The sequence below is a fragment of the Lathyrus oleraceus genome, chromosome 2 (assembly GCF_024323335.1).
Source record: "Lathyrus oleraceus cultivar Zhongwan6 chromosome 2, CAAS_Psat_ZW6_1.0, whole genome shotgun sequence".
Taxonomy (NCBI): Eukaryota; Viridiplantae; Streptophyta; class Magnoliopsida; order Fabales; family Fabaceae; genus Lathyrus; species Lathyrus oleraceus.
The window spans coordinates 344,057,107-344,129,195 of NC_066580.1; the positions used below are offsets into that span (position 1 = coordinate 344,057,107).

Here is a 72,089-nt window from a genome sequence, read left to right on the forward strand (position 1 = left end):
CCACTTTTGTCATTTGAGTACCTTTGTTGGCTAAGAACCCCTTCCAAACCAATTTGTCCTTTTTCATATCTTTCAAGGACTCTTTTAAGTTGGACAATTTGGAACGAAAGAGACTCACACTCTAGACATACAAGATTCTTCTTTTCACTAATCATCTCTTGTTTCTTATTTTCAAGACCTTCAATCTTCTCTTCCAAGGAAGAAATTTGTTTATTTTGAGACGATATAGTTTTATAAATAATTTTGCATTCATTTAGCAATTCATTAATTGCATCTTGTGCATCATCATCAAAAAGAGAAAAATTGTTACTAACCTCTTCTTCATCATCGGAATGATGTGAGGCCATTAGCGCCAAGTTTGCACATTCCTCGCTATTCGATCCAGATGAAGAGCTAATTTCACTATCCTCCCATACAATATATGCCTTTTTATTCTTGAAGTCTTTCTTGCTCTTGAATCCTCCTTTCTTTGAAAGTTTAGGACATTCCGGCTTTATGTGGCCTTGTTTTCCATATTCGTAGCATGTTACATCTTGCGTAGATGTGGTGGGCTCCTTCTTCCTGAAATGTCTATTCTTTTTAGAGTTAAAGGATTTATCATTTTTGTTAAAGAACTTACCGAGCCTTTTAACAAGGAGCATGAAATTCTCATCTTCCTCCAATGCGTCATCATCTTTATCTTCTTTTGCGTCTATCTTCAGGGCAATCCCTTTAGATTTCTTTTCTTGGCTTTCATGTTTCTCAAGCCTACCGAGTTCTAACTCATGTTCTTGAAGTTTGCCAAAGAGAGACGCAAACGTCATTGTTGAGAGACTTTTCTTTTCGGAGATAGCCGTCACCTTCGGTTGCCATTCTCGAGTTAATGATCTTAGTACTTTAAGATTGAGATCATCATTTGTAAATGTTTTTCCGAGAGCAATCAAGTGGTTTGTCAGGTGAACAAATCTCTTTTGTAGCGCCACGATGGATTCTCCGGGCAACATTCTAAACATCTCATATTCTTGACTTAATGTAATCAACCTTGATCTCTTTACTTCGGCGGTGCCTTCATGTGTCTCCACTAGGGTGTCCCATATTTCTTTTGCCGACTTGCATTGAGATATGCGGAAGAACTCATCCATGCTTAAAGCACTTTGAAGAATGTTTACTGCTTTCTTTTCATTTAAGATTTTTTTTCTTATCATCTTCATCGTACGAACTCTTTATCTTTGGAGTACCAACACCATTGATCACACTCGTAGGATTATGTGGACCGTTTTCAACGGCTTCCCATATGCCTTCTCTTTGGGCTTCTAGATGTGCCTTCATACGGATCTTCCAAAAATCAAAATATTCTTCAGAGAATAGTGGTGGGTTGTTACTACTTCCACCGTCTTTAAAAACCGGATTCGTGCTTGCGGAAGCCATGCGGATCTTTTAGGAACAGGTTACCTATAACTTGTTCTGATGCCAATTGTAAGAACGAAGTGCGCCTAAGAGGGGGGGGGGTGAATTAGGTTCTTTAAAATTTTATCCGGTTTTATGATATGAAGTTGATAATATTTCTGGTTTGGAAATTTATGAAAGATGTAAAGGCGGAAAGATAAATGACACAAGGATATATCTTAGTTCCCCTCACAATCCGAGAGTACTCCAGTCCCCTTACGTAGTAAGAGATTTTCACTATGTTTGGTAACTTGCACAAGAAATAACCAAAAAAACCAAGAACAATCCTCTTGGACCAAGAACAATCCTCTTGGATTTTCACTAAGTCACCCTATGAGAACAATCCTCTCAATGTGACTAATATTGCTTCCTAACAATCCTAGAAAGCAATGATACAACAAGTATAATTTTTGTATAAGAGTTTGAATAGATGAAATATATCAATTACTTGATTGATCTTCTCTTTCAAGTAAAACAAATCACAAGGATAATATTAGTGCTCAATGTGTGTGAATATATGAGAGTATTTTTCTGAAATATGTATGTAACAATGTTGGAAAAATATCTCAATGAAAGTTGATGTATATATGAACACTTTGGTTAAAAGTTGGTATATTTGAAGTTTGTAATTTGTATGAAAGAGGTGAGTGATAAAATCTGAAAAGTATAGTATATATAGGAGACTCTATACCCTTTAGAAAGGCTGCATATAAGTGGAACAATGCAATGGTTAAGGGCAAGAGATATGAATTCGTATGGCACTGAATAACAATAAAGAAGTGCCACTCTTTCAGGTGTTACCGGTTACCTGAAGGATGTACCGGTTACATGGTTACGTTATGGCCCAGAATTTCAAAAACTCGATCATGTAACCGGTTACATCATATTGAAAATGATCAAATATAAAGGTTTTTTTTTTCTACTGCCAGGGATGTAACCGATTACATGATACTGGTAACCGGTTATATGAACTTAAAAGACCAAAAATAGTGTTTTGTAAAAGGGTAAGTGTTTATGGTATGTATTTGATGTTTTGGTAATGCATTTGACTAAATGTTTTGAGCACTAACAAATATCAATGCAAAGAGTTTTAGCTTGTACCCATATAAGTTGAAGATCAATTACTTTGAGTCTTTAATCTTCATGAAATTTGTAAGCAAGCTTTGATCCTTATGCAATTTGTCTTGGCTTATCCTTTTTGATATTCTTGAAATATATTGTCTTCATCAAAACAAAGTCTTTAAGCAATTTTGGAGAACCTTAAAAATACATCTAGATCAGACTTATCAACATGTAGAATGTTGTGTAGAGAAATATCTAGAACATACATCTTATGACTAAGGTTTAATTGACTCAGAGGAACACCAATATCAGCTTCACCGAACATAATATCATGTTTTTGATTGATCAAAACTCCAAAGATATGAGAAAGAACTCTAATAGGAAGAATTATACTATAGTCACTATTCTTTTTTACCTTCTTCTCCTGAACCACTGTTGGTTGTTCAAAATTGGGAGGACCTTCAGCCCGACCATAAACTTTCCATTCAATGATAACTCCTTGTATGAGTCCCCAAAAGTCCATAAGTTGGGAATACGTCCTTCTATTTTGATATCAGTACACATATGATAGCTTTCTCTGCAACAATCCCCAGGCTCTTTGTACCATATCTTAGTTTCAGTTTCTAACATGTATTCCATGATTTCTGAAACGTGATCTTCAATATTATGCTCTACAGTTGCAGAAACCATCTCCATCTTAACAACTTTATTTCTATTATGGCTATCATAAAATGTAGCATAATTTCTTTCTCCTATAAACTATCTATTACAGCTACTTCCAAGATACCAATCTTCATAAGAGAATACCCCGTGGGAGAGACAAGCAATATGAAAAAGAATGTTAGGCTTGCCATGCCAAACTTGTTGATGATGCCTTTGAAATTTCTCATTCCACTAAGGATACAAATGTTGATGGTGTGGTTGTCTAGCATACAACTTACAATAGTACAAGGGAATGAAGGAGACATAATTAATGTAGTGGTAATCATGTTTGACTAGATGTTGAGACATGTTACCTGGAATTCTTATGTTTTCTGGTACACATGTTTGACAGGATGTTGAGACATGTTGCCTGACATTTTGCAATCTGTTTTCTAAATAAGATTAATATACATTCTCTTTGAATTTGATTGCTCACCAATATGTATACCCTTTTCATGTCTTTGAAAGTAACAACATTGTTTCCTTGAATAAATCCACCTTATTCATCTATCTTATCCTTAGTGACATGGAAGATTTTTCTTTGCCTCCTTGAAAAAGTTGAGTATTCAGCTTGAATATGTCCAAAATCTTTGCATTTAAGACATTGGATCCCTTTGCATTTGTAAGAATAGTTGCTATTTTATCTTTCACAATCCCTTTCTTTATGATGAATGTTCTTTACATTGGTAGAGACATTATTCACATTCTCTTGTTAAGTTTTCTCATGACTTTACTAAAGATCTTATCAAGCCAGACATTTTATTTAAGATTATATTCTACTTGGTATTTAAAATCTTCATAACTGCCTTTGGTTCTAATCTTTGGTGGATAAATAATCTTTGATCTATAAACTACTCCTCCTCCATTGAAATTATCCACCTTTAACAGGATAAGAATCCTCCATTATTAATCCAACCAAACTTGGAAGAATTTTGTTAATCCAACTCAATTTGGAAGAAGTTTGTTAGTCCAACTATGATTTGGAACCTTTAATTCCTTCTTCGAACATCTCTCCTAAAAAAATTTTAAAGCATACATTATATTATATATTAATAACTAGTTAAATTAAAGATTATTTAAAAGAAATGAAAATTAGTCACCTTCTTGTGCCATAATCGGCAAACAACATATTGTTCATACCTCATAAAAAATAATGTTGGTGTCCATCAGGTGCAATATCCTCATATAATGATGCATTCATCTCTGTCAAACCCCGAAATTTACCCTCCTTTTTTCATTTTTCATCTGACTTTTGGTTTGTGATTTATCTACATACATTCATGCCAAGTACATTCATATCATCCATTTGCATTAATATTTTTAAAATAAACAAGCATCACGAATTCAAAGTCGTGTTACTTATAGCTGACAAGAAACTAGGGTTTTCCCAAGAATCAAGCCTAGGTGTCTTTGGTGGTGTACTCAAGTGGAGAAGCTTACTTTGTGAACCATGATTCATGAAACCCTAATTGTTGATTTTTAGCAGTCATAATTCTTGTGAGTTTCATTTTGTATTTTAAGTTGCTCAGGATTTACAAGGATCATTGTGACCATTTATGGAGGTTTGTAATGCGTTTCATTGGCCATATAGTTTGTCCTTTAAGTGTTTAGGATTGGATTCAAGACAAGCGATTGATACTCAAAGTTCATTAAAGACATTACAAGTCCATTTTCAAAGTCAAGATTCAAGTTTGTTTTGCACAAGATTAACTCAAGGTCAATTTGGAGGGAGAAATCATTTAGGATCATAACATTCAAATTAATTTTTATTACAAAGTCATCAGAAGTTTACATTTCCATAAAGCCATTTACAAAGTCGTTATAAAGATACAAAATCTAAAACCTACAAAGGAATGAAACTTTGAACTACGGTTGACTTTGGTCAACTATTAATTTTATGGTCAACCAGTTGACCAAAATCAACTTTATAACCCTAAACATATAGCCCTCATGTTTCCAAAACTCCATGCTATGCTCAAATTCATGCATCCATCATCATTGTCATACCCTAATTTTTAACCCTAAAATCCCAAAATAATTTCTAAAATTCTCTTTTATTTTTCTTCATCTGATTTTTATTTTTTCATATTTTATTTCACTGATTTTATATTTTTCATGAATTTTCTATTTTCTCCTTTGTTTTAATTGTTTAAAAAAAATACTTTTCTGCATTTTTAAATTCTGAAAAAATTATCATATGCTTTGTGGATTATCATCTCACACCTTCCATAATTTTCTTGGCCATTTATTTCGTGTTTTGAAGGACTTTATGGAAATTTCATTTTATTTATATTTTAAAATTCATTTAAAATAATTTTGGTGCATTTTTATTTCATATAATTGCATTTTATATTTTTTTGGCCTTTGTGACTTTTGTTGGCCTTGGATCATGATGGTTTAGATCACGAGTCTCATCAAACTCAATGGATCTTGGGTGTTGATTGGATGAAAACCCTAACCCACCAATATGATTGATTTATTTTGATGATGACTTGATCAAAATTTTGGTCAAATTTGGATTTGACCTCTCTTGTCATATTCTTCTTCATCTCCTTCTTTTTCCTTTGATCAATTGGATGGTTTGTGTGCATCTTGTTCATGATGTGTGGATTGGTACTTGATGAACTTTCATCATTTCAAATCTACCTCATAATTGATCATAGATCATTTAAGGTACTTTGGATTGAAGCATTAGTTTGTCCTAAGTTTCATGAAGTATGGATTGAAGTAATGGACCATCCTCCTAGCCTTTGTGCTTGATCATTCATTCCTTTCTTTTTGTGTGGCATGACTTTAGGAGGTTGATTTACATATCATTTCTCTAGCATGTATTAACACTAATATTATTATTGACCAGCCTCAGATAGTTGTGACTTTTAGATAAATCCAATTACGATTGCTTAACATAGTGCTAAATTTGTCCCAAAAGCAAAGACATTTTTATAAGTGAGATTGTAAGTGTCATACTCCTCATGGTATTGTATGAAATTATTGCTGCCTTTTTCATTTGTGAGAGCTAGTGGCATATTTGTTGATTTTCATCCAAGTTGGAGCACTTATCATAATGATGTATAGGTTCATGTTTTCATGCTTGTGGGTAAATAGTTGAGTGTTCTCCAAAAAATGACCAAACCATCTTCCATTTTTGATTACTAACATTTTACTTATATTAACTTTTACTTCAAAGTTATTTACTTTATGCTCATTTATTTTATGTCATTTACTTTATACTTTATGTTCAAAATCTCATATCATATTCGCTCTTTGTCCACTTAGACCTTTGTTTATGTTTATGCTCTTCTTTTTCCCTTTTTCCATTTGGACTTATTTTATTTTAAAGACATTAATAAGGGAAAAAAACCTAAAAAGCTGGATCTCTTTGTTCATGGACCTGTGGTTACTATCCTTAGCAATTTTATGGAGTTATGGACTTAGAATTAGGATCTTGACCTTTGCTTTGGGACTTGTGATTTGAGACCTTAGAATTCATCTGATACCTTTGGATTTGGACTTCTTTTCGAGACTTGTTTGAGTTACTTTGGTTTCATCTGATGCATGGATTATTATTTTCTTATTTTCCGTGCTTGAGACTTAATCCAAAGGAGGGAATTCTTGCTCGACTTTGTAAGACTCCAATTTTGACCCTAAGATCCCTCATGCAATTTCATCATAAGCATTAACATTGGGATCATACCTTGGCATCCTCCTTACCCCTCCTTCAGTGGGTTTGGTTTGGGAGAGATCACCAAGCACTTTGTGATTGTATCATACTTGTATATTATCATTTTACTAATCAAAATACCAAAAATATGTCTTTGCATTTGCCTAACTCTTTTGTAGGTAGGGCATGATCTCCATTGATTCATCAAGTTCATATCTAGGGTTTGAGACCCTCATGACAAAGAGCACAACCATGAATTGATCCAAGAATGGTTATGAGCATCATATATGAGTTCCATTGATTCCTACATATTATTTTGATCAAGTTTTCTTCAAGAGTTTGAGGGTGATTTGCCTTGAAAACCCTAGTTTGACTGGGTATCTTGAGTAACTTCTCCAACAAGCTATCTCACCAATTGATCAATTTCTCAAGGGACACTTTGAAATTTATCATATTATGCATATATGATCTACCATGAGCCAAGAAAGTCAATAGAATTGAAGGTTAGCAAGTTGGTTGATGGTGGTTGGCCAAATGAATTTATCTAATCAAAACTGGGTCTCCCTAGACCCTATCTCCTACAATTTTCACCATATAAAAATAATTCCAAGCGAAAAGTTACTCTAAATGACATTCCAAACAACTTTCATGTTGAGACCTAGAGCTAGTTTTTCTTAGAAAATCATTTTCTACGTTGAAACATTATAGGTAATTTTGTCTAAACCCTAACTTGAAAGTCAACTTCCCAAGGCCATAACTTGCTCAATATTTATGAGATGAAAGATTTACAAGTTGCACAATCAAATTCAAGATGTCTAATTCAACTTTGGTGTTTGGAGTGAGAGCTAATTCAACTTTTATGAGCATGTGATATTAGGTTACATTATAGGTCACTTTTGACCTTACCATTGAAAAAGTGATTTTTCCAAACTTCAAAAATGCATAACTATATCATCCCAAATCCAAATGAAATGAAATTGGTGACCATTTTGAAGGTCTTTGAAAGAGATACAACTTTTATGCAGACATTTTTTATCATTTGAAGCTCACATAAAAAGTTAAGCAAGGTGGAATATTGAGATATATGGCTTGACACTTACAAAACAATTTGATATGTCAAAATTTCCAAACTTCCACCTCAAACTTCATCATGATACAAGCTTCAAATGGAAAAGTATTGAACATGAAAGTTGTTCCTCTTGATCTAACCTTTCCAAAAAGTCAGTTTTCATCCATTTTGGACAAGATTTGCTAGGGCTGCGCATGGATTGAACATGATATCATCATTTGGCAAAGATCAAACTTCAAGCTTCCATATACATTTGCCTTGCATTCCAAGTTGGTTTCAGACTTACTCACACTCAATTGTGGATCAAATGGAATGATCTCATGGGCATGTACACGCCCAGGCACCCACGCATCACTCATTGCCAATTTTGGAAAGTCATTTGGAAGGTGCGAATATCACATGATCCAGCTATAAATAGAGCTCCACATGCTCAAAATTCAACACACATTCACGCCAGCTTTGATCCTAAACCCCTAACCCTTCCATTTGAGAGGATAAACCTGAGAATTTCCTTTGGAAATTGAGTTGAATTCTAACTGTTTTGAGATTCAAAACTCCAGGAATCCAAGACCTTTTGTGCATTCTAATCCACTTCTGCAAGCATACTGAGTAAGATCAAGCACAAGCCAAAGCAAGAACAGTTGAATCCAGACCTACATTGAAGGTATTTTTCATAAAATTTCATCTCTTAGATTCTCTCTTAATTCCACTTAATTCTCTTGGATCTTTGGTTGTCTGAAGTCCTATCAATGTAGGCAAGAAGATTGAGTTGCTTAGAGGTCAAATCGAAGCAACTCAGTTGACACACCTCAAAATTCAACTCCTCATATCTTTCTATATATGTGGAGTTAGTTAAAATTAAGGTCAAATTCGTGCTCTACACCATTTTTTCTTTCAGATCATGTCCTCCTTTTTTATTTCTTTGATGGTGATGAGTGAACTAGTCCGGCCAGGGTCACCGGAGAAGATGACCGGCCTTTGGACGTCAGTGATGTGTTGGCATGGTTCAGAGCCATTGATCCTTTTCAAACTGTTTTAATCTCATGCGTTGCTTTTAAATACCAAGCCTATTCCACATTGACTCCCTCCTCAGACTCTTTCTCGGAAAACTTCGTTCTAGATGGTTCGGTCCCTTCGAAATTACCAATATCTTTCCAAATGGAGCAATAGAGATAAAAGGAAAAACGAGCGAACCATTCATAGTAAATGACCAACGTTTGAAACATTATCATAACATTGATAACAATGATTTCATTGCAAATCTAAAGCTTGCAAATCTTTGCGCTCATTCAAAAGAATAACACCTATCATATTTTTGTCGAGCTTACGACAATAAACAAAGCGCTTGGTGGGAGACAACCTAGACTCTGTCTTTAACTATTTAATTTCATTACCCAAACTTATAATTATTACTACTGCTTAATTTTCATTCCTTTTTTCTTTCTTATTTCTCATAAAGTTAATCAGTACCTTTCTTTATTATTGACCATTACTAACTTAATGTTGTTATCTACTTGAGTTTATCTAGCTATTGACTATCACAATGTAACAAGTAGATTACATGGATATAGTCTTCAGAGACAGAGCTCAAAGAAGACGTTTTGAGGCTCTAGCTCAGAGAGAAATGACACTAATCTTATACCCAGGTGGACGCACCATGACCAAATTAAGTATAAGAGACAATGTTATGTTCCTAATTAACCAACTAGGCTGGGACACCTTTTCTATCAAAAGAAAATTTAGTCCCTACAGTAGGTTGACTTTAGAATTCCAAAGCTCGCTAGTGTACCTGCCAAACCATAGTATGGGATTTAACAAAGGCCTAATCACCCTTAGATTGTTTGATAATGACTACTGCTACAACCATAGAGAAATGGCTGAACTCCTAGGATGTCGTAATGGTCTTGATACCTTTACCATTACCCAGGAAGACAAACTTGTAGACCATCAATTAGATCTCTTTTGGGGTAGCATCACAGGAAATGACCATCCTGAGCCAGACCTTATGCATTCAGAGAACATCCATAAACCTGCCATTCGTTACTTTCATAAGATCCTAGCCCACACCTTATTTGGAAAGGAACAAAACAAAACCTTTTTGTCCAAAGACGAACTCTTTATAATGTATTGTGCATCACAGGCCCAACCTGTTAACGCTGCTACATTCATGATAGCTAATTTGTACCGTATAGCATAGGAAGACTATGGACCAATCTTAGTGGGAGGCTTAGTGACCATGATAGCAAATGCCATGGGACTGAAATACCCACTCGCTAGGGTTATACGACCTATGAACATCCGATTTTGTGTCAACACCGGGATCATTAGGAAGCTAGGTCCGGATGTGTTTGAATTTCTAATTAACAACCAAGTAGTACACCTGTTTACCCTGCCAGACCCTAGGACGAGTGTACATGATAGGAACAACTGGATCTATGATTTGGATGGACCACCAGATGCACCACCTTCTCCTCCAGAGACACCCCAAATATATGATCACTATGACAATTATCTCTCTGACGCTGAATCACACGCCCCAGTTATACCTGCTGCACCTCTCACCGATCATGTTGCTGCCATCGAAGCTGTTCAGATAGATGTCGCCAACCTGAGAGGCGAGTTGAGCACCCTACGCGTGGAATTCCACGGCTTTATAGATGTAGTGACAGAGAACGTGAATCACATTTACAACCACTTCTACTCGTTTACTCCTCCTACCTGAAATCGCCGTAATAGTTAATTTATTGGAGTATTACCGATTTACTGACTTTTATTTTATTTTCTTGTTTGGAATTTTATTGTTATTTATTTTTACACATTAGGAATTTATTTAACTACTTCGTTTCTTTTTATTCCAGTAGACAAATTATATCATCTTTTCCCGTCTACTCCATTCTTTTATTTGTAAATTTTGCAATTTAATTTCATTTAACTATAATCATGTTTATTATTATTACTTATATATTATGTTGGTTCTCTTTTAACTAGTTATTCAACCTTTATTCCATGTCGGTAAACTAAAATTCAATTCAAAATTATGGTCAAAGCAACTATAAAGGCACACACATGGGGAAGACCACACTGCATGTGGCGCCTGCCACACACAGCTGTGGCGCCCATGTGAGGGATATGGAGCCCGCCACAAGCCCCTAGTGGCGCCTGCCACGAACATTAAAAGTGGCGCCATCCACTACACAAGCCTTCACATGCACGCTGCTGTATTATTGTCACATCAAATCACTTAATGGTTTTGTCCCTTGCATGCTTGATAATGCCTTAAAGCCTTTTCAACCATTTTCAATTTTTTTTGACCAAGGCATTGAATACCGTAAACGCAATTTATTTCATCAATAAGTTTCCAACCACCATCACCTATATATAAACCATAAACATAACCTCAACAAACCACACCTCTCATAAGCATAATTCTCATCTCTCTTGCTATATTCTTACCACATTACACAAGAAGTGTAAAATTCATCATGGCACAAATGAGGGAATACGACATAGTGTTTAGAAACGGCGAGCCAGGTGAATTACAAGAAGAGACGTACACGTCTCTAAGCGCAAGAAAGATCGAATCAACAAGGTATGCCAATGAACCCTGTTTATTTGCCTTAGGAATTCTAGATAGTGTTAACTATATGCTAGACACTTTAAATTTAAATTATTTTCTATCCCTTAAGGACCCTATCTATGCTCAATTAACACTAGAATTCCTAAGCTCGTTAATTTTTAGTCCCACACCCAACACAAACTACTCCAGTGGGACTGTCCAGTTTCGTTTATTCAACGTCGAATATGCCCTAACATTTTCCTAACTAGCGGACCTGCTACATTTCCCCCATGGGGATGGCGTAGTAAGTAAGGTCCCAAATACTGAGGGTTGGCAATGCGCATTCCAACCATTTTGGGGGGAAATAACCAGTACAGTAACCCATAGTTTTGAGGGAAACAGAGACACTTTAATTCACAACCCGACTATTCGATATTTCCGCCAAATATTGGCGTCCACCATTTTTGGCTGAGCAAATTCTAACAAGGTGAACGAAAAAGAACTCTTTTATTTGTTCGCCACATTTTTTCCACAAAAGGTGAATACCGTCCTTTTTATTCTATCTCACATGCAGACCATTGTCAATGCGAAGCGAGGGCCGATTATTTTTGGAGGTTTAATAACCTCCATAGCTAGAGTCCTAGGTCTCGAAGAAAAATTCTCTAGGCTAACCCCGCTCCCTCATCATGCCGTTGACATAAACATGGCAAGAAGCATGAAATTAATAAAACGAAGGCCAGACGGAAAATTTAATTTAATAATTGCGAATAATGTCTTACAAGATTTCATCCTCCCAAAACTAAATCGCACAGATGTGCGTAACCCAGATAATTATTGTTATACTCATGATCCGGTGCCTAACCAAGTCCCCGCGCACATTCCTAAGAATGTAGCTGCTGACAGGGACACCGATGATGATCACATTCCGGAGCAAACTGCTCTCTCTACTGACCCACACACCACACACATGTCCTTTGAAAATGTTGCAGGTACATCCTCCTGTCAAAGACCCAGAAGAAGGAATGTGGCACCAGCCACTCTTGATGAGATCTATGCTGACCTGCTGCGGCGTAGCGAATATGACGCTCAACGCGACCTACAAATCCAAAACATGGAAGGTCAGCAAACTGAAATGATGCAAATCATTCGCCAAATGCAGCATGATCAGCACGACTACGCTTTCAGAACCGAACAAAACATGTATGGCTTGATCGATGAAATGAAAACATTGACAATGCGTGTGAAAGATCTCCAAAACTACACGCCACCTCACCAGCCAGGAAACGGTGGACGTGCACGTACACGTGGCAGAAGGCGCCAGTAGTAGGATACACAGGTTCTACCTTTCTTTCCTCTTATGTCGTTGCATTGGGGACAATGCAAGGTTTAAGTATGAGGGAGGAAACTTTACCACTTTTATTTATCGCTTTCTAGGTAGACTTAAATTATTGTTATTGTTATTTCCTTTTGTTATTTTTGTTAAAGTGCAGTCGAGTCAAATAGTGGAGTTGTCCTTACCAAGTTGACTTGAGACCCATCTACTCAATCGAGACCCTTTTGGAGTTAGGAATGTCACACAAGTCATTTATGGTTAGGCATTACTTTCTATGATTCGATGTCCGAGAAGCTGAGGACCGTAGAACATTTAACCCCACTTGGCCTATTTAGGACGTAGTGCGGAGACTATTCAAGTGTAGACTTGATAACAGTTGTTACGCGATACTACACTCAGACGAGTTTCTCTTGAGAATATTATAGGTTGATGTGTCATTCATCCTAACCTGTAATATCTGATGAATGGAATTAAGACTCTGGGAACTTTTTAGAACATGATATACAGGTTTTTATCCTTAGTTCACTCCTTTGGGATGGTTCTTAACCCAGACACCATGCCCGTGACTCACAACAAACCCTTGATTCTTGGTTGATCCAATCAAATCTTGTCAATATCAATGGAACTTGGGTGTTAATAAGGTGTAAACCATAATCCACCAAAATGGTTGATTAATCTTGACAATGACTTGATTCATCCCTTGACCTTTGTTTGTTTGCCTTGCGTGTGATCCTTTATTTGTGATTATCGCATTCATGTGCATCATAACATTCATCACACGAAAATTTCAAGGAACTGAGGTCTTATTTGCAAATATTTTAGACCATGGATTATGGATGAAGGAACAGTAAGAAGTATAGTTTCAGATGTCCATACTTGAAAGAGTTAAGGAAGCTGTCATCTTTTGTATTAGACCCCTTGGACTTCAAACAACATCATGGGAAGCTTCTGTCTATTTTGTCTGCTGATGTGGTTGACGGGCTTCTAGGTGTGTTGGTTCAGTTTTATGATCCTCTCTACCATTGCTTCACTTTTTCTGATTATTAGCTTGTACCTATATTAGAGGAGTATTCCCATATTTTGGGAATACTTGTTTCTAGAAAAGCGCCCTTTAGTGGATTGGAAGAGATTCCTAGATCTCATCTCATTACTGAAGCTCTTCACTTGAAGAAGTATGAAATAGAGGCTCATTGGGTGAAGAAAGGAGGATTGTTTGGGTTGACTTATGAGTTCCTCATCAAGGAAGCTACTTCCTTTGCTCAAGCCGGTAGTGTGGATGCTTTTGAAGCTATCTTTGTGTTGCTCATATATGGTTTAGCCCTCTTCCCTAACATTGATGATTTTGTTGATGTTAACGCCATTAGAATGTTCTTGATTGGGAATCATGTGCCTACTCTGTTAGGTGATATGTATTTATCTTTGCATCTGAGGAATTCTAAGGGTTGTGGGACAATCGTGTGTTGCATTCCTCTTTTGTACAAGTGGTTTATTTCGCACTTGCCTCAGACGTCTGCTTTTGTGGAGAACAAACAATGTCTAAGGTGGTCTTAGAGACTCATGTCTCTCACTAATGATGATATAGTTTGGTATGATTCTTCATTGGGTAGCTTGGAGATTATTGATAGTTGTGGTGAATTCTCTAATGTGCCTCTCATTGGTACACAAGGAGGAATCAACTACAACCCTGCTTTGGCTCGTCGTCAACTTGGGTTCCCCTTGAGAGACAAACCTAATAACACTTTGTTTGAAGGTATTTTCTATCAAGAGGGTAAAGATCCCCAGCATTTGAATCAGAAGATTGTGCATGTTTGGCATAATGTGCATAGGAAAAGAAGATCCAAGCTTGGTCCATGCAATTCTGTAGCTTTGGAAGCTTACACTTTTTGGGTGAAGAAGAGAGCTTTGGAATTGAAGATGCCTTATGCTTGTGAGAGACCTATGTATATGGTTGTGGTTGAGCCATCAACTCTCCCTAACCAAGATGTAGATGAATTGGAAGATGCACTCTCCAAGATGAAGCAAGAGAAGGATATGTGGGAAGAGCAATTCCATGATTAGAGAACAAAGCATGAGGAGTTACAGCTAGAGTCTAAGGAAAAGGATGCAATTATTGAGCTTCTTGAAGACCGAGCAGTGAAGAGACAGAGAGAGCCAGAGGTTTCATCTTCCTTTAGCATGCCCCAGCCTTCCGGTGCTTGGAAGAAGATTATTGATCAGCTAGTCTTTGAGAAGACTCAGATGAAGACTTCTTTTGAGTCAGAGATTCGACGTATCCGAAGGAAGTACGCACCTGCAACTAGATCTTCTGACATTGTTGTTAGGGATCCTTAGGATGACTAGTCTCCTTTTCTTTTGTATTTTGTATTTTTTGTTTCTGAAACTGTACTCAATGTAATCCTTCCAATTATATAAATAAAAGAGATTTTATGGTCATATCAAATTGTTGCAATTGTTTTTATAAATATATATTTTCAAATAAAATAGTAAGTTCCTTGAAAATAAAATCAATCAAGCATTGCATTTCATGCATCATTCGCATAACAAGTTTCTCTTTCGCCAGATGTCTTATTAGTATTTCTTCTATGCTTCAGCCAAGCTGGCTCATCAATACAATACCCGCGCCAATCACTCAAGAATCATGGAACATATAGAGCAAGAGAATAAAGACTTGAAGGACGAGATCGCCCACCTGACTGCCATGATGGAGTCGGTGTTAGCTACTTAGAGCCAATCTTCTCTGACGCATGCAACTCTTCCTCCTCAGAGGAATGTTATTTCCGAGGTTGCTACCTCTACCATTCCTGCTACTGCTGCTCATTTTACGCCTGCTATGCCTGCCGAATTCCTGTGGGGAATGCAACCCAAATTTGTGCCCGAGGGTTTCGCGCCTACATTTGTTTCCATGCCGACATCTAGCCCGATCCTGTTTGTGCCACCATCGGTCGTTCACACTCTGCCTCGTGTTGAAGACATCATCTATCATTCCGAGCTGTCTGAGGGTCCGGATGTTTATGAGAAGATGGACAAAATGAAAGACCAATTCCTTGAGTTGCGAAAGGAGTTAAAGACCTTAAGGGGAAAGGATCTGTTCGGTAAGAGTGTTGCAAAACTTTGCTTGGTTCCAAATGTAAAAATCCAGATGAAGTTCAAAGTCCCTGAGTTTGAAAAGTATAAGGGGAATACTTGCTCGCTTATCCATCTCGTCATGTATGCCAGGAAAATGTCGATGCAGACTGATAATGATCAGTTACTGATTCATTACTTTCAAGATAGTCTGACTGGTGCCGCTCTGAGGTGGTACATAGGTTTGGATAATGCGAGTGTTTGTACATTCAATGATTTGTGTGAGGCTTTTGTAAAGCAACACAAGTATAATGTGGATATGGCGCCGGATAGGGACCAATTTAGGTCATTGTCTCAGAAGGATAAAGAGACGTTCAAGGAATATGCTCAGCGATGGAGAGAGCTTGCTGCTCAGATTACCCCTCCTTTGAAAGAGAAGGAGATGACTAAGATTTTTCTCAAGAACCTGAGCTCATTTTACTATGAGCGGATGATTTCCAGTTCCCCTGGTGATTTTACCGAAATGGTAAACATGGGGATGAGGCTAGAAGAAGGTGTTCGAGAAGGACGTTTATCTAAGGAGGAAGTTTCGTCCAGCAAGAGGTATGGTAACAATTTCGCTAAGAAGAAAGAAAAAGAGAATAGTGTGGTATCTGTTGGGAGGAAGATGAGGCCTCATGTAAGAAGAAGTCAACCACCCCATCAACACCATCATCAAGTATCATATGTGATTCAGTATTTTCAAAAAGTCAATCAACACCAATTCCCCAACAACGGCAACAACAACCACAACAATGAACAAACACTTACAACAACAATACCAACAATCATAAACAACCATAAAATTTTGAGAGGATGAATGTCTTTTTCGATCCGATTCCTATGACTTATGTTGAACTATATCCATCATTGATTCTCAAGAACCTTTTGCAACCAAGAAATCCCCCTCAAATCCCTGAACCACTTCCATGGTGGTTCAAACCGGAACCCCACTGTGCCTTTCACCAAGGAGCTCCCGGTCATGATATTGAGAATTGCTACCCCCTGAAGTATGAAGTCCAAAAGTTGGTTAAGAATGGAATGGTATCCTTTGAGGACCGTGCGCCGAATGTCAAAGCTAACCCATTACCTGCCCATGGAAATTCTTCTGTCAATATGGTGGATGGTTATCCTGGAGAGTTCAAGGTATTTAATGTCCGCTTTATTAGAAGGCTCCTTGGTGACGATGCACAAGGATATCTGTTTGGTAAGGGATTGTGACCATGACCATAATAGTTGTGCAATTTGCAGTGTCAATCCTAGAGGTTGTATGGTTGTGAAGAGAGACATCCAGAGGTTAATGGATGAAGGTATGATTCAGATTCTCCAGTCCCGTCACGTGGATGGCGATGTGAATGTTATTGTGCTAGTATTTAAGACACCAGAGAGAGTGGTAATCCAGTTCGATAGCAGCAGTAGTAACAGTGTCAATAATAGATCGGTATCGCAGTTGGTTATATGGTTAGCAGGTCCCGTCCCATATGCATCCGATAAGGTTGTCCCATATCAGTACAATGCTACCATGTTAGAGAATGGTCAAAAGGTTCCTTTGCCTACGACCAGTTCTGTTGTGAGCATAGTTGATGTTACTAAGGCTACCCGTAGTGGTCATGTATTTGGGCCGGTGTTCCCTAAGAATGTGGAAGATATGTCTGTCAGTAAGAAGCTGGATGTGCCTGTGATATATCCTGTTAGCGCTCCAAAGTGTCATTGTAACGATGATGACGAGGTACTCCGATTAATCAAGAAGAGCAAGTTTAAAATGGTGGAGCAGCTACTCCAAACCCCCTCTAAGATTTCAGTGTTGTCTCTGCTCATGAACTCTAAAGCGCACAAAGAAGCATTATAGAGGGTATTAGAGCAAGCTTATGTGGAACATGATGTTACGGTGGATCAATTTGATCATATTGTGGCTAACATCACTTCCTGCAATAATCTTAGATTTTGTTATGAGGAACTCCCTGGGGAGGGTAGAAATCACAACTTGGCACTACACATTTCAATAAACTGCAATGAGGATTCTCTGTCAAATGTTTTGGTTGATACTGGCTCTTTATTGAACGTAATCCCGAAATCAACTCTGTCAAGATTTTCGTACCAAGGAGCTCCTATGAGATATAGTAGAGTGATTGTCAAAGCTTTTGGCGGTTGGCGCAAGACTGTAACTGGTGAAGTGGACCTTCCTGTGAAGATAGGTCCGAGTGATTTCCAAATTACTTTCCAAGTAATAGACATCCACTCGGCCTATAGCTACTTATTAGGAAGGCCATGGATACATGAGGCGGGAGTTGTTACTTCAACGTTGCAGCAGAAGCTCAAATTTGTCAAGAATGGTAAAGTCGTCATTATTGGTGGGGAGAAGGATTTGTTGGTAAGCTACCTGTCATCTTTCTCTTATGTAGACGCTGAGGATGAGATTGGAACTCCGTTCCAGGCCTTATCTATTTCTGAGAAAAAGAGAGTTGAGGCACCTATGTCCTCATTAAAAGATGCGCAGAGAATTGTTGAAGATGGTAAGTCTGATCAATGGGGACAGATGATAGAGGTCGCCAACAAAAAAAGCGGAGCTAGTTTGGGGTTCCAATGAGGTTCATCTATGTTTAGGGTTGAAGATGTGCAACCCAGTTTCCGTAGCGGAGGGTTTATTCATGGTAATGAACAACACTTAGTTGTTGTGATCGAGGGTGATGAAGACGAAGACTGCACCAATTTTGTGACGCATGTAAAAGCTTGCAACAATTGTACTGCTGTTGATGTTCCTATTATTGTGCACCGATCTAAGTAATTGCTTTTATTTGTTTTTGAAACTCCTTCTCCTATGCCTAAGGGAGAAGTGAACATTGTTTGGGTATTTTCAAATTTGATCATCAATAAAATATAATTATATTCATCCACATCAGGAAAAAAAAAGGTAATAATTGTCCATCTGCATAATATTTGATCACAATTCACTTTGCTAAAATCAAAATATCAAATCATTATGCAGGTTGGTTTCTAAACCCATTAAATACAATGATCCTCCTCCTTCTCCAAATTTTGAATTCCCTGTGTTTGAGGATATGGAGGAAAGTGATGAAGAAGTATCTGATGAATTATCTCGTCTTCTTGAGCATGAAGGAAAATCCATTCAGCCATTTGAAGAGTAGATTGAGTTAGTCAACTTGGGTTTTGAAGATGATGTGAAGGAAGTCAAAATTGGATCTCGACTGTGTCCTGAAGTAAAGAAGGGGTTGATTGATCTTCTCTGAGAATATTCCGATGTGTTTGCTTGGTCCTATCAAGACATGCCTGGTTAAGATTCTGAGATTGTGGAACATAGATTATCGTTGAAGCTAGAATGCCTGCCAGTCAAGCAGAAGTTGAGAAGAACTCATCCTGATATGGCAGTAAAGATCAAAGAAGAAGTGCAAAAGAAGATTGACGCCAGTTTCCTTGTTACTACTGAGTATCTGCGGTGGGTGTCCAATATTGTACATGTTCCGAAGAAAGATGGAAAAGACCACATATGTGTTGATTATAGAGATTTGAATAAAGTCAGTCCAACAGATAATTTCCCCCTGCCACACATCGATATGTTGGTAGACAATACAGCTAAACTCAAAGTCTTTTCGTTTATGGACAGATTTTCCGGATATAATCAAATCAAGTTGGCACCCGAAGATATGGAGAAGACCACATTGATTACACCTTGGGGAACATTCTGTTATAGAGTGATGTCTTTCGGTCTAAAGAATGCTGGTGCAACTTACTAGAGAAAAATGACTACTCTTTTTCATGATATGATGCATAAAGAGATCGAAGTCTATGTTGATGATATGATTGCTAAATCCAGTGATAAGGAAGAGCATGTAGAGTATTTGTTGAAGTTATTCCAGCGTTTGAGAAAGTACAAACTCCACTTGAATCCCAATAAATGTACGTTTGGTGTTCGTTCTAGTAAGTTGTTGGGCTTTATTGTCAGTGAGAAAGGTATTGAAGTTGATCCGGCCATGGTCAAAGCAATACAAGAGATGCCTGCGCCCAAAACTAAGAAGCAAGTCAGAGGTTTTCTCGGCCGCTTGAATTATATCTCGAGATTCATTTTGCACATGACTGGCACATGTGCGCCTATATTCAAGCTTCTTCAGAAAGATCAGTCTTGTGATTGGACGGAAGACTGCCAAAAAGCTTTTGACAGTATCAAAGAGTATCTTCTTGAGCCTCCAATTTTGTCTCCACCTGTGGAAGGAAGACCGTTGATCATGTATTTGACTATGCTGGAAGAAAGTAAGGGTTGTGTTCTTGGTCAGCAAGACGAAACTAGAAAGAAAGAATATGCTATTTACTACCTCAGTAAGAAGTTCACCGATTGTGAGACTCGGTATTCTATGCTTAAGAGAACTTGTTGCGCATTGGCTTGGGTTGTTAAGCTTCTGTAGAGGGGTATTCGTTACCTTATGATTTATTGACTAAATCAAAAGTAAGCATACAATTTGAGTCGTCACCGCACTTCTATTTATCCAAAGCAAAGGTTAGAAAGCGAACAAAAACCAAGAAGTTTTATCAAATCAAAAACTAATAAAAATGTCAGAGATATGGGTAAGGGGGTAGGTTATGCAATGGGAAGGTTTTAAGCACCCAAAACATCCTTAGTACTCTAAGGGAGCCCTTTTTGCAAAGTGTATTGTAGGTTGGTATTTGTGAAAATATTTATGCAAACAAGATTCGGGAGATGAAAAAAGAATGTACATATTATTTACAATTTTGTTGTTTGAATGGATAAACCCATTGCCTACGTACCATCACAAAGGTAGGATCAAAACCTCGTAGTTCGGGGTAAAAATCTCAAAAATATGGGTGAATTGATTTGGTCAAAAGCCTTAAGGTCTTTTGTAATCAAAGGGAGAAAACTCAACCTAAACCAACAATCCACCATGTGAGAGGAGTTTCAACATACTAGTGAGGGATCCACCCTATAATAAGTATGGAAGACTTATAGTCCAATCACTAAGGATAAGGTGAGGTTTACATCAACCACTATGATAACTCAAACCTATGGCTAATGTTTATGAAAAGTTTAATGGAGGTGGCCACTAAAACCACAAAAATAACTTGAAGTGAGTTGTATTTACAAATTATAAGTATTCACAAAATGAAGTCAAAGTTGACTTAAGGTTCATTCAAAATAAGTATTAGTGAAAGGAGTTTGAAAAATCAAAGGCATATGGCCTAGGTTTCTAGTTTTGAAAACAATGTCAATGTTTGCACAAAATGAGTTTGGCTTGGGTTAGAGTGAGGAGAATAAGAGAAGGGCTAGTCCTAAATAATGCAAAGATAAGAGAGAAGATAAAACCCTTGGAGTTCCTTTCTTGAGATCATAAAGATGATTCAAGATGCTCCTTTCCTTTGGACTTAGAAAGCAACAAGCAATCAAAACAAATATTATATTCATGCTCCTAGGATCTCCACTTGGCTTGTCTCTCTTAACTTGGATGCTCATGACAATGGTCCTTCTTACTATCTCAAGTTTGGAATCCCTACCACACAAGAACAAACAATCAAAAAGTTCACAATGCAATAAGAGAAATGGACAAAGAGTGAGTTTAGATTAGGGGTCCTTTGAAGTCAACTTTTAAGATTAAGCATTCTAAAGGTATGAGGCCTAGTTGTTCTTCAATCAATTCTAGCATTCTAAAGGCATGAGGCCTAGTTTCTCTTGAACACCTTTAAGCATAAGTAAAGTCCTAATTCTAAGTCCTTTCTCCTTTTTGCATGGGTTCACACAAATAATCACAAAAACAAGCACAAAGCCACAATATATTTACACAATAATGTGCTCAAATGAGCAAAAGGAAAATGGCATAAACATAAAATATGAGCTCAAGTGAGCAAAGGGAAAAGGCAAAATGAATAAATGAGCAAGAAATTAAATTGCATTAAAGTAAATTGCAAGAGTTAAATGCTTGAATTAAAGTTAGTAATTATTATGGTTATGTTGGTTTGTCATAAGACAATGTAGCGCTATGTTAAGCAATCATAAATGGACTAATGTAGTAGTCACACCTATCTGAGGCCGGTCAATAAAACTATAGGCAAATAAACACAAGTTAGAGATCATGACTAGTAAGCCAAGCTCCAAAAACTTGCCATGCCAAAATAAAAGGGGAAGACCTTGTATGGATTTTAGGTTTTTTGCTTGACCAAGAAGCAACCTATCTTGGACACAAAGCAACTCACTTGATCTTTGATCATGTTAAGGCTAACCACAAATCATTAACTCATTGGCCAAAATAAAAAAGAAGAAGATGAAGTGAAATGAAATAGGCAAAATGAGAATTCAAATGACATAATCAAAACACAATGATCAAATGTGAATGAATTCAACATCATCCAATGGTAAACAGAAGAGAAATGAATATTAGAAGTCAATAAAGGTCAAACATATTTTTGGTATTTTTTGAAATTAAAATAAATGCAAAATAAAATGGACAAAGTATGGTCAAACTTCAAATTCAATTCAAATCAACTTGGATAAGTCCAATTGAATCATCATAAGTCTAACATGGTCAAACAAGGTTTGACAAATTTTCTCAACATTTTTTTAAAACAGAAACTATTTTAAAACAATTAAGAATCAAGAAAAAATGACACAAATGAACTAAAATCTCAAATAAATCTCAAATCAATTAAGAAATTAATGAGAATATTTTTCATAGACTTATCATGATCCATATGTGTTAAGAAAATATTTTGGGAATTTTTGGATATCAAAAAGTATTTAAAATGAATTAAAAACTATTAAAAACAAAATAATTCACAAAAAATATTAAATAGAATCACAAAAATAATTAAAAATCAGATTATGAAACTAGATTTTAAAAGAAATTTTTTGCAATTGGTCTCATATTTTTGTGATTCCAAATCAAATAGTTATGAATTTTTGAAAATAAATGGAATAAAAGAAAAATAAAAAAGAAATTAGAAAATATGAAAGAAAAAAAAGGGAGCGTTGGATGGAACTCATTAATTGACGTGGCAACATCTAATGGTCCAGAAGCGCGCTTCCATGGTAGGCAAGAGTCAAGCGCGTTGCAAAACGTTTTAAAATAAGTCAAATGAAACAAAGGCTAGGATTAGATCGTACACATGAGATCCAAAGGCTCAGGAGGTTCCACGTGGGGACGGTGGTGGAAATCACCGTCTTCTCCGGTGAACTAACGGATTCCGTCCACTTGTTGCAGGTTTTCAAACCTCAATCAAAATGCATGATCCTTATACCAAAATGAAGCTGGGGTGATGTACATCACCCCTGTAACCTTGGATTTCTCTCAAGCTCTCTATGGAATGAGAAATCTGAGCTTGAATTTCCAGGTGGATAAACTGAAGTGCTTTAAAACATAAAATCAAAGCCACCACTGGCTTACCTCTCACACAAGGACTTCAGAAAACCAAATGAACACAAACAATTCACAATATATGATGAGATATAGCTCAAAATAGTTGGATCATAAACCTTTGAAGTGCAGCTTTAAACAACACGATCTGCTCCAATTCTTGCTTCCAACTTGATCAGGAGATGATGATGATGATGATAGGCTTAGGAATTAGAAACTGAAGATAAACCAAGGAAGTTGAAATTCAAGTTTGAATTTGAGAAAATAAAATCAGAATTCCTTTAGTGTGGTTGGGTTTCCAATTCTGCAGAGCTTCAGGTTGAATTCGGGGTGAAATTTGAATGAGTATGGCAAGGTATTTATAGCTGGAGCTGATGCCAAGTGAGGAGAAACTCGTGTGCATGAAGCTTTGGGTCCTCCATGCATGGGCCTGTACAGGCGCATGTGAGGCCCAAAAGATGATGTATGTGCAAGCTGATAGCACAATGAGTTGATTTGGACGTGTAATTTGCCTTGCAATAGCTTGCATTTCAAGATCGAATGTGAATTTCATAATTGGTCACAAATATTCACCTCTTCGAAAGTCACTCATAAAAAATCCAAACATAAGCATGTGAGTAATGGTAGGAAAGGTCTTGACATAAGGAACAAAATCTATGTTGGGCAAAAATCCATTTGGAGTTTGGAAAATTGTGAAAACTGGTCAGGAAGTTTGAGGTACAAAACATGCCTTTGAAAAATTTGCCAAAAGTGGCCAACTTCAAGCCCTTCTGTTTCAATGATGCAAGCCTCTAATGGGAAAACCTCCAATATCAAAGTTGTAGATATTTTAAATATGATCAATTTGGACTTAAATTTTGCTTCATTTGGATTTTTATGAGAAAGTTATGGGCACTTGAAGTTGGACTTTTTCAAGATTCAATGGCTTTGGTCCAAAGTGACCTATAATGTTTTGTATTATCACATGTGTTTATTTTAGGACTATGAAATTGTGTCCAACATAACATTTGAAGTAGACATATTAAGAATTCCAATGCAATTGTTCTCAACTAAAAATCATAAAAAATGAAGGAGTTAGGTCCTTGGGCAGTTGACCCAAAATTAGGGTTTCAGTCAAAATGACCTGTAATGTTTTGAAATGAATGATGACCTTCCAAGTTTCAAATGGATTTTTGATGAACATGAAAGTTGTTAATATGGTTATTAAGAAATGTTTTTCTCTTGAGGTCATCTTCATTTGACAAACACATCAAATGTTAGGTCTCAATGGATTTCAATTTGGTCAGATGACTTGACTGGTCAACTTCTCAAGTCCAAATTTCAAATCTTGATGAATGAATGATTGAGGATACTCATATAAGCTCATATATGCATAAAATAGTGAATGAAAGAACTTCTTTTGATTTAATTTGATCATAGGTTGACGTTGCTTCATGAGCAAGGCACAGTCAATGCACAATTGAATTAGGGTTTCCTTGGGAAACAATCCTCAATCCCTTTGGTTTATCTTGATCAAATTGGAAAATTGAGATACTTGGGAGACATATATATGATGATTGAGAGCTTTAGGAACCATTGTCATGCTTGCTTTCATCTTCATCTAGCCATTTCAATAAGCATAGGAGCCTCCTAGGAGCAAAGGATCTCATGATTGCTTGAGCTTCAAAATAAAACAAGTTAGTGCCATATTTTTGTGATTTTGGTTAGCAAACAAAATAATAAAAGCAATGATATACAATTCAAGCATGCTTGGTGGTCTCAAACCAACTCACACAAGTTCCAACCCAAGGGTTAAGGAGCCACACATGATATGATCCTTGAGGCAATGCAATGAGCAATGATATGATGCCATGAGAGATCTTAGGATCAAACTTAGGGTCTTACAGATGCCCCTATTTAAGGTCATTATAGCCGGGGATATGAAGGTTAAAATCTTCGTCTCGACGAGGTAGAATGGGCTTAAATAATAACAAAGAGAGAATTTTGGTCCCTAAGAGACCTCATGATGCAGACGTATGCATGCAAAAGTTAATACTCTATGGGGAAATATGGCCACAAAGGAAAAAGAAATCAGGAGGAACTGAAAATCCATAGGAGTAATACACTCACTAGGGAAACAGAGACTCTGGGGAGAAATAGAGGTAAAAATGCGTGAGTAGGTCACGACTTGAAACTTACTAGGAAACACGAAGGGATTCCATGAAAATAAATCAATGGAAAGACTCAAGCTAACGCAAAGATGCATGTATTGGGGAATATGCCAATACAGCAAAACTATCCACAAAGGATACTTCAGATAAAAAACCGGACTCGAGTGAGGAATATCCACTAAGGGATTCAGCCGAGGAAGAAAAATGAGATATTACCGGTTACTGGGTAATAAACTCAAAGAGACATGTGATCAAAACACCGCTATAAGGGTGAGAGAACAATATGATCAGGGAGAAAGGATATCTAAGACCGGTATAAGGGTGAGAGATATCAATCATCCAAAACATCTGAGGAGGACCTGAAAGGCATATCTCAACTCAGGAAAATCTAACTCCACAGGGGACAAAAGTCATAATAGGGAGCAGAAGGAAGGAACACCAAGGATACTAGTTACTGGGCATATAATAGGTGACCAACCAGGCGTGAACTAGGAAAATATCCAAGACACTCATCATCCGAAAAGGAGGGCTGAAAAAAAGCAATCTCAATTTACAGGATGGGCATTCGATTCCATAAGGAAACACGAATCTTACTCGACTAGGGCAGAAAAAGACTTCGACTGAAGAGCGCATGAGATATATTATCTATTACCGTCAGAACGTAGATAATATACTCGCATGGAAGATTATCCACTACCGGTTACTGGGTTAATAAAGGATAAATTGACCGAAAAGAAAGGACATCGGGATACCGGTTACTGGGTATAAAATGATGACCAATCCAGAGGAGAAACAATCATTACCATACAAGGGTGAATGAAAGATGACTCGTTGGGGATACATTGACAAAAGTATTGATCCCAAAGATATATCACCGGTTACTGGGCGATATACTCAAAAAATGAAGGAATATCAATACCGAATATTGGATAAAGATAACCATCAACGAGGGGATTACATCTACTGGTTACTGGGTAGAAAACCACAGAAAAAGGACTTACAACTACCGGTTACTGGGTAGAATGCCACAGAAATATCCACTGGGGAAGATGGACAATTATTGGTTACTGAGTAATTGAACAACCGAACCACAGGGAACTACAGAGGAAATAACAAGAAAGGAGTCAATCTAGGAACAAACTAGAGAGACACAATGAAACAGGACTTAACCCAATGAGGATATAACTCAGGGGAGTAATTCTATCCCAATACACAACTGGGGAGGAAACTGAAATAACAATCATCCACGAGGACATAACTCAGTGGGGAATGATGAAGGAAAGATAGATAATTTTTGCCTATAGGGCTTACTCTATATGGAGAGATCAGACACCAACATCTGCTTGGGGAAGAACATTTCACCATTAACAGGAGATAACAAGCAAAGATATATGGAAAAGGATGTAACATGAATATCTGAATGCTGTAATTATGCATGTATATGTGTGGTTTATGTATGATTAATGCTGACAAACAGACACATCTAACACAAACAGGTCCGGGAAATCAGTGGACGGACATCCGGTATAACATCTCAAAAGAGAAAGGCTAGGCCCGCATGAGAAATCCAATCTGATGGGGAGCATTAAATACCCGGAGACACAGACCACCGCTGGGGATAGGCAAAGTCTCAACTACCGACTGCTGAGGATCTTCCAACAATTGTCGGGAACATGCAGAGATATCAATAAGATCTATCATAGAAGAATTCTCCTGGGGATGTTATCAGGGAAAGATGTGAGCCTCCGTGGGGAACAACCACCAAACAGATACACATCAAGCAAAAATTCTCTTCTAACGAGAGAAGAAACAAATTGCTCCACCGGGGATCTTCTGTTGAACAAACATAAAATCCATCATAGGAGAAACTCTACCGGGGAGCTCAACACGGATAAGATTCGTCGTAGAAGAAACCCTACTGGGGAATTTATCAGGGAATGATATGAAACTCTGTGGGGAACAACCACCAAACTGAAGTTCTAACAATCAAAACATTCCTCTCATTAGCTGGAGAGACATCTCTGCTAAGGGGAGAGAGAACCAATTGTTCCACTGGGGAAGGACGCAACATCTTCCCCGCCAGCTCAACTTAGAGGAAATTTTCCAATAAGGTGGGGAAAACTAAATAACAGGCTCTGATCAGGCAAATCCACTAGGGATAAACTATAGACGATCAAACTGGGGAAAGTTTGCTGTAAGCAACCTGCCAGGGATGAGTTGTAAGCAAACCCGCTGGGGAGAAACTACAAGCCAACCTTCTGAGGATTTCCACTCATGCTGGGAATTCCTGCTCTCTCTGCGGGAGACTTCCATTTATGCTGAGGGAAAGACCAACTTCCTCGAAAATAGATAGCATATCAATTTTTATCAATCTATAAGGGATTTTAGGTCAGTCCACACAAGGGATGACAACCCTATAATTGATAAAACACAAATGCTAGACTCAAACTCCTGGGAGTTAAGGATGTTTGAGATAGAAGTATACACATCTCTAAAAGGATCAAGGCTAAAACTCCAGACTCTCTGGGGACTTGATAATGTATCACCCTTCTCTGTGCTCGCTGAGGAGGCAACCTGAAAGATGATGAAGAGGATACAAATATGCCAAGAATATGAACAAATGTCTTACCTTTTTGGAGATCGTACTATCCTTGGGAGAGCATTGAAGACGTTCCATTTATCGTTTCAGTCATTGTGAATGTTCACTTTGTTAAAAACAGTTTATAAAACCTTATTTATTTAAAACAGTGATATTTATCAAAAAACATGCAAACATTTGTTAGACAGAAACAAATAAGAGTGCAAAGAATTGGATAAAGGCTCAAATTTATTTGATGGAATGGTAGTCCGCAAATGGCGAGACTCCACGGATTTTTACAAATTTGAAATTGGTGATATATATTGGAAAAAGGGATACATTGAACATAATGACCATTTCTCCACCAACTCTGAATCCAATGTATTTGAAACTTCAATTGACGATGACTGAGCGAGAATCTTTGACAAATGACGGCTTGTAGAGCGAAGTCTTGTCAGGATGCAGTTACTTGCAAAATCCCTAATTTTTGCCTAGATTTCCCCAGGGTGAGGTATTCAATCTAGCGGGATATATATATTTTTTATGTCTCTAACTTTTTCCTGGATCGCCCTTTCGGGTTTTCAATCCACTGAGACGCTCATTTTTTCCTAAGCCTCCCTTTCCGGTTTTCAACTTAGCGAGCTATTCTGTTTTTATTTAGGCAAAGTATTTCTTGACTGCATCTGAATTCACAGGACGAGTGAAATCCTCCCCATCCATAGTCGTAAGTATAAAAGCACCGCCTGAAAAGGCTCTCTTAACAACATATGGACCTTCATAGTTTGGAGTCCACTTGCCCCTGGAATCGGGCGCGAAAGACAAAACTTTCTTGAGCACGAGGTCACCTTCTCGGAACACACGAGGCTTGACCTTCTTATCAAAGGCTTTCTTCATCCTTTGCTGATACAATTGACCATGGCACATGGCAATTAATCTCTTCTCTTCAATCAGATTCAGTTGGTCATAATGACTCTAAACCCATTCAGCCTCAGTCAACTTGGCTTCCATCAAGACTCTCATTAATGGGATCTCAACCTCCACGGGGAGCACAACCTCCATGCAATACACAAGAGAGAAAGGGGTTGCCCCTATTGAAGTGCGGACAGATGTATGATAGCCATGCAAGGAAAATGGCAACATCTCATGCGAATCTTTTATGTTCTTGTTAGCAGCTTCAACAACCTCATTCATCTTGGGTCTATGGGGAGAAGAATTATGATGTGCAATCTTGAACTCGCTACACAGTTCTTTCATCATCTTGTTGTTCAAGTTAGATCCAATATAAGTAATGATCTTGTCTGGCACACCATATCAGCATATGAGTTGATTCTTGATAAACTTCACAACCACCTGCCTGGTTATGTTTGCATATGATGCCGCTTCAACCCACTTGGTGAAGTAATCAATTGCTGCGAGAATAAAACGGTTACCGTTCGATGCCTTTGGTTCAATCATGCCAATCATGTCAATTCCCCACATGGAGAAAGGCCATGGTGAGGAAATAACATTCAGAAGTGTCGGGGAATATCAATCTTATCCGCATAAATCTGACACTTGTGGCATTTCTTCACATATTTGCAGCAGTCAGACTCCATTGTCAGCCAATAGTAGTTTGCTCTCAACATCTTCTTTGCCATGGCATGTCCATTGGAATGAGTACCAAATGAACCCTTGTGGACTTCAATCATCAACAGGTCTGCTTCGTGTCTATCCACGCATCTGAGCAAAACCATGTCGAAATTCCTCTTATAAAGCACATCACCATTGAGGTAGAAACTGCCAGATAATCTCCTCAAAGTCTTCTTATCTTTAACAGATGCCCCAGGCGGGTAAATCTGACGTTGAAGAAAGCACTTGATATCAAAATACCATGGCTTATCATCTTTCACTTCTTCAACTGCAAATATGTGAGCTGGTCTATCTGTAGATGTTTGATTGGCTGCATTTTATGGTAAAACACTAGCTATACTCTGATGTCTTGACTGATGTCATGACATGCTTTGTAGATGTTTGATTGGATGCATTTTATGACATTCATCAGTGACAGCATATATTGAATAATAGGCAGGTTGGTTTTTCTACTTCAGCTCAGTATTTAGTTCAGTCTGCTCTTCAGGAGGATAACAGACCTGGCATAAGGCTCATTGTCTAAATGTCAAACAGGATGCTATGACATTTATTACTGTAAGCTGATACTGAAGTATAGACTGGTTGGTCTTTTACAATACAACATTTAGTACAGTCTGTTTTCAGGAAAATAACAGACTTAGCATATGGTCTATGTTCTGGACGTCAAACTGAATGATGTGACATTCATTCCTAACAGCATATGCTAAAGTGTAGGATGGTTAGTTTTTCTGTTTCAGTATTTTTCTCAGGCTATTCTTCAGGAATCCAACAGCTGAGCTAAAATCCAGGAAACTAACAACTGAGCTACAATTAATGAACCTAACAAATAGCCTATTTGTTAGCACCCTAATATGTGGAAATTAGGTTAACTTGCTTAACCTTAATTTTAGGAAATACAAGTACAAGGCCCAAGTGTTGCAATATAAAAGGATGGCAATCCTTCTTTCAGAACTTAGGGGTTTTAGGCGTGAAGATTTTATTGTTCCATCATACTTCACTGTTGTATTTTTGTTTGTGTCTTGTATTAGGTTTATCTTGTGAGCCAAGCAATTATCACCTAGATGATTGCATTGGACTAGGGTGTTCATTGAGTTGTAAGTGTTGTGTCACTCTAAGCTTTTAAGCGTGAGTGTTGTGTATCTTGATTAAAGCTGTTAAGCACAATCAAGAGTTGTTTGAAGTATAACTTCATCATTAACTTTAATCTAATTAAAGGTTGTAATCACTGAGGTGATTGAGGGGGAGTGAGTAGGAACTCTGGTCTTAGTTTAAGATTGAAATTGCATTGGGTAGGTATTAAGTGATAGGATTAAACAGTTGGTTTAAGGTCTGAATTAATACTACTAATAGTGGATTTCCTCCCTGGCTTGGTAGCCCCCAGACGTAGGTGTGTGTGACACCGAACTGGGTAAACAATTCCTTGTGTTATTTACTGCAGTTACACTTACCTGCTGTTTACATTCATGTCTGTACAGAATCGGATGTCATAACATCCCGTGTGACATCGATAATTTGTTAACTAGAATTTCAATTGGCATCAGAGCAGGCATCCTGCCTGTTAATTTCTGGGTGAGATCTAGGGACGTTACTTTCTAGTACCATGGACAAGGATGTAGGATACTCAAATAGACCACCCATGTTGGATGGTTCTAACTATGATGATTGGAAACCTCGTATGATAGCCTTCTTGAGGTCTCTAGATAGCAAGGTCTGGAGAGTTGTCAACAAAGGATGGGAACATCCAACGAAGATAGGTAAAGATGGAATTATTTTGCAAATTCCTGAAGAAGAGTAGGACAAGGAGCAAGAGGCACTAGCTCTTTGAAACTCTAAGGCCTTGAATGCACTGTTCAATGGAATAAATAAGAACATCTTCAGACTGGTGCATCACTGAGAACTGGCTAAAGAAGTTTGGGATACTCTCAAAACAACTCATGAAGGTACATCCAAGGTGAGGATGTCTAAACTTCAGATGCTGACCACCAAGTTTGAAAATCTGAAGATGAAAGAGGAAGAGACTATTCATGACTTCCACATGAATATTCATGAAGGTCACCACTATAGAAGAGGCTCAAGATATCTGCAATATGAAGGTTGATGAGCTTATTGGTTCTCTCCAAACTTTTGAAATGGGCTTGTGTGAGAATGTTGAAAAGAAGAACAAAAGCATAACTTTTATATCAAATACTGAAGAGGATTCAGAAGAGGGGAGTACTGGAGGTGATGAAAGCATATCAGAAGCCATAGCCATGCTTGGGAGACAGTTCAACAAGTTCATAAAGAAGATTGATAAAAAAGGTAGACCTAATGTCAAGAACATTTCGTCTGACATCAGGAAAAGATCAACATCTGAAGAAAAGTTCAACCAAGGCAAGGGAATCCAGTGTCATGTATGTGAAGGTTTTGGACATGTTAGAGCTGAATGTCCTACTTACCTCAAGATGCAAAAGAAGGGGCTATCTGTCACCTGGTCTGAAGGAGATTCTGAGAGTGAATCTGAAGGAGAATCTGCTAAACATGTCACTGCACTAACCAGTGTTTGTGCCTCTGATGATGACTCAAGTGGAGATGAACTGACTTTTGATGAACTTGCTACTTCATATAAAGAGCTATGTGTCAAAAGTGCAGAAGTGTGTGTACAAGGAGAAAAGCAGAAGAAACTCATCAAGGAGTTGGAGGATGAGAAAAAGAAGCATCTGACAGTCATAGATGGTCTAAATGGTGAGATAACCTTGCTGACCTCCAAGCTAGATCAAATGACAAAATCCATCAGAATGCTAAATAAAGGAACTGACACGTTGGAAGAGATCCTAAAGGTGGGACAGAAGTCAGGAACCATGTCTGGTTTAGGCTTTGTGAAGAAATCCTCTGCTGAACTCAAACGCTCAAAGGCTGAAGTTCAGAAATTCAAGCAGAAGTCACAACCAATGTCTCAACATCTAGGAACCAGGATGAGTAACCATCAGAAGAAGAAATTTCAGAGATGGAGATGTCACTACTGTGGTAGATTTGGTCATATAAAAGCCTTCTGCTACAGGTTGCATGGTTATCCTAACCAAACCCCTCATTTCAGACCTAAGCATAAGGCATATAAGCATAATGCCCCCATCAAGAAACGACAATGGGTTGCTAGGTTAGCTCAGCTCTAAGGGCATCTACCAGAGAAGACTGGTACTTTGATAGTGGCTGCTCAAGACATATAACTGGTATGGAGAATTTATTGGTGGATATACAACCTCACACTACCAGTTATGTGACCTTTGGTGATGGTGCTAAAGGAAGAATCAAAGGTGTGGGTAAGCTGGACAGTTATGGAGTTCCAGAACTGAATAATGTGCTGTTAGTAAAAGGACTAACTGCTAATCTCATCAGCATAAGCCAGCTGTGTGATCAAGGGTTCTATGTTCAGTTCACTAAGGAGCTATGTGTTGTGAGGAATGGAGATAATCAGGAAGTTACGAGAGGATCCAGATCCAAAGATAACTGCTATCTATGGGAACCTAAAGTCTCAAACTACTCCACAATTTGCTCCTCAGCCAAGGAAGAACAGGAGGTGAAGCTGTGGCATAGACGTCTTGGTCATCTTCATTTAAGGGGGAATGAAAAAGATCATATCCAAGGAAGCAGTTAGAGGAATCCCAAAGTTGCTTATTAATGAAGGAAGAGTCTGTGGAGAATGCCAGGTTGGCAAGCAAACCAAGATGTCACATCCTAAGCTGGGACATCCTACAACATCCAAAACTCTGGAACTTTTGCACATGGACTTAATGGGACCTATGCAGGTTGAAAGTCTGGGTGGAAAGAGATATGCCTATGTGGTTGTTGATGACCATTTTAGATACACATGGATAAGCTTCATCAGAGAAAAAACAGATGCATTTGATGTCTTCAAAGATCTGTGCATCAAACTTCAAAGGGAAAAGGATAGTTGTGTTGTCCGAATTAAGAGAGACCATGGGACGGAGTTTAAAAATTCCATGTTTGATGAGTTCTGCTCGTCTGAAGGGATAAGTCATGAGTTTTCCTCTCCTATAACTCCTTAGCAAAATGGAATAGTTGAAAGGAAAAACAGAACTATTCAAGAATCTTCCAAGGCTATGATTCATGCAAAGAAACTTCCTATGCATTTTTGGGCCGAAGCTATGAATACAGCTTGCTATGTTCACAATAGAGTTACCTTGAGAAAAGGAACCTCTTCCACTCTGTATGAAATATGGAAAGGCAGAAAACCTACTGTAAAGTACTTTCATATCTTTGGAAGCAAATGTTACATTCTTACAGATCATGAACAGAGAAGGAAAATGGACCCCAAAAGTGATGAAGGTATATTCCTAGGATACTCAACTAACAGCAGAGCCTACAGAGTATTCAACTCCAGGACCAATGTCCTGATGGAATCCATAAATGTTATTGTGGATGATAAAAAGGAAGGAGTCAATGTCATAGAGGATGTTGGAACATTCCTTGATACTTCAACAGACATACGAGTCAAGTCTGAAGAGGTACAGGAAACTCCTCCTGAATGTGAGGTAGATGCATCCAACAAAGTGCCTTCTATCAGAAGTCAGAAAGACCACCCTAAGGATCTTATCATAGGGGATCCCAATAGTGGTAAAACTACCAGATCAAGGGAGAATAGCTCAAATTCCTGTTTTGTATCCAAGGTTGAACCAAAAAATGTGAAAGAAGCCCTGACTGATGAATATTGGATCAATGCCATGCAAGATGAACTGGAGCAGTTTAAAAGGAATGAAGTATGGGAGTTAGTTCCACGACCTGAAGGGACTAACATCATTGGTACCAAGTGGATTTACAAGAACAAGTTTGATGAGAAAGGAGTAATCACTAGGAATAAACCAAGACTAGTGGCACAAGGGTATACTCAAGTTGAAGGGGTTGATTTTGATGAGACGTTTGCACCTGTTGCAAGACTTGAGTCAATAAGATTGCTGTTAGGTGTGGCCTGCATTCTGAAGTTCAAATTGTTCCAAATGGATGTGAAGAGTGCCTTTTTAAATGGCTACTTGAATGAAGAAGTCTATGTGGAACAACCTAAACGGTTCTGTGATCCTAACCTGCCTAAACATGTGTACAAGTTGAGGAAAGCTTTGTATGGGTTGAAGCAAGCTCCTAGAGCTTGGTATGAAAGGTTGACTGAATTTCTGACCTCTCATGGGTACAGAAAAGGAGGGATAGATAAGACCTTGTTTGTGAAGGATGAAGATGGAAAAATCATGATTGCCCAAATTTATGTGGACGATATTGTCTTTGGTGGAATGTCAGAGCAAATGGTGAAAAATTTTGTTCACCAGATGCAATCTGAGTTTGAAATGAGTCTGGTTAGGGAATTGACTTATTTTCTTGGAATGCAAGTTAACCAAATGGAGGATTCTATGTTTCTCTCCCAAAGCAAATATGCCAAAAACATAGTTAAGAAGTTTGGTATGGATAATGCTAGGCACAAAAGAACCCCTGCACCTACTCATTTAAAATTAACCAAAGATGAAGGAGGTCCCGGTGTTGATCAATGCTTGTATAGAAGCATGATAGGTAGTCTACTATATATAACTACCAGTAGACCTGATATTTCCTATGCAGTTGGTGTGTGTGCTAGATACCAAGCAGAACCCAAAGTGATCCACTTAAATCAAGTCAAGAGGATTCTCAAGTATGTCAATGGGACTTGTGACTATGGTATGCTATACTCTCATGGCTCTGAGCCTGTCTTATCTGGGTATTGTGATGTTGATTAGGCTGGGAGTGCTGATGACAGAAAAAGCACATCAGGAGGATGTTTCTTCTTGGGAAACAATCTCATATCATGGTTCAGCAAGAAACAGAACTGTGTATCACTGTCCACTGCAGAGGCTGAGTACATAGCAGCTGGAAGCAGTTGTTCCCAACTGGTGTGGATGAAACAGATGCTGACTGAGTACAATGTCTCTCAGAATGTCATGACATTGTTCTGTGACAATCTCAGTGCCATCAATATTTCAAAGAATCCCATCCAACACAGTAGGACCAAACATATTGACATTAGACATCACTTCATCAGAGATCTGGTGGAAGACAAAGTGATTACCTTGGAACATATGGCCACTGAACTACAACTTGCTGACATATTCACAAAGGCTTTGGATGCTACTCAGTTTGAAAATTTAAGGGGCAAATTGGGAATATGCTTTTCTGAGGATTTATAGCAACCAAGGATGTTTAGAATGTATTGTTTAATATGTCTAACTATTAAACAATTGAAAGTGTGCTCTGATTGGTCAACAAATCATAGCTATTTCACTTGCTGCAAGTGTGTTAACAAGATGTTAAGGGGATATCCTAACATGAGACATCCTATGTACCTGCTGAAGTTCATGCAAGAGTGGTTCAAGATGTCATACACAAAGTCATGGCATCTGATATACCTGTTATGAAGACAGAGTGTGTCTCTACTTGATCAAAGTTGTGAAGCAAGATCAAGTGGATGTTGTCTTGATCAAGGCTGAGAAGCAAGATCAAGATTGTGGTTCTGTCATTTGTGTGTAATTCTGTTTTATTTTGGTCTGTAATTTTAAGTATTGCTTTGGCAACATTTTTGACAAAAAGGGGGAGTAACACCTGTGGTGCCCCCAGACAACATATTTGCTATGTGCTTAAACAGATATTGAAGATTTGAAGATCCTCTAATCCAAAGGTTGTGCTGCAGGGTGATGACTGTGTGTTTGTTGCTGATGAGTGTGTGTGTGCTGCTGTTAGAAGTTTTTATTTAACTTCTATGTGTGTTGAGTGTGGTGCTGCTCTGAGTGTATTAGCTAGGTAAATTTCCCTTCTAGATGTGTGTGTTCCGCTGCTGTGAACTCTGTTGTGATGCCAAGTTGTTTTAGCCAAAAATTTGCCAAAGGGGGAGTTTGTAGATGTTTGATTGGCTGCATTTTGTGGTAAAACACTAGCTATACTCTGATGTCTTGACAGATGTCATGACATGCTTTGTAGATGTTTGATTGGCTGCATTTTATGTTAAAACATCTAACTGTACTCTGATGTTTTGACTGATGTCATGACATACTTGAGTAGTATGTTGCAGGTTTAGCTAATACAGGATTTACTGAATGTCAAACTAGATGTTATGACATTCATCCCTGACAGCAGATACTGAGGTATAGAATAGTTGGTTATCTGTTATAACTCAGTATTTAATTCAGTCTGTTTATCAAGGGAATAACAGACCTGGCATAAGGCCTACTGTCTGAATGTCAAACTGGATGTTATGACATTCATCAGTGACAACATATACTGAATAATAGGCAGGTTGGTTTTTCTGCTTCAGCTCAGTATTTAGTTCAGTCTGCTCTTCAGGAGGATAACAGACCTGGCATAAGGCTCATTGTCAAAATGTCAAACTGGATGCTATGACATTTATTATTGTAAGCTGATACTGAAGTATAGACTGGTTGGTCTTTTACAATACAACATTTAGTACAATCTGTTTTCAGGAAAATAACAGACTTAGCATATGGTCTATGTTCTAGACGTCAAACTGAATGCTGTGACATTCATTCCTGACGGCATATGCTAAAGTGTGGGATGGTTAGTTTTTCTGTTTCAGTATTTTTCTCAGGCTATTCTTCAGGAATCCAACAGCTGAGCTAAAATCCAGGAAACTAACAACTGAGCTACAATTAATGAACCTAACAAATAGCCTATTTGTTAGCACCCTAATATGTGGAAATTAGGTTAACTTGCTTAACCTTAATTTTAGGAAATACAAGTACAAGGCCCAAGTGTTGCAATATAAAAGGATGGCAATCCTTCTTTCAGAACTTAAGGGTTTTAGGCGTGAAGATTTTATTGTTCTATCATACTTCACTGTTGTATTTTTGTTTGTGTCTTGTATTAGGTTTATCTTGTGAGCCAAGCAATTATCACCTAGATGATTGCATTGGACTAGGATGTTCATTGAGTTGTAAGTGTTGTGTCACTCTAAGCTTTTAAGCGTGAGTGTTGTGTATCTTGATTAAAGTTGTTAAGCACAATCAAGAGTTGTTTGAAGTATAACTTCATCATTAACTTTAATCTAATTAAAGGTTATAATCACTGAGGTGATTGAGGGGGAGTGAGTAGGAACTCTGGTCTTAGTTTAAGATTGAAATTGCATTGGGTAGGTATTAAGTGATAGGATTAAACAGTTGGTTTAAGGTCTGAATTAATACTACTAATAGTGGATTTCCTCTCTGGCTTGGTAGCCCCCAGACGTAGGTGTGTGTGACACCGAACTGGGTAAACAATTCCTTGTGTTATTTACTGCACTTACACTTACCTGCTGTTTACATTCTTGTCTGCACAGAATCGGATGTCATAACATCTTGTGTGACATCGATAGTCTGTTAACTAGAATTTCACTATCCAAGCGCATCACGGTGATATTGGGAACTTCATTCCAATACTTCACCACAATCGTTGAAGCAAGCGTAGCAAGAGCTTCCGCCATCTGATTCTCATCTCGAGGAATATGATGGAAATCAACCTCAGTAAAGAAAGTTGAAATCCTCCTCGCATAAGCTCTATATGGGATAAGGCCAGGCTGATTCGTCTCCCATTCACCCTTAATTTGATTAACAGCAAGTGTTGAATCACCATAAACATCAAGATGTTTGATCCTAAGATCAATACATTCTTCCAAACCCATAATACATGCCTCATACTCCGCCATATTATTCGTGCATTTGAAAGTTAGCCTTGCTGTAAAAGGAAAATGTGTGCCCTGAGGAGTAATAATCACTGCCCCAATACCATTTCCATACTGATTAACAGCGCCATCAAACACCATACCCCATCGGGAACCAGGCTCTTGCCATTCATCGAGCATAGGCTTATCGCAATCTTTCATCTTCAAATACAGAATCTCCTCATCAGGGAAGTCGTACTGAACAGACTGATAATCTTCAATTGGTTGATGTGCCAAGTGGTCAGCCAAGATACTACCTTTAATAGCTTTCTGAGCTCGATACTCAATGTCATACTCAGATAACAACATCTGCCAACGGGAAATTCTCCCAGTTAAAGCAGACTTCTCAAAGATATACTTGATCGGATCCATTTTGGATATCAACCAAGTGGTATGATTTAACATATACTGGCGTAAACGCTTAGCAGCCCAAGTCAAAGCACAACATGTCTTCTCAAGCGTTGAGTATCGAGACTCACAATCAGTGAACTTCTTACTCAGATAGTATATAGCATACTCTTTCTTCCCTGATTCATCTTGCTGACCCAATACACAACCCATAGAGTCCTCAAGAATCGTTAAGTACATAATCAATGGTCTCCCTTCAACAGACGGAGACAGAATTGGAGGCTCAGACAAATACTCTTTAATACTGTTAAAGGACTTCTGGCAATCCTTGGTCCAATCATGACGCTGATCTTTCCGGAGGAGCTTGAGTATAGATACACATGTGGCAGTCATGTGGGAAATGAATCTTGAGATATAATTCAAGCGGCCAAGAAAACCTCGGACTTGCTTCTCAGTTTTGGGCGCAGGCATCTCTTGTATTGCTTTGACCTTGGTAGGATCAACTTCAATACCTCTTTCACTGAAAATAAAGCCCAATAACTTGTTGGAACGGACCCCAAATGTACACTTGTTCGAATTCAGACGGAGTTTGTACTTCCTCAAACGCTGAAAAAGCTTCAACAAGTGCTCAACATGTTCAACTTCCATTTTCGACTTTGCAATCATATCATCAACATATACCTCGATCTCCTTGTGCATCATATCATGAAACAAGGTAGTTATAGCTCGTTGATACATGGCTCCAACGTTTTTCAAACCGAAGGGCATCACTCGATAATAGAATGTTCCCCAAGGTGTGATGAATGTTGTCTTCTCCATATCCTCGGGTGCCATTTTAATCTGGTTATAACCAGAAAATTTGTCCATAAATGAGAAGACATTGAATTTAGTTGTATTATCTACCAACATATCAATGTGTGGTAGAGGAAAATCATCTTCCAGACTAGCTTTATTCAAGTCTCGATAGTCCACACACATTCGGACTTTTTTATCTTTCTTAGGCACAAGAACAATATTGGCCACCCATTGAGGATATGTAGAAGTCACCAGAAACCCCGCATCAATTTGCTTCTGAACTTCTTCTTTAATCTTCACTTCCATATCAGGATGAGTTCTTCTGAGCTTCTTCTTTACAGCCACACACTCAGGCTTCAAAGGCAGGAAATGTTGCACGATATCAGTATCCAGACCAGGCATGTCTTCATACGACCAGGCAAAGACGTCGACATATTCTCGCAGCAACTCAATCAACCCCTTCTTCACAGACTCTCCAAGGAGTGCCCTAATCTTTACTTCACAAACACAATCTTCAGACCCCAAGTTGACTATTTCCAGATTCTCAAGATGCGGCTGAATGATCTTCTCCTCGTGCTCAAGCAGATGGGTAATCTCATCAAGAATCTCTTCAACATCATCTTCTTCAGCCTCAAATACAGGGAACTCAAAGTTGGGAGATGGCGTTGGATCATTATGTTCAATGGGTTTGATCAACCTACATAATGATTTTGGATATAAAAGAGATTTCAGAATTCAAGCAAAGCAAATCATTATGCAGATGAAAAGATTGATTTTATTCTCTTTTTAGGGTTTTTTAGTGATCACCAATTTCATGCAAAAAGAAAAAAGGGAAAATAATTTGGGAAAACAAACATTTAACATGTAATTATTGAATGAATATCATTGTATTAATGTGCCACCAATGTCATCACTTCTCCTTTGGCATGGGAGAAGGGTTTTTAAACAAAAATGAACACATTACGTGGACTTGTGGATAACTGTTGGAACATCAACATCGACCCAATTATTGCAGATTCCTCCAGGGATGACGAAGTTGCCCAGATCTTCCTCTTCATCATCTTCCACTATGGCAGCAGCCTCTTGGTCTTTAACAGTGTGGATAAAACCACCACTCTGAAATAGCCCACGCTCGTTGGAAATGCCTGAAGAATACCCTATGCCAGCCCGGGATTTATTATCTTCCAGCTTAATCATTTGTCCTAAACCAGTAGTTGCATCATGCTCAATGGCCAACTTCACATCATTGTAGGAAGCAAATGAAGAAGGTCCTTTCCTTGAAGGCTCAGCAATAGATAAGGCTTGGAACGGAGTCCCAACCTCATCCTCAGCATCTATATAGGAAAAGGAAGATAAATGGCTAACAAAGAGAGCCTTCTCTCCCCCTATCACCACCAACTTTTTGTTTTTAACGAATTTTAACTTCTGGTGTAGGATGGATATCACAGAACCTGCCTCATGAATCCATGATCTTCCAAGCAAACAACTATATGATGGGTGGATATCCATGACCTGGAAAGTGATCTGGAAATCACTAGGTCCTATCTTGATTGGGAGTTCAACTTCGCCAATCACAGTTTTCCTTGATCCATCAAAAGCTTTCACAACCACTCCACTCTGCCTCATAGGTGGCCCCTGATATGAAAGTTTAGCAAGAGTGCATTTTGGCAACACATTAAGCGACGATCCTGTCTCTACCAACACCTTAGACAAGGCATCATCCTTGCAGTTCATGGAAATGTGTAGAGCCAAATTGTGGTCTTTTCCCTCCTCGGGAAGATCAGCATCGCAAAAACTCAAATTGTTACAAGCAGTTATGTTTGCAACAATGCTATCAAACTGTTCAATTGTGACATCGTGATCCACGTATGCCATGTCCAACACCCTCTGCAAAGCGTCACGGCGTGGCTCAGAATTCATCAGCAAAGATAGGATAGATATCTTTGATGGAGTTTGAAGGAGTTGATCAATAATGTTGTACTCGCTCCTTTTGATGAGCCTCAGCATCTCATCACAGTCCTCTTTCAGAACGCCATGCTGACCAACAGGGACAGGAGCTTTCACAAATTTATCAACAACAACAGGGTCAACACCCTTCACAACAAGTGTCTGATTCGAAGAAGAAGAACTCCCCACGGGACCGGCAGAATTATCAACGGCAGTTCTTCTCAACACGTCTTCATGGGGTTTTAGCGGTGCCGAGAAAACACGACCATTGCGGGTCACACCACTAACGTCTGAAATCTCACAACGGAGGTGGAGGGCAACGACACCTCCTTACCATCTTCTACCATTACTGCATTATACCTGTAAGGCACAACTTTATCAGAAGAATACGGGAAAGGGCTCGCTGGCTTGATTACAAGAGATGGAGAAACCTTCTTCTTGCTGCCATCATACTTGATAACAACAGGTTCTGGTATTCTGAAAACAGGGGAAATAACATCCACTTCACCCTCATTGCGATTTTGAAGTATCTCAATCATACCCTGATCCAGCATCTCTTGGATGTCCTTCCTGACTTGGCGGCATCCTCTCTCGTTGATAGTGCACACCTGGCACTTGTCATGGTCATGCTTATAGTGATTGTATCCACATAACAGTCTATGCATCTCGACCAAAGATTGCCTGATATGAATGACATACAGGACTTTATATTTGCCAGGGCAACCCTGGACCATGTTCGCAACAACTTTTCCAATGCTCAGGCAATGGGTTCTTCTTGACATTAGGACCTACGTCCTCGAAAAACAAAATCCCACTTATAACAAGGTCTTGCACCTTGGTCTTCAGGGGATAGCAGTTCTCCATATCATGTCCGGGAGCACCGGAATGATATACACAATGTAGCTCGGGCTTGTACCACCACTAAGGGTTGGTCGGTACAGCAGGTGGGTCATGTGGAGTAGTCAGTTTTCTATCACTACAACAAACAAGACCTTAGACAGCGCTTTTTTTAGCCTTAGACAGCGCTTTAAAGCGCTGTCTAAACCTCCGCTGCTAAAGGTTTAGACAGCGCTTTTTTAAATCTTAAAAGCGCTGTCTAAGCCCCCCCCCCCCCCCCCTTAGACAGCGCTTTGGCCAAAAGTGCTTTATAAGACCCTCTTATTTTAAATTTTTTAGGTATACCTTAGACAGCGCTTTTGAAAAGCGCTGTCTAAGCCCCACCCCCTTAGACAGCGCTTTGGCCAAAAGCGCTTTCTAAGACCCTCCTATTTTAATTTTTTTAGGTATACCTTAGACAGCGCTTTTCAAAAAGCGTTGTCTAAGCCCCCCTTAGACAGCGCTTTTGCCTAAAGCGCTTTCTAATCCCCCCCTTAGACAGCGCTTTTTACAAAAGCGCTGTCTAAGGTATACGAAATTTTTTGAAGCTTTTGTTTTAAACCACATTTTTTCCAGGTTTATAAACCAGAATTTCTACCTGTTTTCAACCAGATTTTGACAGACAATTATCACATTTTATATATGCCATTTTGGCCTTTTTTCTACCAATTTTTGGCTAACAAATATATATATATACCAATTCAAACCAATTTTGCCTTAAATGTATCAAAATATATACAAATTTATGTACACATTTACAAGTCATAACATATACTACAAATGTACACATTAATTACACAAATTTATGAACAAACATTGAGCTTTATCATGATAGTATGGTGACGACAAATACAGCTGACAATATATCAACATTTACAAGAATCTCAGCTGTCTGGCTTTGCAACCATGAAACCTTGTTAGCTCAGGATAAGCTGGTGTTTACATCTTCTGACCTTGAGGCAACTTGGTAATTTGATCTTACATTCTGAAAAAAAGTTAATAATTAAGCACTCCCATAAATTAACAACAAAACTAGAAGTATTGTTTTACTCAACTGCCGTAATTATAAGAAATGATAATTGTGTAATCACACATCACAGAAGTAGGAGTAAATGCTTGTCAAAGTCCCTTTCAGATGCAAGTGACCTTAATTTGATTCTCTAAACAGTTGATATCAATTTGGTCTTCCTCTTCCATGACATAAAATCATAAAAAATGACTTAATGTGTATTATCTCCGTCTCAAATTATAAGTCGGTTTTAAAAAAATAGGAATAACAATAATGTATTAAGTTACGTTGTGGTATTTTGCCAATTTCATAAAATTCTAGTATTAAAACTAAATTCAATTTACTTGTAATCTGGTTTTGATTAAAAACCGGTTTGAACCGGTTTAGAACCGGATTGGAACCATTTTCTATTTTTAAACTGGTTTTTATCAAATGTGGTTTGGTTTTGAAACTAGAACTAATAAAATGGATTCTTGTAGTTTGGGTAACCATGCACACCCCTAGTTGAAATTCCACCCTTTTAAGGTAAATTAGTGGGATGTCGCGGTTCGAACCCAGATAAGAATGATGATAACAGAAAGTAGAAATTTGCTTGAAGTTATTAAAGTGAGTACCTCTAGTAATGTGATGTAATAGAAGTCCTCCATATGCTGCATGTAAGCACTTCCATCTCTGATTGAGCGGAATATATTAATTTCAGTTTGTAACAACTTCTCAATAAGTTCCATTTCGCCCATTATCTAGATGGATCAAAGTTGAGAATGGTGAACATTAAAGAAAAATAACTCAAAAAACTTAAAAGGAAAAATTTGTCAACTGTGACTAGTAAAAATATAATTTAAGTATGTGTAGTGAATGTCTATCATTTTAAACCCCAAAAGTGACTACATTATTTCATGCCAAATCATTAAAATTGCTTTTTCTAGGATTTTCCCCCTCAATATCTATTTGTGATGTACTGATATTACATGTTATATGCACGTGGAATTAAAACGCATGCAGTATAGATATGTGAGTGTATTTGTACAAATGAGAAGAAAAATGCAAAGAACACTAGAGAAGGAGAAGAAGAAACATACGAAGTCGTTGATTATGATATTTGGTGTGGATTCCCCAACAATATCACCTTCGTAACCATTTCCAAGAATATCTTTATTCTCCTGGGTAATATATGCATTTGATATATCAGCTAGCGTGAAGAACCATTAGGAAGGATGAAATTACTTTCTTTTATCTCAAATGTAACTTTCATATAGTGTAGATTAATCATACAGCTTTTTATATGCAGTGACACCTAAAATAGTATTATGAAAAGATGGCATAAAGAATTCCTTAATTTTTTGTAAAAAGGTTTATAACAAGTTGATTGGGCCTTATCACCACCAAAGGGTCCATAGCTTAGTGGTAGAGCATTTGACTGCAGATCAAGAGGTCACCGGTTCGAACCCGGTTGGGCCCTTCATTTGGTAATTTATTTTTACATTAATGACTAATTGTGAAACCCTTTTCAATCATTTCGCCTACATATTATTACTACAAGTTTTCAAACTAATTAGTCTCATTAAAATTGTCAAATAAAGACCAGGACACAGTGCAGAGTATATTTTTGTATTTTAGGCATGTTTGAAGCATTGGCTTAAAATCATGTTGTGTTTGAAGCATTGGATTAAAACTTACTAAGGAATTCGTTGAAACTCCTGCAGCAAGAAATAAAGGTTGATTGATATGACAATAACTCATGAACCTGCCCATTGTAGGAATGATATCTTTGTGATTCACAATTCGCCAGCTATCTTTAACTTTCTGTAAATATAAGAGGAAACCTGTTAATTGTTTTAGAAACAGAAACAGAGAAACAAACAACTCTACTTTTACCTAACATAGGACAGTTTGGAAGACAAAATGGCTCTAAATAAAATATTCTGGAGTTTGCTGTGACTTTTCACCGCATGCTCCATTCACTTAATGCTTTGGTAGGGTAGTTTAGATTTAGAACAATTCATAAGAAATTGAGAACTTTCCAACATGTGGCAACAAATATAAATTGACAATCCTAAAAGAACTACAACATAGCATAACTTGACAGTACTTTATATTATGGAGAAAAGGGAGATATAAATTGGGGACATGTTCTTTCTTGACTTTAGATGCTAAATGTTAAATATAGATCACAGTATTCTTCCTGTCACAGCTGTTGGGAAGTCTCTGACTGACTATAACTTGGTAGATCTCAGTTAAGATATGATTTTATGGTATCTTTACGCATTTTCTATTAACTTGAGTAGAGGGTGATCCTCCATATATAACTAGTCTAGTACTCAAATGCCAATTGGAATCATGAAACAGTTACAACTCCACATATATCTAGTCTAGTACTCAAATGCCAAAATGAATCATGAAACAGTTGCAACTCCATATATAACTAGTCTGGTACTCAAATGCCAAAACGAATCATATATAACTAGCCAAAGGTATCTTTTGTACAAGATGACTACTATGTACACATTTGGCAATTTTGGAATTTCCAAATTCACGAACATTTTATCTAATATAGCACGTAACAAGGCGACAAAAACAGTGTCAGCAAAATAACTGTATAACCTTTTCTGACCTCATTGTAAACCTTTACAAATCTTTTGTTGCCAACCCTAGGAGAACCAAAATTATACATAGTGATAGAAATCACTCCTCGCCTGATAGACAAAAATCAATCAATGAATCAATAATGTATATAGTAGTTACCATTTATAAATTATGCGTCATAACAATGAATATAAATATTAGGTTAAATTAATTTTCAAGTCAGGTACAAAATGGTTAAACAATAAAAACAAAAATGCACGTCAACAAGAAAAATTGTCAGGATTAAAATTGTTTAGTTTCAACAAAACAGGGAAGACAAATATATTACTTAATTGATCAATTAATTCAGATTATTATAACTCTTATAGTTCCATTCAGCTGAGGAAAAAAGTACATTATTCAGTAAATACATTCTAGATACCAGTTTCTATCAAAATGTAACTAGGTAAGACTAATAAACTTACTTAGCTAATTGATTTGATGAAAGTTCAAGGGCAAGCAAGATAGCCAATGCACCACCCAAACTATGACCAGTCATATAAATATGCCATTTGTGGGTGAACTCAGAATGATCATCTCTGGTACAAAAACAATACACCTTCAGTTTGTCAATATGAAATCAAATATCTAGTAAAATTATTAAAGTGGAGGTGTAAAAGACATTAATATGATAATAGTCAATGACAATACTTATTGGAGTATGAGAGAAGAAAATTGATAGTTATATAGAAAAATGTGGTCATTGTCCGTCTCAGAATTTAGGTTGCGTCCAACTCATCCATAAAAAACCGGCTTGTAAGGTGAGGGTTGCCCCCTCTTGTAAACATAACACAGGTCATATCTCTAAGCAATGAAAGTGTTGGAGGCTGCAATTAAGTCAAGCCAAGGTGCCGCAATTAAGGCGACTAGGGGCGGACCGTAATTAAGGAGGAAATTCCAACAGTCCGCATACCACATTTCAAGCCCAAAGGGCTTTTGCGAGCAAGGGTTTTTCAAGGGAAGTAATAAACCATCCTTTGCCTTAACCCAAAACTCAAACTTGAGTTAGTTTGTTCATTGCTCTAGGAGAATCAAGGGATATTGCGATCTCTTGGACTTTGTTTTATTCTATTCAGACCTTCCTGTATTATATGTATAATGGTTTTCCTATTTTCTTATTTTTCTTCCCACTATTCCTTGATTCAAGGAAAAAAAATTGAATGTACAGCCTTTGACTGTTGAATAAATCAATAACATATTTCCAATGTTGTAGTAATTTATTAGTTGATTCACAAAAAATAAAGCCAATGATTCAACTTAAAAGTTTGAATTTGGCAAGAAAAAGTATTTTCATTTACTAAAAAAATACTCTCCGAGATGTTTTGGAGGCAGTGTTTGGTCAATGAAACTTGTTTGGAGGTACAACTTACACATAACCAATTGCAAGTCTAATCAGAGAAATGATCCTGGTCCTTACAGAGTCATATGCACTTAGAAAGCCCCTGTGAACCTGCAAAGATCTCAGCACCGTCAATAACAGAAGAAATTTTGGTTCTTGTAGCTTTTGTTGCTTCTACTGATTTATAAACAGATAATTGAATTCAACAATCATAGTATAATAACCTTAATCTACTGAAACATACCTGTGGAGTTGCATGTACCTCAAGAACAATTTCTACAAACTGCAAAGAAATTTATTTTAAAAAATGGGGATTAATTAATGAATAATTGAATTAGAATTATGAAAAGTTAAAAAAAAATGAAATTAGGGGTTTGAAGAAAAATTGGGAACCTGGTGAGAAGAAACATCAGCGGTTCTGGGTTTGAGGGATAAATGGAAGTGAGGAGGAATGGAATTGAGAATGGTACAATCGTTTTCATAAACGGATTTCATGGCTTCAACTTCTTCAGCTATCACTTGTTCATCTTCTTCTTCGCCGTCCATTGTTAGCAGAGAACATCAAAGAGGAATTTGCAGAGATACGCTTTTGAACACAAGGGCACCAATTCGAAACCCTAAGCTGGGAGATAAATAGAGAGAGCAAATCAGTAAGAGAGGAGGAATCAACAACAGAAAATCGGAGGCGGAAAATCTCAAACAAAACCCTAAAATCCCAAAATCGATTACCTGGATTTGGAGGCCAGCTTCTTCACGCCTTTCACCACCGCCGTGACACTTTGTAAGAGCTTCTCCTTTTTTCCTTTTATCCTTTTCACTTGCTTGTTAATGGAGATATCGTGAGAGTTGAGAGAGAGTGATTCTTTGAGTTTGAGAGCGTGAGAGGGTTCGTTGATGAGCGACTTTGAGGTAGAAAGTACGCGAGAGAGAGGTCTGAGAGGCGGTGTTTGAGCGGTTTTGTGAGAGAGACGAGGGTTCATTGAAAAACCCAAGAGTTTCCAAAAGCGCTTTCTAAACCCCCCCTTAGACAGCGCTTTTGGTTTTAATTTTTTTTTTAATTTAAAGACTTTAGACAGCGCTTTATCAAAAGCGCTGACTAAGGTCTATATTTAAAAGCGCTTTCTAAAAGGGCTGTCTAAGGGGGGGTCTTAGACAGCGCTTTTAGAAAGCGCTGTCTAAGACCCCCCCCCCCCCCTTAGACAGCGCTTTCATTATTTTTTTGGAACATTTTCCGTGTTTTATTTTAATTTTAACCTTAGACAGCGCTTTCTTTTAAAAGCGCTGTCTAAGATGCGCTGTTAAAAGTCATTTTTGGCGTAGTGTATCAATCAAAGACGGATAGAGTTCAGTATAAGTCATTGGAATTGGATCAAAAGTGACCCTCTTCCTATCGTAGCTGGTGCTGGTATTGTTGTTGTTTCGAGGCTGGTAGGTCTGCTGTTGTGGACGATGCTGTTGTTGATATTGTTGTTGATATTGAACTTCCTTGAAGGAAGGTGTTATATGAGCCACCTGGTGCTGGGTACTGGTAGGGCGAACAGTCTTCCTCTTCACATAGGGTCTTCTCTTGGTATGGGAAGACACGGCATATGCCTCTCCCTCTCTCTTCTTTGCAAAGCCCCCATATCACTTTGCAGAAGAGCCTTCATCCCTGGATAGACGTCCTTCACGGACTCCTTCCTCTAGCCTCATCCCCATATTCACCATTTCGGTGAAGTCCGAGGGAGCACTAGTTTTCATCCTCTCGTAATAGAATGAACTCAAGGTATTCAAAAAGATCTTGGTCATTTCCTTCTCTTCGAGGGGTGGAACAATCTGTGCGGCCAACTCACGCCACCTCTGGGCGTACTCGTTAAACGTTTCCTTCTCTTTTTGGGACATCGCCCTCAGTTGGTCCCTATCAGAAGCCATATCAACATTGTATTTGTATTGCTTGACGAAAGCTTCTCCAAGATCATTAAAGGAGCGGATGTTCGCGCTGTCCAGACCCATGTACCATCTGAGTGCGGCACCGGACAGGCTGTCCTAGAAATAATGGATAAGAAGTTGATTATTCTCGGTTTGTGTTGACATCTTGCGAGCGTACATCATAAGATGGCTGAGAGGGCAAGTGTTTTCCTTATATTTCTCAAAGTCAGGCACTTTGAACTTAACAGGGATTTTGACGTTGGGCATAAGGCACAACTCAGCAGCAGATTTACCAAAGAGGTCTTTCCCCCTCAGAGTTTTCAGTTCCTTGCGCAGCTCAAGGAATTGGTCATTCATGGCATCCATCTTCTCATAAACATCTGGGCCCTCAGACGGCTCAGAATGATAGATGGTGTCTTCGACTCTTGGTAAAGTGTGTACAACGGGAGGTGGCACAGCAAGGACCCGGCTAGATGTCGGCAAAGAAGCGAAGGTTAGAGCTAAACCATCTGGCACGAAGTTTGCGGGCATCCCCCACGGGAACCCGGCCGGCATAGTTGGCGCGAAGTGGGCTGTTGCAGAAGACACTGTAGAAGAAGCGACCTCTGAGATGACAGTCCTCGCGGGAGGAGTTGCAGGAGTGTAAGAAGACTAGCTCTGAGCAACCAATACTGACTCTATCATGGCAGTCAGCCTAGATACCTCCTCCTCCAACTCTCTGTTCTCTTTCTCTAGATGATCCATCAGCTTGGGAAGATTCACTCTGGTGTTATATCGGTGTGTCAGCTTGTCTTTGAAATAAATGAAGAACAAAGAGTTAGACCACTGATCAAGAAGCTTTGAACAAAACCTGCTTATGCATATGATGCATGTGATGCTTATGACTTATTTTTATTTGAGGAAATTTATAGAGATCTATTAGCAAATATTTGGAAATATTACTCTTTTTAGACATATATGGAACACTCATATCAATAATATTTGGAAAAAGTTTTTACACCAGTGAAGAAGTACAATCTTGGTAACCAAATACAATACAAGAGAGAAGGAAAATGAACATCCTATGGAACCCTAGAAACAATCTTCCAAATCTCTCGAGACCAGAAGATAAGCTACACGAAGCCTCTTCACCTCCCTCTCATAGGCTGCCTCCATATCGGCCTTCTCCTTGGCGAGTCGATCGTACTTCCTCTTCCAATACCTGGATGACTAAGGAAGAAGAGAAGTAACTACATCATCAGTCTCATTGATAACCTGATGCTCTAGAAACTCTATCACTGCATCTTTATCTCTAAGATGCTGAAGAAGTTCCTCTCGCTCACGGACCCAAACACATAACCGATCTTCATCTCTCAACTCCTCTACTCCTTGGTTAGGGAGAGTTGAAGTCCCAACCATAACCATATAGGTAGGTCTTGGATAGTCGTAGGGCATGCGGTACTCAGAAGCTCTCTTCCTCACCCAAGAGGTGTAGGGTTCCAAAGTAATATAATTCTTCGGACCAAGCTCTTTCCTTCCCTTCCTATGAATCTTACGCCAAGCGCGGACCATTCTGCCCTTCAAGTTTTGGGGATCTTTACCCTCTTGAAAGAACACACCTTCTAACAAAATGTTATTAGGTTTATCCTTTAAGGGGAACCCAAGCTGACGGCGAGCCAAAATAGGGTTGTAGTTAATTCCACCCACGTGCCAAGAAGAGGCACATTGGAGAACTCACCACAAGAGTCAATGATCTGGACACCATCATACACACGGTTGTACCAAGATATATCGTCATTAGTGAGAGACATAAGTCTCGTGGACCACCGTAGACATCCTTTGTTCTCCTTGAAGGCGAGTGTCCGAGGCAAGTGCGAAATAAACCACTTGTACAACAGAGGCAAACAACACACAATGGTACCACCACCCTTTGTATTCCTCATATGCAAAGAGAAATAAGTGTCACCCAACAGAGTCAGAACGAGATTATGAGTAGAGAAGATCCTAATGGCGTTCACATCCACAAAATTGTCTATGTTGGGGAATAACACTATCCCATAGATGAGAAGTACAAATATGGCTTCAAAGGCGTCCTCACTCATGGCCTTCCCAAACAAAGTAGCCTAGGCGATGAGGAAATCAGATGGGAGACCTTGAATTCCATCTTTGGTAGTCATATGAGCACCAATATCAGATACGTCTATGTGAAGCAGATCAGCAATCTCTTGGGAAAAAGGAACTCTCTCCAAACCATTGAACGACAACTGATCCAGAATAGGTATACCTACAAGATAGGCATACTCCTCAAGTGTAGGCAAAAGCTGGAAATCCGAAAAAGTGAAGCAACGGTACAAGGGATCATAGAACTGCACCAATACACTCATCAGCCCTTCATCCACCTGAGTAGAAAGAATAGACAGAAGCTTCCCATCGCGAGCTTTGAACTCCAAGGGATCTAATACATATGATGTCAAACTCCTTAACTCTTTCAAGTCGGGTTGTCTGAAACTGTACTTCTTCGTATTCCTTCTTTGCTTATCCATGTCTGAAAATTTGCAAATAGACCTCTTAAGTTCCTAGAAATTTTCTCATTGATGATATGGATACAAATGAATGCATGAATGCGTGGATGCAACAATCACACTCAAGGATCAAGCAAGTCATACCACACAAAGGTCACGGGATGGATCAAGTCATCCTCAATATCAATCATCCATTTTGGTGGATTATGGTTTACACCTTATCAACACCCAAGTTCCATTGATATTGAGGATATACGAGAATGGATCAATCGCGAATCAAGGGTTTGTTGCAAGTCACGAGCATGGAGTCTCGGTTAATAACCACCCAACAGGAGTGTACTATGGTTAAACATGACAATCATGTTCTAAAAGAGGTTCCCATAGTCATCATCTCATCTTTCGGATATTATCGGATAAAACGACTACTCGTATTCCAAAAATATTCTCAAGAGAGACTCTTATGAGTGTAGTATCGCGTAACAATCGTATCAAATCTTACACTTGAACGACCTTCGCACTACGTCCTAAAATAGGCCAAGATGGGCTAGGTAATCTAAGGTCCTTGGTTTCTAAGTGTCGCACCTCGAAAAAATGGGGATACGACTTCAAAGCGAAGCGCGATCGCACGCTCGCAATGATGGACTGAACAGAGTCGCCACCGAACTTTATTTATTCCTAAAAAGGAAAGGGGAAATATCGATAAAACCCAAGACAAAAGAAAGGATAAGATATGGTCATCGCAACCAATATCAGGGTTCGGGAGTCGATTACGCAAGGGGAAGGTATTAGCACCCCTCACGTCCGTTGTACTCAACGGGAACCATTAGGTCAGTTGTGTGCGTTAATGTTAGTTAAAATATTAGGCTTTTCAAATTATTAAGTGGGAAAGAAAGAGTAAAAGAGAGGAAAAATGTTTTTGGATTTTTGACGAAGGACTAAACCTAAGTTTTTTATTAATGGGCCTGACAAGATTTAAAAATCCTGCTCCTACGTATCTCAAAAGAGAAATCAAGGCTTACGTAGTTCTGGGTAGAAAAATGTTTGTTTGTTGGTCGATTTTAGCGAAAGCTATATTGTATTAATCGACAAAAACATTGTTTTACCCAAAACAGATGAGGAGTGGACGCGTACCACACATCGAACGGATTTATAGATCTACATTCGGAAAAGCGTCATTTATCTCTACTCAACAATCGTGGCCGAAACATTGTTTTGTATCACTTAAGACAATATATCTTTCATTTATGAAAAAGGTTTTTTGATTAATCGCACGGCGGCGAGAAAAGAGTTTGATTGGTTGGATGTATTTTGAGTGATGGCGAGAACTTGGATGAGCGAGATATACATCTCGAATCCTAGCCTCAGGAGTGCATGGTATACACCATGTTCCATTTCCATCTTTATTGAAAGAGATTAAGATAGGAATTAAGTATTTTGGAATTTGATTGGGAAAGGGTTTGAAGAAACCGCATTGACAAATTTAGGCGATGGCGAGAGTTAAGATTGGCGAGGCATACGTCTCGAATCTTAACCTCAGGAGTGCATGATATACATCATGTTCCATTTCCACCTTTATTGAGAAAAGTGTTTAAATAAGAATTAGGTGTTTTAGATTTAATTGAGAAAGGATTTGGCGAAACCATATTGGCAATTTTAGACGATGGCGAGAGTTAAGATTGGCGAGGCATACGTCTCGAATCTTAACCTCAGGAGTGCATGGTATACACCATGTTCCATTTCCACCTTTATTGAAAAAGTGTTTAAGTAAGAATTAGGTATTTTGAATTTTGTTGTGAAAATGACTTGACCATAGATCAAGTATTGATGGACGTTTGAGAAATTTGTATGAGTGTTTGAAGAAACAAAGTGGGTAAATTGGATGATGGCGAAAGCGAGGATTGGCGAGATATACATCTCGAATCCTAGTCTCAGGAGTGCGCAGTATACACCACGTTCCACTTCCATCTTATTGAAAAGGTCTTAACTATAAATTAATATTTTTTTGAGTTTTTATTATGAAAATGGCTTGACATTGGATCAAGCATTTGATGAAGTTTTTGAAATGGGATGGAATAGGAGGGAGAAATGAGTTGATTTGTTTATTGAGAAAATACTCGACGTTGGATCGAGTCATATTTTTGTATTTTTGAAATTTGTTGATTTTATTCTTGTGTTAGTAGCTAATTAAACAACCAAACAATAAAAGAAATAAAAAGTACAAAATTATTACACATTGGGGGAGTGGGATACATTTGCCAAATGGGGATTACACAATCATGAAATAAATAAGATCGAGCCCAAACAAATAATGCATGAGTGTAGGTGCAAGAGAACCGGCTCATTGTAAGAAAGCCCAAGAGTAAGCTATGTGAGGTTGATGGCGATGCTTAAAAAGCAATCGACTTACAAGGGTGTGAAAATGGGCTCGATATTAAATCGAGAGAAGTATGATTTTTATAGTTTTAAAAATGGTTTTTGCATGTATGATGAAATTAATAAAGAAGCATGGACATAAAAAAAATATTACAAGAAACAAAAATACTAAAAAACAAAATAATAATAAAATATAAAATCTAAAAAGAAATGAAATACTAAAGGGAAATGAAATACTAAAAAAATGTTAAAAAAACTAAAATGCTATCTACGAGCATCGAACCCACTCCTCTTGAGACTATGACACTACCCTTTCTCCACTAAGCTATTTAACAACTAACTGTTATTTTAACACTAACCTAAATATATAAACTAAAATAAATTAAAAAAGAAGGATTAAAATAAAAACTAAAATAGAAGAAAACTATTGGCCTACTGGTAATTAAACCCAGCCGCATGGCTGTTGGGTTTACCAAGAGGAATAAATTGGAAACCTAAAACCTTCATCAATTAACTAAGGAATCTTTTTTATAATGTTTTTTTTTTTTAAAACTACTTACTCTATTAATAAAAAAGAAAAAAAAGACAATAAAGAAAGGAAAAAGCAAAAACGGATCTGTCTCTCTCACAAAGCTCGCTCTTCTCTCCCTCGCGATGCTCTCTCTCCGTCTCACTCCCTAACGACTACTCTCTCTTCGTCTCACTCTCTCTCACCAAAAAAAACCTCTCACAATGCCTTTCCCTCGCTCACATCGCTCACTCTCCGTCTCACTCTCACACGAAGCTTCTCTCGCTACATCGCTTACTCTCCGAACCGTCTCAAACTCAAACAGTCATACACGAAATAGAAAGAGGGAGCTAACCTTCTTCAGGTAACAAAATCGACTCTCTTTGCTTCCTTCAATCGGTCTTTGCTTTTTGATTGATTTTTCGATTTAGGGTTTTCTGCCGTTTGCCGTCGTTAACTCCTCTCCTCCTTCTTGATTAGGGTTTTTGCTAAGTTTCTGCCGTTTTTCTCTCAAAAACATTTTCGTCCCCCTTCTACTGATCTCTGCTTTTCTATTTATCCTTGCACATTAGGGTTTCGAAAGTGATGCTCAATTGTTCCAAAAGAGAAAGCTTTCAGAAGCACTTTTGGATGCTCAGAAGTGCTTTTCCTATCTGATGATGGATTTCGAAAAGGTAATTTTGAACATATGCTTTTCCAATCGCTTTTTGTCCCAATTCCAATTTGGGAACTTTCTGGAATTTCACTGTTTGGTAATTATTGTTACTGCAGGTTAATGGCTTGGAACGGGAAATTTGCATTAGCTTGTTCTTGCTTCAGGGTCCATGTTTTGCAGCATGTTCTATTGTTTGGGTTCAAGCTCATGGTAGGAACTGCTTCCAAAACCTTTCAAAATTCCAAACTCCTTTAGTCTTTTCTGCTTTCTTTCACTACAGCTTCTATTGTGCAGTGGCTTTGGCTTGATTCATCGTCGTTTTGCCAGCTTTTGATGTTGTTGTTAAGCAAATAAAGGAAGATGATGAGCTGACAAATAAAGCTCACAACAACAGTCTTCGCAGAGAGTCCTTCCATGGACTTATTTTTGTTCCAAAATTGAATGTCATTCTTAAAAGCCAGAAAGTCAAATACTGAATGAAGAAGAGAAACGACCATGGTAATTCCTAGGAGGTAAGGATTTCCTTCCAAGAATACCCTCTTAAGTTCATCAACCTCGCCTTCAATCATGCTTCCGTAACTACGGTGAATCTGGAAGGACTGATCAACTTACATGAATAATTGCCACTTCGTCATGCTAATAGGACCAACTTCCAGATTAAGTGTCAGTTCAGTAACTGTCTCATTCAAAGCTATTAACTTATCCCGCAGTAACCAGAACTCATTGAAGTAAATGGTTGGATAGTAGTTCCCAGTGATAGGATCAACGTTCAAGTGTGGAGCAATGTTAGGTGGTATTCCTGTATTTGGGTACTGAGTGAAGTCGGCAATCAAGTTAATGGTTATATTTGGTTTCCAATATGCAAGCCACTCCACAGAATCATCTTCACTATCATCAACGACCTCGGGCGTTACTTGACTCTCGCTTGAATCCGGTACACCTCCCAACAAAACTCTTCTTTTTATCTGCTTTTGACTTTGGCGAGTATACCACAACAGGAAGCGTCCTTCCAAATGCTGCTTGAGGTTCAAATGGTTCCTGTTTTTCCTAGGACGGCCATTATTCAAAGCCTTCAATGGAGCTTTCTCTTTGGTAAAATTATTTACACAAATGCTAGTTCGACACAGTGCAGTTCAAGGTGAGCATCATTTGCATCATCATTTGATTAAATGAGTGTAACTGTTGAATGACTGTTGTGTGGTTTGGTTTACATTGGTAATGCAGGTGGATGTGAATTTCGATACCATTCAGGATACCCATCTTAAAATTTAGCTTCGGTTTCTCGGCAGATTTCAGCCAGCATTCCTGATGTTTGTGCTGATAGACATCTGGTGAATGACATCCAAATTCTGACGGGCAATAAACCCAAATATTGCATTTCTTTTCACCTTCTTTGGCGCGCTTGGCATGGTCCAAACAAACTTGACGGCAATCAGCTGTACTATCTCTGTGGTGAGTAAGTCCCCATTTTACTGCTGAACCATCATAGTCTGTATGAAGTTCAAGTTTGCGCTCCTGTGGAAAGGCCCTGCCAGGAAGAACTTCCTCCTCTGAATCCTCCGTGCCATCAGGTTTGTTATTGCATACTTCTCCTTGTTTCTCAAATTTTTCCAATGTAGTAACGTTGACATGTTCAATTTCAAAAGTTAAAACTCCACACTTTTTTGCAAATTCCTCTACAGTTGCACTGTCATCAAAGCTTCCAACCACGTGTTGATAGGAGAATGAACTAGCGGGACAATTTTCCTGAGGATCTAAAACCATGACCTGAATTGCCATCTGAGAAGCAGCCTGACATAGCATGCGACCAAGTTGACCTCCACCCAAAACCCCAACAATCGCTTCAAATAGTCCATGGACAACTGATTCTTCATTCCTTGGAGAAACTGCATTAGCTTCATGTTTGTGTGATGATGCTTGAAGAGTGAGGCGGGGTTGGTTTAAAAAGTTTTTTTTATTTAGGCAAATGATCTTGAGTAATTATTGTTCTCCTTGGCAATATAGAAACTTTTCCTCCGTCGGACATCAAACTCTTTTTTAGACTCTGCCTGCCGAAATATTTTGGGCTTCAAATCTTGATTGCTTCCGGTTGATGCTGTTATGGAACTCTTTTTGGAATTGGGATTTGTTTTTTTTTTGTTGGATAATTGTTTTGGATTACTGAACTTTGGGTTATGAAATGGTTTAAATTGGTTCCAAATGTATAAAGAAAATGGATATGGATGTGATGCATTGTTATGCTTGAATGTTGAATGAAAATGAGTTTGGAAATGTTTGAAAGTTTAATATTACCGAATGTTATGAAATGTGTGTATGCGCCATTTTGATTTGGGATGAACTATGGATATAAAATGGATTTTTTTTAGAAGTAATCCAAAACTAATTTAAATATCAATTTAAATAATAATTAAAATCAGTAGAAAACCCAATTAAAATCAAATTAATCCAATAATTTGTTAAAATTACTTTTGACATCAATTCTAACATCTATTTGAAAATTAGAATCAATTAGAGTTTTGAATCGATAGTAAAAATAACAATTAAAATTAACTTGAAATTTGGGAATTAAACTTAATTAGAAATTAAAATCAAAAATTGAAAAATTCAAAAGTCAAATGATTAAAATCCATTTTATAGTCAAAAGCACCATGATCAAAAAGGCATAGACAATGATCAACGTGTAACAAAAATATGGAGTTGGGAATGAATGCATGCAAATGAATTTTTAGGCCAAGTGCCAAACAAAATAAAAAAAATTCAGGGTCAAAATCGGGGTATGACACTAAGGTTCTTATTGGAAAGAGTAATGCCTAACCACGACTACTCGTGTGACATTATTGATCCCAACAAGACCTCCACCAAGTGAATGGGCTTGCAAGTCAACTTGCTAAGGAATAACTCTATACAAGTCAACAAGACTATGCCATTCTCCTATCATAAGTGCACTCGAGTTCGGGTATAGAACTCATCTCACAAGAGACCACCAAGCACACAAACAATTGATATATCAAGCAATTCATACATTACAAACAATACAGTCATCCCAAATTTGCACAAAAATATGTCACATACAATACAACAAAGGCAAAAAGTAGGCTAAACCCTCTAGGATCAATTTCCCTAGAAGAGTCGCCACTTTTCTGTAGCGGGGTATTCGTTACCTTATGATTTATTGACTAAATCAAAAGTAAGCATACAATTTGAGTCGCCACCAAACTTCTATTTATCCAAAGGAAATGTTAGAAAGCGAACAAAAACCAAGAAGTTTTATCAAATAAAAAACTAATAAAAATGTCAGAGATCTGGGTAAGGGGGTTGGTTATGCAATGGGAAGGTTTTAAGCACCCAAAACATCCTTAGTACTCTAAGGGAGCCCTTTTTGCAAAGTGTATTGTAGGTTGGTATTTGTGAAAATATTTGTGCAAACAAGATTGGGGAGATGAGAAAAGAATGTACATATTATTTACAATTTTGTTGTTTGAATGGATAAACCCATTGCCTACGTACCATCACAAAGGTAGGATCAAAATCTCATAGTTCGGGGTAAAAATCTCAAAAATATGGGTGAATTGATTTGGTCAAAAGTCTTAAGGTCTTTTGTTATCAAAGGGAAAAAACTCAACCTAAACCAACAATCCACCATGTGAGGGGAGCTTCAACATACTAGTGAGGGATCCACCTTATAATAAGTATGGAATACTTATAGTCCAATCACTAAGGATAAGGTGAGGTTTACATCAACCACTATGATAACTCAAACCAATGGCTAATGTTTATGAAAAGTTTAATGGAGGTGGCCACTGAAACCACAAAAATAACTTGAAGTGAGTTGTATTTACAAATTAGAAGTATTCACAAAATGAAGTCAAAGTTGACTTAAGGTTCATTCAAAATAAGTATTAGTGAAAGGAGTTTGAAAAATCAAAGGCATATGGCCTAGGTTTCTAGTTTTGAAAACAATGTCAATGTTTGCACAAAATGAGTTTGGCTTGGGTTAGAGTGAGGAGAAGAAGAGAAGGGCTAGTCCTAAATAATGCAAAGATAAGAGAGAAGATAAAACCCTTGGAGTTCCTTTCTTGAGATCATAAAGATGATTCAAGATGCTCCTTTCCTTTGGACTTAGCAAGCAACAAGCAATCAAAACAAATATTATATTCAAGCTCCTAGGATCTCCACTTGACTTGTCTCTCTTAACTTGGATGCTCATGACAATGGTCCTTCTTAATATCTCAAGTTTGGAATCCCTACCACACAAGAACAAACAATCAAAAAGTTCACAATGCAATAAGAGAAATGGACAAAGAGTGAGTTTATATTAGGGGTCCTTTGAAGTCAACTTTTAAGATTAAGCATTCTAAAGGCATGAGGCCTAGTTGCTCTTCAATCAATTTTAGCATTCTAAAGGCATGATGCCTAGTTGCTCTTGAACTCCTTTAAGCATAGGTAAGGTCCTAATTCTAAGTCCTTTCTCCTTTTTGCAAGAGTTAAATTCTTGAATTAAAGTTAGTAATTAGTATGGTTATGTTAGTTTGTCATAAGACAATGTAGCGCTATGTTAAGCAATTGTAAGTAGACTAATGTAGTAGTCACACCGATCTGAGGCCGGTCAATAAAATTATAGGAAAATAAACATAAGTTAGAGATCATGACTAGTAAGCCAAGCTCCAAAAACTTGCCATACCAAAACAAAAGGGGAAGACCTTGTATGGATTTTAGGTTTTTTGTTTGACCAAGAAGCAACCTATCTTGGACACAAAGAAACTCACTTGATATTTGATCAAGTTGAGTTTGATTTGGATCAAAGAAGGTTAAGCCTCTCACATGTTAAGGCTAACCACAAATCATTAACTCATTGGCCAAAATAAAAAAGAAGAAGATGAAGTGAAATGAAATAGGCAAAATGAGAATTCAAATGACATAATCAAAACACAATGATCAAATGTGAATGAATTCAACATCAACCAATGGTAAACAGAAGAGAAATGAATATTAGAAGTCAATAAAGGTCAACCATATTTTTGGTATTTTTTTAAATTAAAATAAATGCAAAATAAAATGGACAAAGTATGGTCAAACTTCAAATTCAATTCAAATCAACTTGGATAAGTCCAATTTAATCATCATAAGTCTAACATGGTCAAACAAGGTTTGACAAAATTTCTCAATATTTTTTGAAAACAGAAACTATTTTAAAACAATTAAAAATCAAGAAAAAATGACACAAATGAACTAAAATCTCAAATCAATTAAGAAATTGATGAGAATATTTTTCATAGACTTATCATGATCCTTATGTGTTAAGAAAATATTTTGGGAATTTTTGGATATCAAAAAGTATTTAAAATGAATTAAAAACTATTAAAAAAAATAATTCACAAAAAATATTAAATTGAATCACAAAAATAATTAAAAATCAGATTATGAAACTAGATTTTAAAAGAAAACTTTTGCAATTGGTCTCATATTTTTGTGATTCCAAATAAAATAGTTATGATTTTTTGAAAATAAATAGAATAAAAGGAAAATAAAACAGAAATTAGAAAATATGAAAAAACAGGGAGCGCTGGATGGAACTCATTAATTGATGTGGCAACATCTAATGGTTCAGAAGCGCGCTTCCATGGTAAGCAAGAGTCAAGCGCGTTGCAAAACGTTTTAAAACAAGTCAAATGAAACAAAGGCTAGGATTAGATCGTGCACATGAGATCCAAAGGCCTAGGAGGTTCCACGTGAGGACGGTGGTGGAAACCACTGTCTTCTCCGGTGAACTAACGGATTCCGGCCACCTGTTGCAGGTTTTTAAACCTCAACCAAAATGCATGATCCTTATACCAAAATGAAGCTGGGGTGATGTACATCATCCCTGTAACCTTGGATTTCTCTCAAGATCTCTATGGAATGAGAAATCTGAGCTTGAATTTCCAAGTGCATAAACTGAAGTGCTTCAAAACACAAAATCAAAGCCACCACTGGCTTGCCTCTCACACGAGGACTTCAGAAAACCAAATGAACACAAACAATTCACAATATATGATGAGATATAGCTCAAAACAGTTGGATCATAAACCTTTGAAGTGCAGCTTTAAACAACACGATCTGCTCCAATTCTTGCTTCCAACTTGATTAGGAGATGATGATGATGATGATAGGCTTAGGAATTAGAAACTGAAGATAAACCAAGGAAGTTGAAATTCAAGTTTGAATTTAAGAAAATAAAATCAGAATTCCTTTAGCTTGGTTGGGTTTCCAATTCTGCAGAGCTTTAGGTTGAATTCAAGGTGAAATTTGAATGAGTATGGCAAGGTATTTATAGCTGGAGCTGATGCCAAGTGTGGAGAAACTCATGTGCATGAAAATTTGGGTCCTCCATGCATGGGCCTGTACAGGCGCATGTGAGGCCCAAAAGATGATGGATGTGCAAGCTGATAGCACAATGAGTTGATTTGGACGTGTAATTTGCCTTGCAATAGCTTGCATTTCAAGATCCAATGTGAATTTCATAATTGGTCACAAATATTCACCTCTTCGAAAGTCACTCATAAAAAATCCAAACATAAGCATGTGAGTAATGGTTGGAAAGGTCTTGGCATAAGGAACAAAAGCTATGTTGGGAAAAATCCATTTGGAGTTTGGAAAATTGTGAAAACTGGTCATAAAGTTTGAGGTACAAAACATGCCTTTGAAAAATTTGCCAAAAGTGGCCAACTTCAAGCCCTTCTGTTTCAATGATGCAAGCCTCTAATGGGAAAACCTCCAACATCAAAGTTGTAGATCTTTTAAATATGATCAATTTGGACTTAAATGTTGCATCATTTGGATTTTTATGAGAAAGTTATGGGCACTTGAAGTTGGACTTTTTCAAGATTCAATGGCTTTGGTCCAAAGTGACTTATAATGTTTTGCATTATCACATGTGTTTATTTTAGGATTATGAAATTGTGCCCAACATAAAATTTTAATTATACATCTTAAGATTTATAATGCAATTGGTCTAACCTCAAAATATTAAAAAATGAAGGAGTTAGGTCCTTGGGAAGTTGACCCAAAATTAGGGTTTCAGTCAAAATGACCTGTAATGTTTTGAAATGAATGATGACCTTCCAAGTTTCAAATGGATATTTGATGAACATGAAATTTGTTAATATGGTTCTTAAGAACATTGTTTATCTTGAGGTCATCTTCATTTGACAAAAACATCAAAAGTTAGGTCTCAGTGGATTTCAATTTGGTCAGATGACTTGACTGGTCAACTTCTCAAGTCCAAACTTCAAATCTTGATGAATGAATGATTGAGGATACTCATATAAGCTCATATATGCATAAAATAGTTAATCAAAGAACTTCCCTTGATTGAATTTGATCATAGTTTGAGGTTGCTTCATGAGCAAGGCATAGTCAATGCACAGTTGAATTAGGGTTTCCTTGGGAAACAATCCTCAAGCCCTTTGGTTTATCTTGATCAAATTGGAAAATTGAGATACTTGGGAGACATATATGATGATTGAGAGCTTTGGGAACCATTTTCATGCTTGCTTTCATCTTCATTTAGCCATTTCGATAAGCATAGGAGCCTCTTAGGAGCAAAGGATCTCATGATTGCTTGAGCTTCAAAACAAAACAAGTTAGTGACATATTTTTGTGCTTTTGGTTAGCAAACAAAATAAGAAAAGCAATTATATAAAATTCAAGCATGCTTGGTGGTCTCAAACCAACTCACACAAGTCCCAACGCAAGGGTTAAGGAGCCACACATGCTATGATCCTTGAGGCAATGCAATGAGCAATGATATGATGCCACGAGGGATCTTAGGGTCAAAATTAGGGTCTTACAGCGTCTGCATCAGTATATATTGAATCATACCACTTGGTTGATATCTAAAATGGATCCAACCAAGTATATTTTTGAGAAGCCTGCTTTAACTGGGAGGATTTCCCGTTGGCAGATGTTGTTATCAGAGTATGATATTGAATATCGATCTCAGAAAGCGATTAAAGGTAGTGTCTTGGCTGAACTATTGCTTGAAGAAGGGCCAAAACCTGGTTCCCGTTGGGGAATGGTGTTTGATGGAGTTGTTAATATGTACGGTAATGACATTGGGGCAGTGATTATTTCTCCTTAAGGCACTCATTTTCCGTTTACAACTAGATTGACTTTCAAGTTTACAAATAATATGACTGAGTATGAAGCTTGCATTATGGGGATTAAAGAGACGATTGATCTCAGAATCAAGTATTTTGATGTCTATGGAGATTCAGCTTTGGTTGTGAATCAGATCAAAGGAGAATAGGAGACGAATCAACCCGGTTTGATACCCTATAGAGATTATGCGAGGAGGATTTCAAATTTCTTTACAAAGGTTGAATTTCATCATATCCCTCGAGATGAAAACCGGATGGCAGATGCTCTTGCAACTTTGGCTTCAATGATTACGGTGAAATATTGGAATAAATTTCCTAATTTGACTATGATGCATCTTGATAGGCCAGCTCATGTGTTTACTTTTGAAGAAGTCAAAGAGGAGAAGTCGTGGTATATCGACATCAAAAGTTTCCTCCAAAGTCATATTTAACTGTCTAGGGCATCTTTGAAAGATAAGAAGACTTTGAGAAGATTAGCCGACAACTTCTACCTGAATGGTGATGTATTGTACAAGAGAAATTTTGATATGGTTCTGCTCAGATGCGTGGATAGACACGAAGCAGACTTATTGATGACTGAAGTCCATGAAGGTTCCTTTGGTACTCATTCCAATGGACATGCTATGGGTAAGAAGTTGTTGCGAGCAGGTTACTATTGGCTGGCAATGGAATCTGATTGTTGCAAGTTTGTGAAGAAATGCCACAAGTGTCAAATTTATGCGGATAAGATTCATGTTCCTCCGACACTATCGAACGTCATTTCCTCCCCATGGCGTTTCTCCATGTGGGGAATTGGTATGATTAGCATGATTGAGCCCAAAGCTTTGAACGGACATCGTTTCATTTTGGTGGCTATTGACTACTTCACAAAGTGGGTTGAAGCGGCATCGTATGCGGATGTAACCAAGCAAGTTGTTGTGAGGTTTATCAAGAATCAGATCATATGCCGTTATGGTGTGCAAGTAAGATCATTACTGATAATTGATCAAACTTGAACAATAATATGGTGGAAGCTCTTTGCAAAGACTTCAAGATTGCACATCATAATTCTTCTCCCTACAAACCTAAGATGAATGGGGATGTTGAAGTTGCAAACAAGAACATCAAGAAGATCATCCAGAAGATGGTTGTAACGTATAAAGATTGGCATGATATGTTCCCATTTGCTTTACATGGGTACCGTACATCCATCCGCACTTTAACAGGGGCAACCCCTTTCTCACTTGTTTATTGCATGGAAGTTGGGCTCCCGGTAGAGGTGGAGATCCCATCATTGTGTGTCTTGATAGAAGCCAAGTTGACTGAAGCTGAATGGTGTTAGACTAGTTTTGATTGGCTAAATTTGATTGAAGAGAAGAGATTGACACCCATGTGTCATAGTTAGTTATATCAACAGAGGATGTAGAAAGCTTTTGATAAGAAGGTCAGACCTCATGTTTTCAAAGAAGGTGACCTTGTGCTATAGAAGATTCTATCTTTCAAACCAGATTCTAGGGGCAAATAGACTCCTAATTATGAAGGCCCATACGTTGTCAAGAGAGCCTTTTTCGGCGGTGCTTTGATTCTTACAACTATGGATGGTGAAGAGTTCACTCTTCCTGTGAACTCAGATGCAGTCAAGAAATACTTCTCCTAAAAAAGAATAAAAGAACAACTCGCTAAGTTGAAAACCTGAAAGGGCGGCTTAGGAAAAAATGAGCATCTCGGTGGATTGAAAACCCGAAAGGGCGATCCAGGTAAAAGCTAGAGACATAAAACAGAAAGAGTTATCCCGATAAATTGAGTACCCCCCCCCCCCACCTTGCGGAAATTTATACAAAAATTAGGGATTATGGCAAGTAACTGCATCCTGCTGATCTTCAGTTTTGAAGACTTTCTCGAGCACAACGGTCAAGTCTGATTCATCATCCCCAGTAGAGTGGCCAAGAGCACAGTGGATATCAAGAGTTGGTAGAAGGGTTAGTGATCATTGTATTCAATGTGGCCCTTTTCCGTGTAAATTACCATTTCTCAAACTTTTGTAAAGATCTATGGAGTCTTGTCATTTACAGACTACCATTCTATTAAATAAAGTTGAGCTTTTATCCAATTGTTTCTACTCTTTTTTAATTCAGCCAAATAGATTTAAATTTTATTATGATCGTTTTTGAAATTAAATTTTTTAATCAAAATCATATTTTTCTTAAAAACATATAAAAGCAGTAATTTTAAGCAATCAATTTCATTAAAAGAATATCAACAGTGGTTTGAAAGCGGTAAGCCCTAAATGTGGAGCATTATTGGCTCTCCCCAAGAAGTTGGTGTAATTCCCTGTTTCATCCCCGGCAGCGTGTCAGCACCCGGTATTTGTTGATTTCCCAAGCCGAGTTGTTCATCTTCTCTAGCTAAGTTTGTGATTGTCCTCCCTCAGATTGTAGGCATTTCATTGCAGTGGTTTGCATGGTTTCGGTAGAACTTTGTTTCCCCACAAGTCGCCATCAGATTCGTCCCTAGTCAGGGTTACTCCCTTTTTTTGAGCAGCTATTTGTGTTTATCCCCTATAGGGTTGTCTCCCATTTGATATGGTGTTGACCTAAAATTCCCCCCAAAGTTGATAATAGTTTCCTCAGCAGATCTTCTCCTTTCTTCCCCAGCTAGGGTTGAGCCTTTGATATGTGTGATCTCTTCTCCAACATTTGTTTCCCTCTTTTGTGGATTGGCTAAGAATTGTATCGATGATTCGAACTAGCGACATTTTGTATCCTTTGTAATTGTTTTGTCAGCATAATCATCATATATGCATATACATATACATATACACTCATACAACTTCCATTATCGCATCATTGCATTTTTTTAATCCTCTGCTATGATGGTACTCTACCTCCATGCAAGTTCGGTGTGTTTGTCCTGCTTCAATTGTAGAGTGTCAGCCCCTTAAGCAGAAAAATTTTAACCTTTCCCCTTTCCCCACTGAGTTATTTCCTTGTGGATGATTATTATTTTAGTTTCCTTCCTAGTTGATTATCTGGATGGAACCACTCCCCTTGAGTTATATCCTCATCGGGTTGAGTCTTTGATTGGCCGTCTCTTTCTAGATCTTGCCTAGATAGATGTCCTTGGTCCCCTGAGAGTCTATTACCCAGTAATTGGTAATATTCTTCTTAGTTGGCAGTTTGTTACTTCTTGCCCAATACCCGACAAAAGTAACCCCTTTCTCCCCAACGGATTCGTTTTCATGTTTCCCAGGAAGTATATCCTTGATATGTTCATCCTAACCAATGACGGGTATTTTCTTCCCCTGCTTTGAGTTTATCCTTGATATGTTCACCCTAACCGGTGACGGATATTCTCTTTTTTGGTATTCTACCCAGTAAAAAGGAAGTTGTAATCCCTAATTTTGTTCCCCAGATAGTTAATCCTTGATATGTTCATCCTAACCGATGACAACTTTCCTTCTCTTTACGGTCTTCTGCCTAGTAACCGATAGATGTAAATCCTGCTTTTCTCCCCTTTACAGAGTTTATCCTTGATATATTCACCCTAATCGGTGATGGATATCCTCTTTGTGGTTTTCTATCCAGTAATTGATAGATATAATTCCTATTCTTCCCCTCAGAGTCTATACTTGATATATCCATCCTAACCGGTGATAGATATTCTCTTTCTGGTATTCTATCCAGCATTCGATAGATGTAATTCCTACTTTGTTCAGGTAGTTTATCCTTGATATGTTCATCTTAACCGATGACGGGTATCCTCCTTAACATCCCCAGGCAAGTCTATCCTTGATATGTTCATCTTAACCGATGACAGATTTTCTTTCCTTTGAGTTTATCCTTGATATGTTCACCTTAATCAGTGGCGGATGTTCTCTCCCCTTTCGATCTTCTGTCTAGTAACCGGTAGTTGTAAATCCTATCTTCAGCTTTCCCCCAGCAAGTTTATTCTTACTCAGTAGCCGGTAATGAATACACTTCCTGGCGGCCTTCAGCAAGTCATCCTTGATATGTTTACCCTAACCGGTAATGGATGTCCTCCCTATCAAATTTTGTTATCCCCGTATCCAGTAACCGGTAGTGGATGATGTATTTCTGCTCCTCCTGTGTTAAAGATCATTTCTTCTCTAGTCAAGTTTGAGTGCGTTTTTCCTTGGTGAAATCATTGTTCCTGCTTGGATCGAGTATTTCAGTTTTGATCTACCTATTTCCCCTGCAGATGTTCCTTTTGTTCCCGGCTGAGTATTTCCATTGATTTATTTTTCATGGAATCCCTCGTAGTCCTCCATTAGTTCTTAGGTCGTACCCTGGCCTACGCGCGACCTTCTTATGCCCTCAGAGTTGTTTCCCCAGTGAGTTTTCCTTATGGAATGCATTGCGCTCCTTCATACTTTCGGTCTCTCCGGATTCTTTTCCTTTGTGGAAACATTTCCCCACAAAGATTTATTTTAACATTCACATCATATGCATCATGAGGTCTCTTAGGGACCAAAATTTGTTTTTATATGTTATTATTTAAGCCCATTCTACTGAGTCGATACGAAGACTTTAAACTTCACATCCTCAGTTAGAATGTCCTTAAACAGGGGCAGCTGTAAGACCCCAATTTTGACCCTAAGATCCCTCATGCTATCTCATCATATGCATTGGCATTGGGATCACACCTTAGCATCCTCCTTACCTCTCACTCATTGGGTTTGTATTAAGAGAGATCACCAAGCACCATTTGATTGTATCATACTTTGTATTTTTATCATTTTACTAACCAAAATACCAAAAATATGTCTTTACATTTGTCTAACTCTTTTGTAGGTAGGGCACATGCTCACCTCTGATTTATCAAGCTCATATATAGGGTTTAAGACCGTCATTGCTAAGAGGTCAATCAAGAATGATCTACAATGGCTCTAGGCATCATATATGTATCACCGTGATCTCCACATGTTATTTTGATCAATAAATCACCAAGAGTTTGGAGTTGGTTTTCCTTGGAGACCCTAGTTCATTTGGGTGTCTTTGGTAACTTCTTCAACAAGTCTCTTCAACATTTGATCAAATATTTCAAGGGATACTTCAAATTTCATCATCTTATACATATATATATATATATATATATATATATATATATATATATATATATATATATATATATATATATATATATATATATATATATATATATATATATTCCTCCATGAGTCCCAAAGATCAAGAGAACATCAAGCTAGCAAGATAGTTCACGGTGTTTGACCAGAGGAATTCATCTTATCAAAACTGGGGTTTGTAACACCCCAATTAAAATAAGATAATTATTTAATTTAAATTTAATTTAAATTAATATTTTGTTTATTAATTTAATTGAATAATTGGAAGTTTGGATTATTATTATTATTTTGGAATAATCATTATTGGGTTATTATTTTATTGGAATAAAATAAGTTGGAATAATAAAAAGTCCCAATTGTGGTAAAAAGGGTTTTCACGTGAAAAGGAACAGAGAAGCGGCTGAAAGTGGAAAAGGAAAAGAGGCAGAGCAAGAGAAGAGGAAAAGCTTGAAGCTAACGGAATTTGCCGGATTAACTCAGGTAAGGGGGGTTTATCATCGATTAACGGGTATTATGGGATGATATGTACTGGGTAGTAATAAACTATTGTTTTACCTCTGATTAGAGTGATGTATGCTGAAAATGGTGAAATATTGGATGAACGAAATTGGGATTTTTTTTATCGAAGGAATTCGTAGAAATTACATGTAGTGATGTTAGGATTTGTGAAATCGAATAGGGGATGATTCGGGTTAGATGATATGAGTAATATTGTGTGAAATTGGACTGTGGAAGGGTGAATTGGATAGATCTCGTAGCAGAGAAAGCCATTGCAGATCTGAGAGTTCTGGTTTCTGGTCATACGCGTATGGCACTGGGCAATACGCGTATGAGATGGCTGGTACGCGTATGGAGGAAGCCTTACGCGTATGGGTGGAAAAGATGATATTTTGAACGTAAATTGGTCTCTGTTGGTACGCGTAATGGGAGATTGTTACGCGTAGCATACGCGTATGAGAGTGGGCAGTACGCGTATGGACTTGGTCAGGTTTGGGCAATACGCGTATGGGCATAGGCAATACGCGTATGGGCAGAATTGTGATTTTCTGTGCTGTTGTTGTGCAGTTTTTGGTTGTTTAGGCTGAGTGATGTACTTAGCTGATGTATGATGTAGCAGGGATCATTTCCCGTTGTTTTGAGTAGTATAGGTATTAGTAGAGTGTGCTAATACTGTATTTGATTATGTGGCATGATGTGATATGCTTTTGTGATAAAATATATTAATGATGTGTGATGATAAGCATGATGCTGTGAATGTATCAGTTATGTATGCATTTGTGAATAGACTGTTTTATGGCTTAGAGTGTGAGCTTATGTCTATTCTTGAATTGTTGCTGTTGTTGTTGCATTGCTAGGTGATTAGCATGCATATTCTAGCCTTTGGGGCTGTAGCTAATTCCCATGGTGAGGAATTAGTGAGTGAATCATTGTGGATTTGTTGTTGATGTTTGCATGCTAGATGATTAGTGTGCATAGTCTAGCCTTTGGGGCTGTAGCTAATTCCCACGGTGAGGAATTAGTGAGTGAGTCATTAGATCTCAAATGAGTGGGACTAGTGAGCTTAGTAGCCGTATCTGGATTTGATCGGTGAGCTTGAACTATATGTTCAAGAAGAGTCGGTACCGCATGTGTGGAGTCTCATTGCATAATGAATGTATGGCATATAATATGAATGGATGTATTCCAGTATTATATGTGTGTTGTGTGTTGTGTTGTTGATGTTGAGTATGGTTGAGATTATACATATGCTATATGTTACTGATGAATATGATGTTTGAACGGATATTGCCGTTGCTGAGTGCGTAGTCTGATTAGGGTGAATTGATGTGTTATTTACTTAGCATTACATGTTGTTCTATAATGCTTATTATATTGATTGAGGAACTCACCCTTACAACTATTTTTCAGGTAACGAGCAGTGAGTTGAGTAGAAGCTATTGCTATGGAGTCTAGTGTCGTCCTTAGTGGGTCATGCTCTGGTAGATGTAACATCGGGATGGGATGTTTGACTGTGTTTTAATTTAGTCGTTGATCAACTTTACATGTAATGTAGTACATGATTTGAATGTCGATGTTTTGTATCCGCTGCGAATTATGCAAAAGAGTCTTATTTTGATTTAATAAATGAGCATGACCGGATATTTTGATAATTGTTGTGAAATGATTGTGTGACACCCTTCGGGGCATAATTACTCTGATTGATATGTTATTATTTTAATTAAATATTTTGGGGTATTTAGAAGGGTGTTACATTAGTGGTATCAGAGCATAGTCGGTCGAGTCGAGTCGTAATTATTATGTTTCCCCTGTACGGTATAGGTGTTGTGTAACCCTATCAGTACTCATTGTTTTAGTTTGTTTGGGTTTTCAGAATAGAGATGGCTGGAAGAGGTAGAGATGATGCTGCGATTGCTGAGGCTCTGGGTATGCTAGCTGGAGTACTTGGAGGGAATCCAAATGTTGTGGGAATGGGAGCTGCTCGTCAACTGAGTGAGTTCCAGAAGAATAATCCTCCAATGTTCAAGGGAGCATACGATCCAGATGGTGCTCAGAAGTGGTTGAAGGAGATCGAGAGAATCTTCAGAGTGACTGAGTGTGCCGATAACCAGAAGGTCAGGTTCGGTACGCATATGCTGTCAGAGGAAGCTGATGATTGGTGGGTTGCTACCCGCACTGAGTTGGAAACTGCTGGGAATGCTGAGATTACTTGGGCAGTGTTCAGAGAGAGATTTCTGAGGAAGTACTTTCCAGAGGATGTCAGAGGGAAGAAAGAAATAGAATTCTTGGAATTGAAGCAGGGTAACCGGTCTGTTACTGAGTATGCTGCTAAGTTCACAGAGCTGTCAAAGTATTACACTCCCTATGCTGAGGCTACTGGGGAATTTTCAAAGTGTGTGAAGTTTGAGAACGGGTTGCGTCCCGAGATCAAGCAGGCTATTGGGTATCAAAGGATTAGAGTGTTTTCTGATTTGGTTGACTGTTGCAGGATTTTTGAACAGGATTCCAAGGCCAGAGCGGAGAGCTATCAGCAGAGGGTTTATAGGAAAGGCAAGAATCAGATTGATCGTGGAAAACCGTATGCAGCTGGCAAAGGTTTTCAGAGGCAGAGTGGGATGAAGAGGCCTAGTGGGGGAGACTCTAGTGCTCCTGTTAAGTGTTATAGATGTGGTCGGGCTGGACATCGTGTCCATGAGTGTACCAGTGCTGAGATGAAGTGTTTCAAATGTGGTAAAGGTGGTCATTTGGCTGCAGAGTGCCGGTTGAAGACTGTAACTTGTTTCAACTGTGGAGAGTTGGGTCATATCAGTCCACAGTGTCCTAAGCCAAAGAAAGAGAATCAGTCAGGAGGCAAGGTCTTTGCTTTATCAGGTTCTGAGACTTCTGCAGATGATCGTTTGATCCGAGGTACGTGTTATATTAATGGCTTTCCTCTTGTAGCTATTATTGACACAGGGGCGACTCATTCTTTTTTATCTTTGGATTGTGCTGTGAAACTTAAGTTAGAGATATCTGAGATGCTTGGAAGTATGGTGATTGATACTCCTGCAAAGGGTTCAGTGACTACTACTTCAGTTTGTTTGAATTGTCCTTTGAGTATTTTTGGTAGAGACTTTGGGATAGACCTTGT

The 72,089-nt window shown here is 38.0% G+C and overlaps 1 long non-coding RNA gene and 1 other non-coding gene across 2 annotated transcripts; one reads left to right on the top strand and one right to left on the bottom strand.

Annotated features, from left to right (window-relative positions):
• Nucleotides 1-43,245: 43,245 nt before the first annotated feature.
• Nucleotides 43,246-44,453, bottom strand: LOC127119438 (uncharacterized). Its single transcript, XR_007802825.1, has 3 exons — nt 44,414-44,453; nt 43,949-44,074; nt 43,246-43,310 (listed from the first exon to the last, which is right to left on the bottom strand). It is a non-coding gene; the product is annotated as an uncharacterized LOC127119438 (long non-coding RNA).
• A 268-nt stretch (nt 44,454-44,721) lies between these two features.
• TRNAC-GCA (transfer RNA cysteine (anticodon GCA)) lies at nt 44,722-44,793 on the top strand. The gene has a single exon. It is a non-coding gene; the product is annotated as a tRNA-Cys (tRNA).
• Nucleotides 44,794-72,089: the final 27,296 nt, after the last annotated feature.